Source organism: Salmo salar, unplaced genomic scaffold (genome assembly GCF_905237065.1).
Source record: "Salmo salar unplaced genomic scaffold, Ssal_v3.1, whole genome shotgun sequence".
Taxonomy (NCBI): Eukaryota; Metazoa; Chordata; class Actinopteri; order Salmoniformes; family Salmonidae; genus Salmo; species Salmo salar.
Genome location: NW_025549219.1, coordinates 438,770 through 510,858, shown reverse-complemented (window position 1 = coordinate 510,858; position 72,089 = coordinate 438,770). Strand labels below are relative to the sequence as shown.

At 40.4% G+C, this 72,089-nt stretch overlaps 1 long non-coding RNA gene across 1 annotated transcript; it reads right to left on the bottom strand.

Moving 5' to 3' along the window:
* Positions 1-27,301: 27,301 nt before the first annotated feature.
* On the bottom strand, positions 27,302-47,509 carry LOC123735949 (uncharacterized). Its single transcript, XR_006765835.1, has 3 exons — positions 47,124-47,509; positions 34,306-34,309; positions 27,302-27,580 (listed from the first exon to the last, which is right to left on the bottom strand). It is a non-coding gene; the product is annotated as an uncharacterized lncRNA (long non-coding RNA).
* Between the last annotated feature and the right edge of the window lie 24,580 nt (positions 47,510-72,089).

The window sequence follows — 72,089 nt, the reverse complement described above, 5'->3', positions numbered from 1 at the left end:
CATAACTGGCACCAGATCTGGAGGATCAGCAGCAGCGGGAGGAGGAGGAGGAAGAGTATTTCTCGGTTATATTGGTGACAGGCTCACTCAAGTAACTTGTGTATCTGTAATTATTTAATCAAACACCTCTAGTCAGGTTACGTTGATGACTGGCTCCCTCTAGTCATTTGTGTGTCTTATTTACTTAATCAAACAGCATGTGTTTTAATTATTTAATCAAATAGCGTGCTTAAAGCATCAGACAAGTTCAGTACATATAGATTTTATAAAAACACATGGGGCGATTGGTAGAAAGAACAGATGACTCTTGGTTGACCAAGATGTATTTTAGTTGGGGACAGCACTAGAACATGATTTTGGGACTCCAGAGTGGTGCAGTGGACACTAAGTCCAAGGGTCTAAGGCACTGCATCTCAGTGCTTGAGGCGTCACTACAGACACACTGGTTCGAATCCAGGCTGTATCACAACCGGCCGTGATAGGGAGTCCCATAGGGCAGCGCACAATTGGCCCAGCGTTGTCCGGGGTAGGCAGTCATTGTAAATAAGAATTTATTCTTAACTGACTTGCCTAGTTAAACAAATAAATATTGTGTTTTATGACAAACTGTTTTTTTTACAAATCCGTCAAGGCACCAACTTTGAGAAGGGTTTAAAACAAAGGTTTCAAAACAATTCATGAATATAATTGAATCTAGGTATGTTTCGCCAACACTTTATAACTGTTACGTCAAGATGTCTTAACTTCTTGACAAGGTTTTGAGTTACGGTTGCTACAATAGCTTTCTCTATGAATTTGAGAGTGGTTACATTTCTCTAGCCTCCATCCCTCAGCTGTTTACCAAACCAAGTCTCAGGGCAGCCATTTTGCTACTGTTTAAAAAAAAAACACACATCAATCAACCAAACAATCTGCAGTTCAAAACACTGTTTTGGTAATAAGATGATGGGGTTGGAGAAATGTAACTAGTCTCAAATTCATAGACAGAAATATGGATGCAAGGACTGACCATCCATGATATCAACATTGTAGTTTTAACCATGTTGAGGCTATACAGTGTTGATTTACATTGTTTCTAAACATTGGAGTAAAAAAAGCTTATTTGGGGTTCTGATGGGGTACAACAGTTGAACTAAGCTCATGAGGCATGTGTTATATTCTTCAAGAATCAACGGTTATAAATAAAAAAAAATTAAAGTCCGAATATAGATGTAGCATTTGCAGATTTCCCCTTTAACACCACACATCAGTTCAACAACTGCAGAGTTTGTGCCTCTGTTTTTAAGACAGTACTTACTAGTGTTAATCAGGGCCCGTTTATCGTTAGAACCATTGGATGCCTTAACATGCGTTTGGGAAACCGGGCCCAGATATCCAGTTTCCTCCTCTTTCATTCTGAACGCGTCCTTCTCTTCTTCTTTCACGGTAACAGACTCACCCTCTACTTGTTTTTGTATTGTGACATCCTCTTCCTCCTCTTTCACGACAACGTTCAGCCACAGACCATCTTCCTCCGTCCAGCAGACCTCTTCTTTAGCAGGAGGAGAGTAGTTTAGTGAACTCATGGTCGGAGATGTTAGCTAGCTAGGCTAATGCTAACTTAACCAGCCCGCTAGCTGACTAATAACAACAACACCGTAAATATGAAATTAAATCGGATAACTAACTAGACGACAGTAGTGGGTTTAAAACACAGTGGCTAATATACACTAAAGCGTCTAAAGAGCTTTATTGGTTCGGCTATTTTGTCTAGCAAGCTACCGAGGTGGCTGAATAACTGTTGCTACTGTTGTAAGAAGCGTTCCGTCCACTACATTATACGTCACACCAACAGCACCTTAAATTCCCAGACCGCCATCTGCTGACTGGAGTGGGTAACGCTGTTGAGTAAAATGTTTATTTTATTGTCAGACAAAAAGTTAAAGTGTAGGAAGCATTAGTTTTTACTCACCAGCGTAACAACACAGTGTGGTTAAATACTTAGTAAGCTAGTTGTAGTCACGATATGGTTACCTATAAGTACAAACAGTTATGTTTTTGCATTATTACAAATTGATTAACTTATTTCGGGAAATCTTCTAAACTACCCACAATGCACTATTTCCCAACGTCATATGTATTATCAACTCTGTGCTACCGAGTTTGTATGCCAGTGTAACGGTGTAATGAAGTTACATTAAAAAAAATGTATTTAACCTTTATTTAACCAGGCAAGCCAGCTAAGGACAAATTCTTATTTACAATGACGGCCAAACCCCTGCCAAACCCTAACCCAGACGATGCTGGGCCACTGTGCGTTGCCCTATGGGACTCCTAATCCCGGCCTGTTATGATATAGCATAGTTTTGAACCAGGGTCTGTAGTGACACCACTAGCACTGAGATGCAGTACCTTAGATCGCTGCTCGTTTGTTTACATTACAGTCAGTGATAAAGGATGTGATTCTGGGTAACCCACAGGAGATTTTGGAGAAATTGGAAATTGAGTGGTCCTGGGATAGAAATGTATAAAGTTGACATTACATCATAAAATCCACGTTTTACATCATAAATTAGCAATTTATGTTTTAGTAACTTCTGTTGTTGGTTTGGCCTTTCTTTATATGTTATTTGCCGATTCTCAGTTTCCCATGTGGGTTTTATGCTAAAGTTCCCTCTTTCAAGTTGGTAGCAAACTGGAAAATGCATCATCTTTAGGAGTGCTATTTATATCCTGATCATTCATCCACACTGCATCTTCTTTAGGAGTGCTATTTATATCCTGATCATTCATCCACACTGCATCTTCTTTAGGAGTGCTATTTATATCCTGTCACTACTGATCATTCATCCACACTGCATCTTCTTTAGGAGTGCTATTTATATCCTGATCATTCATCCACACTGTATCTTCTATAGGAGTGCTATTTATATCCTGATCATTCATCCACACTGCATCGTCTTTAGGAGTGCTATTTATATCCTGATCATTCATCCACACTGCATCTTCTTTAGGAGTGCTATTTATATCCTGATCATTCATCCACACTGCATCTTCTTTAGGAGTGCTATTTATATCCTGATCATTCATCCACACTGCATCTTCTTTAGGAGTGCTATTTATATCCTGATCATTCATCCACACTGCATCTTCTTTAGGAGTGCTATTTATATCCTGTCACTACTGATCATTCATCCACACTGCATCTTCTTTAGGAGTGCTATTTATATCCTGATCATTCATCCACACTGTATCTTCTATAGGAGTGCTATTTATATCCTGATCATTCATCCACACTGCATCGTCTTTAGGAGTGCTATTTATATCCTGATCATTCATCCACACTGCATCTTCTTTAGGAGTGCTATTTATATCCTGATCATTCATCCACACTGCATCTTCTTTAGGAGTGCTATTTATATCCTGATCATTCATCCACACTGCATCTTCTTTAGGGGTGCTATTTATATCCTGATCATTCATCCACACTGCATCTTCTTTAGGAGTGCTATTTATATCCTGTCGACTACTGATCATTCATCCACACTGCATCTTCTTTAGGAGTGCTATTTATATCCTGATCATTCATCCTCACTGTATCTTCTTTAGGAGTGCTATTTATATCCTGATCATTCATCCACACTGCATCTTCTTTAGGAGTGCTATTTATATCCTGATCATTCATCCACACTGCATCTTCTTTAGGAGTGCTATTTATATCCTGATCATTCATCCACACTGCATCTTCTTTAGGAGTGCTATTTATATCCTGTCACTACTGATCATTCATCCACACTACATCTTCTTTAGGAGTGCTATTTATATCCTGATCATTCATCCTCACTGCATCTTCTTTAGGAGTGCTATTTATATCCTGATCATTCATCCACACTGTGTGTGTCCCATCATTTCAGCTTTGGAAATAAATGAACTATCCATCCATTGCTCCTTCCTGTGGTAACTCACTGACTTTAGGGACCAGGAAGGTCACACTAGGTCGATATCTAGCTCAAGCTTGCAAACGTTAAACACAACTACATCACACCTGTCCACTAGAACACACCTCCATCTCCATTAACTACATCACACCTGCCCAGACCCACTAGAACACACCTCCATCTCCATTAACTACATCACACCTGTCCAGACCCACTAGAACACACCTCCATCTCCATTAACTACATCACACCTGTTCAGACCCACTAGAACACACCTCCATCTCCATTAACTACATCACACCTGTCCACTAGAACACACCTCCATCTCCATTAACTACATCACACCTGTCCAGACCCACTAGAACACACCTCCATCTCCATTAACTACTAATTAGCCCGGTTCTGTTAGTTTAGGTGGATAATACTTCTTCCAGCTACAATAGTCATTTACAACATTAACAATGTCGACACTGTTTTCTGAACAATTTGATGTTATTTTAATTGACTTTTTTCTTCTTTTCTTTCAAAAACAAGGACATTTCTAAGTGACCCCAAACTTTTGAACGGTAGTGTACATCTACATGATGTATTGTTACACCATGTAGGAGCAGTATAGACCTAGTCTGTTCATTATACACCATTGGACAATGGAGACAGGAGAGAAAGCGGAGAAAGCTGCGAAGGAGGCCAAGACGGACCTCAAGGATGTGCCATCGGCGGTTTTACATTTCCAGCAGGCAGCAGAGATGTTATTCTCGGCCCCGGTGCAGGCTGCTCCATGCCGGGGAAAGCTAGGCTTTAAGTGGGCGGTGCGCAGCGTCATCCTGATGACTCGCTTCTGCCGCTACTTCATGTCCCGTTCCAACTCTCGCCAATTCATAGAGTTCAACTTCCGGGAGACCATCACCAACCAGCCGGCCGGGGGAACGGGTAAAAATCTGGTGTTTGACCTGAACCACTTCAAAGTGAAAGAGCTATGTGTGTATGTGTGCTTGTATACGTGTGTGTGTCTCTGTCTTTGTCTGTGAGCGTGAATGCTATGTGTGAATGTGTGTGAGCGTATGTGTGCTTGTATACGTGTGTGAGCGTTATGTCTGGAACATTCCAGGACCGGATCCCTGTCCTGCTGGTGGAGATTATGCGGAAGTGCCCAGAGGAGCGTTCTGAGTCGGAGGTGTTGCTGGTTCACAACATGCTGAGCTCTGTGAGCATGTTTCGTCGCTACAGTGGAACCCTGCAACTCCTTCTGGCTAGGGTGGTTCGCTATCAGAGGTTAGAGGTCAATCCCCTGTCAATCAATTGCAAGAAAATGAGCTTTAAAACTGCAAAATGTTCTTTTCACCCCATGACAAAATGTGCAGAGTTGCAGGAAATAAGCTTTAACCCTGAAAAATTCTCTCCACCAACAAGAGGGGTGTGAACAGTTTGTGTCATGAACAGTGCTTGTGCCCATAGAAATAGATGCAACATGCACAACGAGGCGCCGGATGTTCCCCAATGCTGGAAAGGGGATACCTAGTCAGTTGTACAACTGAATACCTTCAACTGAAATGTGTCTTCCGCATGGTCTTCCCTGTGGCTCAGTTGGTAGAGCATGGTGTTTGCAACGCCAGCATGGTGTGTGCAACGCCAGGGTTGTGGGTTCGTTTCCCACGGGGGGCCAGTACAAAAACAAAATGCATGAAATGAAATGTATGTATTGACTACTGTAAGTCGCTCTGGATAAGAGCGTCTGCTAAATGACTAAAATGTAAATATACATCTACATGATGTATTGTTACACCATGTAGGAGCAGTATGGAGGTACAGTGGGGGACAAAATTGTTGACACCCTTGATAAAGATGACCAAAACGACTCTATAAAATAAAGAATTAAAATACTGAGCTATATTGTGTCAAAAATAAAGGGAAATGGCATTATTTTATACTAATACAATTTGTCAGAAAAATATATTTAGTTTAACATGTAATTCTCAAAAGGTAGGGGTCTGAATTATTGCCAACCATGTTTTCAATACTCCAGCACCTCCCCCTTGGGAGACTAACGACACTGAAATGTTTTATGAGATTAGAGAACACATTGGGTGGGATCTTAGACCCTTCCTCCATACAGAATCTCTACAGGTCCTCGATTTATTTTGTCTGCGCTTGTGGACTGCCCTGTTCAATTCAAACCACAGGTTTTCAATGGAGTTCAAGTCCGAAGACTGAGATGACCATTGAAAATGTTAATTTTGTGCCCAAATAACCATTTCTTTGTGGATGTTGATGTGTCTTGCTGGAAGATCCTCTTATGGCCAAGTTTCAGCCTCCTAGCAGAGAGGTAACCAGGTTTTGGGCTAAAATATCCTGGTAGTGGGTAAAGTTTATTTATTTATTTCACACAGTAATTTTTGCTCATCTTTATCAAGGGAATCAATAACTAGGTGCTTATTTTGATATCTAGTTATTTGACTGAATCAGAAATACAGATGTGGAGTAGATGTTAAGTTTGTTTTAAATTCTCATGAAAAATCTGAACTAATCAAACAACACTTGTTGCTCTTTGTACGTGTTAATAATAATATTCATATTTAATGGAGAGTGAAAAAACGTTTCCCTAAACTGCTTTATAATATTATAATTCAATGAAGAAGAAAAATAGTTTTCCCTCCTCAACTGCGTTTCCTCCCTCCAGACAGCAGATGGCGATATGTGTCTTTCAGGCGATGTTTCTAGTGTGACGTATAATCTAGTGGACGGAACGCTTCTTCAACAACTGCAGCCACCTCGGTAGCTCGCTAGCCGACAAAGTCGGAACATTCACGTTCTTTAGACAATTTCGTGGTTTATTTGCCATTTTGCTTTAAACATACTTATGTGGAAACAACTAGCTACCCCATTAAATGTAATATTTACGTTGTAAGTGAACTAGCTGGCTGGTTAAGTTAGCATTAGCCTAGCTAGCTAACATCCCCGACCATGAGTTCACTAAGCTACTCTCCTCCTGCTAAAGAAGAGGTCTGTTGGACGGAGAAAGAAGCTCTGGTGAAAGAGGAGGAGGAAGAGGAGGCTGTTACAATACAAAAACAAGTAGAGGGTGAGGCTGTTACCGTGAAAGAAGAAGAGAAAGACGTTACAGTGAAAGAAGAGGAAGACGCCTTCAGAGTGAAAGAGGAGGAGGATGTTACTGTGAAAGAAGAGGAGAAAGATGCAGTTTTTGGAGGATGAAGTGAAAGAAGATTAAGTCGTTTTTGGAATTAAGGCTGGAGAGGGGTCAATTACTGTCAATGATGAAGAGAAGACTGGAGAACTGATTAACACCAGTAAATACAGTGAGTACTATCTAATAAAACAGGGACATTGATCTGATTAACACCAGTAAATACAGTGAGTACTATCTTATAAAACAGGGACATTGATCTGATTAACACCAGTAAATACAGTGAGTACTATCTAATAAAACAGGGACATTGATCTGATTAACACCAGTAAATACAGTGAGTACTATCTAATAAAACAGGGACACAAACTCTGCAGTTGTTGAACTAATGTGTGATTTTTAAAAGGACATTCTACACTTGAATATGTTTTTGTACTGTATGAATTGTTCATGACGTCCTTTCCTGTTGAAAAGTGATATAAATACAGTAAAGTATAAACACACTAATGGGAAACAAATAAATGTTTTGAGCAAAATAGTGTTTTTTTTAACAACTGCAAACTAGAAGGAGTGAGTGATGTCATAGTAAGGCATTCAAGGAGTTGGCTTGATGGGAAGTCGTGATGTCATCCAATAGGAGACTGATCTTCATGTGAATATTCTTTATTCTTTTTAAAATCCTTCCTGTTCTGTCAAGTTGGTTGTTGATCATTGCTAGAAAGACGTTTTCAAGTCTTGCTATAGACTTTCAAGATGATTTAAGTCCAAACTGTAACTAGGCCACTCAGGAACATTCAATGTCATCTTGGTAAGCTCCTCCAGTGTAGATTTGGCCTTGTGGTTTAGGTTATTGTCCTGTTAGGACAGTTTTTTGTACTCAGATCTCTGAAATGCACTCTACCTACGTAACATTTAGTGTCTCCTTATGTTACGCTGGAAAAACAGTTTTCATGGGCACAGAAATCCTAAATCATTTCAGAGTTTGCTAAATCCAATGGTTCTAACCGAGAGTCACCTTAACTTTATTGACAACACCCAAATGGATACTGTCATTAACGCAGTTCTTCAATAATTACACATAATTCTTAATACTGTAGCTGTTTAGTTACAGTCACATGTTCAACTATCATCAGCTGATCCAGGAAATCATTTTCTGAATGACAGTCACATGACAAACATCACGACATGCAACAACAACCAAAGTGCTTCTTCATTCATTACTCTGGTAAAGACAGTTATGCCGTGCTCCACGTTGGATCCAACATCCCTAACAAATTGATGTTTATAATGTGTTATTGTCTGATTGATTTACAGTAGGGTCTCGTTAGTCTGTTTGGACACAGAGATACTTAGCTCATAATGTGTAGAGAACTGTTCCTTGATGGATAGGCTATTGTACAACACACAGAGATATTTTTGTTGTTAGGTGAAGTTATGGGTCCTACAGTAGGTCTATGTTGTTGTTAGTTGAAGTTATGGGTCCTACAGTAGGTCTATGTTATTGTTAGGTGATGTTATGGGTCCTACAGTAGGTCTATGTTATTGTTAGGTGAAGTTATGGGTCCTACACTAGGTCTATGTTATTGTTATGGGTCCTAGAGGACACTATGTGTGTCATGCAACAACAACCAAAGTGCCCTCTTCGTTCATTACATAGGTATGTTTGTTGTTAGGTGAAGTTATGGGCCAATTTGGCAAACAAGCAGTGTACAAACCCTCATTGTCAGGCTGATGGAAATTTTACTGGTTGAAGTGTTTTTTACGTACAAAGTGGTTGATTTGCGATGACGACACAAACATTATATTAAGCAGGACATTCAAACGAGCCTTACAATTATAATCCAAAGTAGTGTGAAATGAACTCATAAGCAACCTGGAAATGGAGGTTACTCCCCTGAATTTCCCCCATTCACATTCAGAATACATTGTGAAAAACTAAAATCTTTGCTCACCATTTTTGCTCCAGGCAGATATACTACATCCATAACTAGTGGTTTCCTCATTACTAGATATACTACATCCATAACTAGTGGTTTCCTCATTACCAGATATACTACATCCATAACTAGTGGTTTCCTCATTAGCAGATATACTACATCCATAACTAGTGGTTTCCTCATTACCAGATATACTACATCCATAACTAGTGGTTTCCTCATTACCAGATATACTACATCCATAACTAGTGGTTTCCTCATTACCAGATATACTACATCCATAACTAGTGGTTTCCTCATTACCAGATATACTACATCCATAACTAGTGGTTTCCTCATTACCAGATATACTACATCCATAACTAGTGGTTTCCTCATTACCAGATATACTACATCCATAACTAGTGGTTTCCTCATTACCAGATATACTACATCCATAACTAGTGGTTTCCTCATTACCAGATATACTACATCCATAACTAGTGGTTTCCTCATTACCAGATATACTACATCCATAACTAGTGGTTTCCTCATTACCAGATATACTACATCCATAACTAGTGGTTTCCTCATTACCAGATATAGTACATCCATAACTAGTGGTTTCCTCATTACCAGATATACTACATCCATAACTAGTGGTTTCCTCATTACCAGATATACTACATCCATAACGAGTGGTTTCCTCATTAGCAGGGAGGAGTTTCTACAACCAAATTTCATGTGCATCGCCCTCATGCCGCAATTTTATTAAACACAGAAAAGGGCCTATATTGGAGACCAAAAGTCGTCTGGCACACTGCTTAGAGTTACAACAACATTAATAACTTATTTCTAGCCTACAATCATCGATGTTACTACTAATGTGAAAACAAGAGAAAATATTACTATTCTTGCTCATTTTAAGACAATTGTCAAATAATTTTAACATTCATTGGCATCACTTTTACAGTGGATTTCTGCTGTTGTGGGCATTTAATCATCTGTCTGACTTTGTTGTTCACACAGGAGAGATACTTAACTATCGTGGATCCTCTGGGGAGCCTCAACAACCTCATGATGCTGAAGAGGCAGAGAAGAATCTCTCCAGATCAGAACACCTCAATAATCACCTGCAGAGACCCACAGGGAAGAGACCTCACTGCTGCTGACTGTGGGAAGAGATTCAACTCATCATGCATTAAAATTCATCAGAGAATCCACACAGGAGAGAAACCTTATAGCTGTGGTCAATGTGGGAAGAGTTTTACTAGATCTGACCATCTGACTAAACACCAGAGAACGCACACAGGAGAGAAATCTTATAGCTGTGATCAATGTGGGAAGAGTTTTACTAGATCTGACTATCTGACTGTACACCATAGGACACACACAGGAGAGAATACATATAGCTGTAATCAATGTGGGAAGAGTTTTCCTACATCAAGCCAGCTGACTTTACACCAGAGAACACACACAGGAGAGAAACCTTATAGCTGTAATCAATGTGGGAAGAGATACTCAGATAAAAGATATCTGACTAAACATCAGAAAATACATGAAGGAGATGTTTCATGATATCAATGAATTAATGTCACAATGTAGAATGTTTTAACATTGTAGTAGCAGTATTTTAATGATGTCACAATGTAGAACCCTAAAAGTTTGCCCCCTGTTCAATTGATCTTACCCTCAGTGAAAGATCCAGGCTCTGAAATGAAAGAGTATTATTTATGAGATTTAACAAAAAGTGACTAACAAAGAAAGAGTTGTTACACTTCCCACGTTGGTGACCCACTTCAATCAAAATGCAACACTTCAAAATGTAGCTAGCTGTTTTCTACAATTTGTTATCTAACCAGTGATGTACACATTATTCCCAGATTCTGTGTGGTTTTTGAGCTGTTAGTTTTAACAGGACGTGCAACCTCATTTCCCTCCTCTCGGCACAATTGATTTCAACATGATACCGATGAGTGATGACAAGTGTTTCGTCCCTTTGTTTAGCGACCCCTAAATGTAAATGCATCACTGTTGCCCTGCTTTTAGAATATCAGGGTTCATTCTCAGATGTGCCAACCCAAATGTACTAGAGCATGACATTGGGGACTGGGCCCCGATCCAACAACATGCCTATCTAGTGAACCCTGAAAAGAGAGAAGCTCCGCAGTGAGGTGGAAAGTTACTACAGATATTGCAGGAGTTTCCTCTTGAAATCAGACATGTCTGTGGTAAGGACAACTTGGTTGCTGATTGTCTCAAGGGTGGGCAGTCAAAAAGACTTGTGTTGTGCATTTAACCAGTGTTACCACAATTTATTTTGACACGTTTTTCCGTGTTGGAGATGAGTTTTATCTTATTCTTTTCTGTATTTTTTTAAAAACTGCACTGTTGGTTAGGGGCTCATAAGTAAGCATTTCACTGTTAGGTCTACACCTATTGTATTCAGCGCATGTGACAATTTGATTGCAGTTTTGTTTGTTCCAGTGCTCCAGTTGTCTTGATACATGTGGAGAGTCAACACCTTTAGTTGCTCCACCTTTTTGGTTTGCTTCCTGTCTTTAAGTTTGGTGTGGGTTTTTCTTTTGTTTGCCTCTTCTTGGGCAGATTTAGTGGGTCTCATGGTGGGTGTCTTTTAGGTCCCAGTTGTTGTTACTAGTCAACTTTCAGTGGACACCCCCATAGTGTCTTTCAGAGACCCTCCTAAAAAACAAGCTTATATTTTGGGTTGGATGTTGCATCATATTGTTAATATTTTAATTAATGGCATTTCCTTACAATGCTCATTAGTCTTTACGTTGTTATTCTTCTGTTTTTTATCCTCTTATGTTTGTGTACTAAATATTTCTCTTTATTTTCTTTGTTTTTTCCTGTGAAGCCATTGTGTTGCATCCATGTCTGACATGTGCTGTATAAATAAAGCTTGATTTTATTTGAACATATAATAAAACAAATGAACCCAATGACCGACCAATCAACAGACTCTTGGTCCATCTTAGTATGAAAACCGTATCAATCCCACTTTTCCAGCCTGCTGAAGGCGTGGTGGAGTGGTAAACACCACCCCCGGCTCTACCAGGGGCTTGAGGTGGTCTCCCACAGCTCTGCTTATGTCATGTTCTGTGGCCTTGCCGTTCCATTTCTTGACTGCCCCTGCAACACAGAAATAAACACATTTAGTTATATTATATAAAACTCTCAAAGTAATGGAAATGGAGCATCTATGGCCTCAGTTACACCTGGCACCTGAATGTGACTGACGTCATCCGATCACTCCAAGCTGCAAATTAATCACTATTTTAGTAGTTCATTAAAGTAAATAAGGCTTTATTACTGCTGAATACCAACTATCAATCACTTAGATCATGTATTTTCAGGTAAAGATACATCCTTGGGACGTCCCTAGGCCATTTTAGTTGACATTTAAAATGGTTAAGGTAGGGGTTAAGGTTAGGGTTTAGGGTAGGGATGTCCCAAGGATCCCAGATAGCATTGACCATCGTGCATTCTTCTTTCTCTCTTACATAGCAGGTGTAAAAGAAACAGACAAGGCAATGAATTATGGTCATTGTAGTTAAATACGTTTTATGCGCTAAACTATGTAGAATACTGGCCTGTTGGAAACAACAACTCCCTACTACATCACACAGTTCAGTCTGGATCTGATTTATCTCTAAAGAAACTACAACTCCCTACTACATCACACAGTTCAGGCTGGGTCTGATTTATCTCTAGAGAAACTACAACTCCCTACTACATTACACAGTTCAGTCTGGATCTGATTTATCTCTTGTGAGGGAAAATCTATGTTAATCTCTTTAAGTTGATATGACTTCTAATGTGTTGAAGGATCTCTTTAAGGTTGAGATAAGATTTGTGTTTTGCGTTTCGCCAGTGCGTTGCCATGGATCACAATTTATTTTGACACGTTTTTCCGTATTGGAGCTGAGTTTTATCTCTTATTCTTTTCTGTATGTTTTTGAAACTGCACTGTTGGATAGGGGCTCGTAAGTCAGCATTTCACTGTTAGGTCTACAGGTCTACACCTGTTGTATTCGGCGCATGTGACTAATACAATTTGATTTGAGTTTATTTTTGGGTTCCTTCCAAGCGGACGAGAGTTCTAGAAGCTAGTGAGTTTTAGGATTCTATATGAAGAAAAAGGAGAAAAAAATAATACGATTGTATATTATTATTTAAATACGTGTTTTTAATTGTTGACAGCCAGTAGACACCATGTTTATATTGTAGAAGGTGAAGCATTGTAGTTGATTATAATGAGAAATGGAAGTTGTTTTCTGTTGTTGGTAAGCAAACTTGTCCATCAAAAATATAGGATATATTTGTTGTCTTAAGGGGGAAGGTGTTACAGGCTTTGGTTTTTCCATTTATGTTTTAAGGTTGGACTTTAGCAAGTCTAGCTCGTTAGCCCGTCTAGCTCGTTAGCACGTCTAGCTCGTCGTATAGCTCCGTTAGCACGTATAGCTCGTTAGCACGTAGGACGCACTGATTGGTGTCACCTCGTTAGTCAGTATGTGTTACACCTGTGCTGGCTTGTCCATCTCGTTAGTGGGAAGGTGTTTCACCTGAGCTGGTCCAGGTTCTATTTAAGAGTGTCTGGCCCAGTGCTCCAGTTGTCTTGATACATGTGGAGAGTCAACACCTTTAGTTGCTCCACCTTTTTGGTTTGCTTCCTGTCTTTAAGTTTGGTGTGGGTTTTTCTTTTGTTTGCCTCTTCTTGGGTAGATTTAGTGGGTCTCATGGTGGGTGTCTTTTAGGTCCCAGTTGTTGTTACTAGTCAACTTTCAGTGGACACTGAGAGCAAAACTGCAACATTATGTTATAATACTTTTATTGCATCAAATGGTTGTTTTATGCAACAGAATAGAGGGTTCTTAGAACTATTGTCTGTGTTCTACTGAGGATGGGCCTCTGGGAGAAAACACTGACAGGAGATTTACAATGTCTTTTGGGTGATAAAACCTAAAGAGACCGCATTCCAGAGCATGAGTTAATGTTTCTGTTCTATATGGTACCAGGGAGAGATGACCCCAGGGCCAGACTCTCTACACAAAGAGTACTGTTTTTACAGCAGATACTGTCTGCTGTGAATTATAAGTATCTTTCATACAAATCTTAACCTTGTGACCTGTTCTATACATCTGTTGTTCGTCATGTAGTTTGAAAGGGGTATAAAAGACCTTTGTACTTTTGTCTCGTGGCTCTCAAAGAATCATCTGGGGGTGTTTCATCTCTCAACGAATCATCTGGGGGTGATTCATCTCTCAATGAATCATCTGAATCATGAATCATCATTATCGTAGAGCACCCAATCGATTAATTTTGTATATGTGTTGTATTGACCTGCTCCCTTATTAATAAGTGATTAAAGATTTAGTTTAAGAATAACTCTGACTTGTGTGATAAGTTTGTCTCTCATTTGATATTAAAGAAATTAACAACCACATTTGGCGATGGGGATGTGAATCTTGACTTGGTGACCGCTCCTGATGGCCTGGGTAAATGGTGCACGAGGGATCCCTCTAACTTGGGATCTCAGGGAGACCACACTTCGGGAACGGAGCAGATGGACCCACATTTGATCTGAGAGTCAGTGGAGGATGATCTGAGAGTCAGTGGAGGATGATCTGAGAGTAAGTCGACTCCGACACTTATCATTGGTCGGTTGCGGGCGACCTAGAGCCATCCTGACACTGAATTGATCACAGTGGGGATTGGTCTGTAGGGGTGAGGGGCCAGGGTGACTGTGGGTTCTGTGTGAAACACGGTACCTGGTTAAACTCTATTGGAAGAAGAACCTCATTCTGAAAAGTGTCTCTGTGACCCTCAGAAGTGGTGAATTCCAATGATTTTAAATGTGCTGCCAGGTATGCCCTGGGTTCGGTCATTTAGTGTTAAATATCTAGAATCTGTGTGAACTGGATGAAAACTAGAATCTGTGTTTACTAGTTAAGACCATTTATGATATAGTATAAGATAGTAAGGTGCACCTGTAATTATTTTAAACCTGTAATTGTTTTAAACCTGTAATTATTTTAAACCTGGACCCCATTTTAGACGTATTGAAAGATATAAATGTATGAGTTACATTATCCTAGGAACTAACCATGAGATAGAAATGTGGAAATATTCCTGCAGGTTAATATTATTAATATTATTGAAAAACAACTAATTGATTAGGTATGTTTGGGAATAGCATTGTGTGACTGTGATAGGAGAGTTGTGTGACTGTGATATGAGAGTTGTGTGACTGTGATATGAGAGTTGTGTGACTGTGGTATGAGAGTTGTGTGACTGAGTCATAATCTGATGTTTGGATAGTAACATAGAGGTCTATAGTTCCTCCTAGAGATCTATAGTTCGTCACAGAGATCTATAGTTCCTCACAGAGATCTATAGTTCCTCACAGAGATCTATAGTTCCTCACAGAGATCTATAGTTCCTCTAGAGATCTGTAGTTCCTCCTAGAGATCTATAGTTCCTCACAGAGATCTATAGTTCCTCTCAGAGATCTGTAGTTCCTCACAGAGATCTATAGTTCCTCACAGAGATCTGTAGTTCCTCACAGAGATCTATAGTTCCTCACAGAGATATATAGTTCCTCATAGAGGTCTATAGTTCCTCATATAGAAATATGCTTAATCAGATGATTGAGATTTGGATAATAAGCTTTATTATAACGTTATCTTGGGGTTCCGTTCCTTCACTGCCCATCATAGAATATCGCGGGGTGGTATTGAGAGCGGGATGATATTTTAGAAAGCAGCGGAAGGTCTATAGTTCCTGTGAGGCTTGATTTTGCCGTGGTCTCTGGGAGGTTAGAGAACCGTTGACGATCCGGTCATTGTCCGGGAAACAAAAGTTTATTTTTTGTTCTGCTGGGAGTATGTTTGGAGAGCTGCTTCGTAGCTATGGAGAGTCCTTGAAAAAGCAAATGGAATGGTTGTCGTGACTACCTGAGAATTTCTTACGTTTTATATGGATTCTGTGAATATATGATGAATTGTATGTGTGTATAATCGATTACTAGAAATTTGATAAAGTAATACTGGGAATATAATTAGATACAATTTAAACAATCCATATGTAGACGAACGTAGGTTTTGAGTTGGTGTCTTTAATGGATCATTTGATAAAGATGAGGTTTAAGCATTATTAAACTGTCTACAAAGTCTGGGCAGTTGTCTCAGAAACTGGAGTGAATCGCAGGTAAACTAACAACATTGTAGACTTGATGCTAAATACAGATTTTTCAGCTTTAGTGTGTATATCATATTCACTTAGTTATGTTAGGAAGTTTTCCATCTTTATGACCGGCCCTGGTAACTTCACCCCAACTTCTCTGATCCCCAGAACACAGTAATTTAACAACATAAGTGTTTATCTGAAATTTTTGGGAAATTGAAGGCAAAATAAAAAATACAGCCGTAGCAGTGTCCCAAGTCCCATGGGGACGTCCTCGAGGGCCTGGATGTTCTCCCCATCAAAGGCCAGCGGGATTTCACTCTCATGGTGAAATGGATTTCCACCAATGTGCAGTAAAGGAGTGAAGAGCGGTGAAATCTATGTCAACAAAAGTAAGAAAAGATTAATATACATACAATTAACAAAGAACAGAACAAATGTTCAGCTGTAGTTTTATATAAGCATGCACACCTATGTTTATGAAGAAACAGATGATTGGTGCATAGGCATACCTTGTCACGGACATAAAGGCCACTCGGGTCCTCATTGAAGAGGTAGGGAAAGAGCAGAATCGCTGCTGTGGTCTCCAGTCCTAGTAAAGTAAAGCAATGATCTTACTACACTTGCTAATTTTATTACAAAATACATTAGAGAAAGGGAAGGAATAAGAGCAAATCCCTCTTCTGTATTGTCCTTCAGGGACTGTCAAAATATCAGGATAATGTCCTCACCCCTGCCTCGCCTCTCTACCTCTGATAGTCCTTGAATTATCTTTGTGTCTATATCCATTCCATGGACTTGATTCATTTCTGAGAATATCTGAAAAGATAATTTGCACACATTTGTACGGTAATAGATGTCAGTTTGTATTGACTGCTATGTGTCCTATAAGAATTTCAAAGGAAGAGAAAATGTGTCAAAGAATAGTCTTACAAGCATTAAAATATATATATATATATATATATATATATATATATGCTCAAAAAAATAAAGGGAACACTTAAACAACACATCCTAGATCTAAATGAAAGAAATAATCTTATTAAATACTTTTTTCTTTACATAGTTGATTGTGCTGACAACAAAATCACACAAAAATAATCAATGGAAATCCAATTTATCAACCCATGGAGGTCTGGATTTGGAGTCACACTCAAAATTAAAGTGGAAAACCACACTTCAGGCTGATCCAACTTTGACGTAATGTCCTTAAAACAAGTCAAAATGAGGCTCAGTAGTGTGTGTGGCCTCCACGTACCTGTATGACCTCCCTACAACGCCTGGGCATGCTCCTGATGAGGTGGCGGATGGTCTCCTGAGGGATCTCCTCCCAGACCTGGACTAAAGCATCCGCCAACTCCTGGACAGTCTGTGGTGCAACATGGCATTGGTGGATGGAGGGAGACATGATGTCCCAGATGTGCTCAATTGGATTCAGGTCTGGGGAACGGGCGGGCCAGTCCATAGCATCAATGCCTTCCTCTTGCAGGAACTGCTGACACACTCCAGCCACATGAGGTCTAGCATTGTCTTGCATTAGGAGGAACCCAGGGCCAACCGCACCAGCATATGGTCTCACAAGGGGTCTGAGGATCTCATCTCGGTACCTAATGGCAGTCAGGCTACCTCTGGCGAGCACATGGAGGGCTGTGCGGCCCCCCAAAGAAATGCCACCCCACACCATGACTGACCCACCGCCAAACCGGTCATGCTGGAGGATGTTGCAGGCAGCAGAACGTTCTCCACGGCGTCTCCAGACTCTGTCACATGTGCTCAGTGTGAACCTGCTTTCATCTGTGAAGAGCACAGGGCGCCAGTGGCGAATTTGCCAATCTTGGTGTTCTCTGGCAAATGCCAAACGTCCTGCACGGTGTTGGGCTGTAAGCACAACCCCCACCTGTGGACGTCGGGCCCTCATACCACCCTCATGGAGTCTGTTTCTGACCGTTTGAGCAGACACATGCACATTTGTGGCCTGCTGGAGGTCATTTTGCAGGGCTCTGGCAGTGCTTCTCCTGCTCCTCCTTGCACAAAGGCGGCGGTAGCGGTCCTGCTGCTGGGTTGTTGCCCTCCTACGGCCTCCTCCACGTCTCCTGGTGTACTGGCCAGTCTCCTGGTAGCGCCTCCATGCTCTGGACACTACGCTGACAGACACAGCAAACCTTCTTGCCACAGCTCGCATTGATGTGCCATCCTGGATGAGCTGCACTACCTGAGCCACTTGTGTGGGTTGCAGACTCCGTCTCATGCTACCACTAGAGTGAAAGCACTGCCAGCATTCAAAAGTCACCAAAACATCAGCCAGGAAGCATAGGAACTGAGAAGTGGTCTGTGGTCCCCACCTGCAGAACCACTCCTTTATTGGGGGTGTCTTGCTAATTGCCTATAATGTCCACCTGTTGTCTATTCCATTTGCACAACAGCATGTGAAATGTATTGTCAATCAGTGTTGCTTCCTAAGTGGACAGTTTGATTTCACAGAAGTGTGATTGACTTGGAGTTACATTGTGTTGTTTAAGTGTTCCCTTTATTTTTTTGAGCAGTGTATATTAAATAAATATTGAAAGATAAATGGCATCGACGTACAATTGAATGCAAAATGGGGTGGATGTTCTCCCCATCAAAGTTAATTAGGACAGATCACCGTCCTTAGTTAGTTAGTTAACGAAGCTAACGTTAGCTAGTTCATTATCACAAAAGTGAGAACTGCTCTAGATTGGAAACTTACGTTAATGAGTGTAAAGCCATGTTGGCTTTATGGAAACGATATACAATATATGGGAAAGAATATAGTTGAGGAAATAATCCAAACCTAGTTGTGCCTAGTTAGGACATAACGTTAGCTAGCTAGCTAACGGTACTGTACTGTAGCTCATACAACGCCGACGGTCAAACCCGGCTTTCTAATATTTACGTTCACTATAGTAACGTTATGGAAGATATTCACAGAAAACCATCATTGTCTTCGTTATTCATTATTAGTATGTTATATTATTATAATAAATGATTTCGAGACATATTCAGAGCCAAACATCAACCCAACTTAACTTTTTTAACTGTTGTCGCATCCAAACTTGTCACCATCCTTTTCAGTTGTAATTGCGAAGTTCCCGGAAGAAGTCCAGCAACAACGGAGGTTCCTCGATGAACCCACCTTCTAACAAGTTCTTTGAAGAACCTTTTGGGGCTGTTTTTCATTGACCAAGAACCCTACGGTTCTTAGGTGATCTGAGAACAACTCCAGCTAAACCCTTCATTTTTAGAGTGTAGTCGGCTCTATTTACTCTCAGATTCAAACATGATGATTAGTATCAACGATCAAGTCAGCTGCTGCTGCTCCAATACAGTATGAGGTGAGACGGTGAACTGATGTTGAACCGGGCAGTCAGCTGCTGCTGCTCCAATACAGTATGAGGTGAGACGGTGAACTGATGTTGAACTGGGCAGTCAGCTGCTGCTGCTCCAATACAGTATGAGGTGAGACGGTGAACTGATGTTGAACCGGGCAGTCAGCTGCTGCTGCTCCAATACAGTATGAGGTGAGACGGTGAACTAATGTTGAACCGGGCAGTCAGCTGCTGCTGCTCCAATACAGTATGAGGTGAGACAGTGAACTGATGTTGAACTGGGCAGTCAGCTGCTGCTGCTCCAATACAGTATGAGGTGAGACGGTGAACTGATGTTGAACTGTGTGTATATTACTCTATTGTTATCATACAGAAACATCATGGAATATTGTACATCATATTAAATATATTACTCTATTGTTATCATATAGAAACATCATGGAATATTGTACATCATATTAAATATATTACTCTATTGTTATCATAGAGAAACATCATGGAATATTGTACATCATATTAAATATATTACTCTATTGTTATCATATAGAAACATGATGGAATATTGTACATCATATTAAATATATTACTGTATTGTTATCATATAGAAACACCATGGAATATTGTACATCATATTAGCATCAACATACATTATTGTTTCATTCAATTTCACATAATAAGGATATTTAATATTTTCAAGTTCAGAAGTCAGAACCCATCACCTGCTTTGTAAAAGAGACAGAATAATGCACAATGGTCATTGCTATCTGGGATCCTTGGGACATCCCTACCCTAAACCCTAACCTTAACCCCTACCTTAACCATTTTAAATGTCAACTTCAATGGGTTAGGGACATCCCAAGGACGTATCTCTACCTGAAAATACATGATCTAAGTGATTGATAGTTGGTATTCAGCAGTCATAAAGCCTTATTTACTTTAATGAACTACTAAAATAGTGATTTTGTCAGACAGCAGCTCTACACTTTATTGACTGACTGATCCATTCATCCTTCCACCCTCCTCAGCCTTCCTCTCCTCTGAAGACCCAGTGAGGGTGGAGCTCAGTCAGAGAGCTGTTGAGGGACTGGTTAGGAAGAACACTTCTACAGCCAGAGAGGTGAGAGGTCACACATGGTTTAGATGGTAAATATTTATGTCCCCTTAGCGGTTCATCACTTCAGCAAAAGGGAATATGTTCCATCTATGTTTATTTACATAAGTGCAAATTGTCCACTGATATTGGTGTAATTTCTCACCCCTTTTGGCTGAATGAAAGTTAATTTCCCCTCAGACACACATTTGTTCTTTGATATTATGAAGGTCATTTGTGTCAAATGTACTTTTCCCCACTCATTCACCCCATCTCTTTACATTGCTGATGCATATTTGGTGGCCTGGCTGCATCCAGACGATGTCAAAGGCCCATCCTGGTAGATCTGAACCTAATGCAGCTTGGAGTGATCAGATGACAGAAGTCACATTTAGGTGCCAGGTGTAACTGAGGCCATAGATGCTCCATATCCATTACTTTGAGTGTTATATATAATATGACTAAATGTGTTTCTGTGTTGCAGGGACAGTCAATAAATGGAACAGCAAGGCCACAGAACATGACATAAGCAGAGCTGTGGGAGACCACCTCAAGCCCCTGGTAGAGCCGGGGGTGGTGTTTACCACTCCACCACGCCTTCAGCAGGCTGGAAAAGTGGGATTGATCTGGTTGATCCATTTCAACAAATGCACTGGGTTGGTTGAAAAGTGATACTAAACGTACATACCAGCACTATTTTGACATAGTGGGAAATATACTGAATTTATACTGTTTTCATAATAAGATGGACCAAGATACGTATTGGTTTTGCAAGAGTCTGTTGATTGTCAGTCATTGGGTTAATTTCTTTTGCAATATGTTCAAATCAAGCTTTATTTATACAACACATTTCAGACATGGATGCAACACAGGAAAAAAAATAAAACAATGAAAATAAACAGAAATATTTACCACAACAAACATAAGATTAACAACTGAAAGACGAATTAGCATTCTAAGGAAAATCCATTGATTAAAATATTAATTGGATGCAACATCCAACCCAAAATATAAGCATGTTTTTAGGAGGGGCTCTGAAAGACACTATTGGGGTGTCCACTGAAAGTTGACTAGTAACAACAACTGGGACCTAAAAGACACCCACCATGAGACCCACTAAATCTGCCCAAGAAGAGGAAAACAAAAGAAAAACACACACCAAACTTAAAGACAGGAAGAAAACCAAAAAGGTGGAGCAACTAAAGGTGTTGACTCTCCACATGTATCAAGACAACTGGAGCACTGGGCCAGACACTCTTAAATAGAACCTGGACCAGCTCAGGTGAAACACCTTCCCACTAACGAGATGGACAAGCCAGCACAGGTGTAACACATACTGACTAACGAGGTGACACCAATCAGTGCGTCCTACGTGCTAACGAGCTAGACGTGCTAACGAGCTAGACGTGCTAACGAGCTAGACGTGCTAACGAGCTAGACGTGCTAACGAGCTAGACGTGCTAAAGTCCAACCTCAAAACATAAATGGAAAAACCAAAGCCTGTAACACCTTAAGACAACAAATATATCCTATATTTTTGTTGGAAAAGTTTGCTCACCACCAACAGAAAACAACTTCCATTTCACATTATAATCAACTACAATGATTCACCTTCACCAATATAAACATGGTGTCTACTGGCTGTCAACAATTAAAAACAAGAAAAAAAACACGCATTTCTAAATAATAATATACAATAGTATTATTTGTTTCTCCTTTTTCTTTCTATAGAATCCTAAATCCCTCTAGCTTCCAGAACACTCGTCTTCCTAAAACTCACTAGATTCTAGAACTCTCCTCTTTCTAAATCCCACTAGCTTCTAGAACTCTCGTCTCCTTGGAACGAGCCCAAACAAAACTCATCTCCAATACGGAAAAACGTGCAGTCCAAATAAATAAAGATCCATAGCAACGCACTAGCTAAATGCAAAACACAAATCTTATTTCCATTTGGGGGGAAATCAGGTTGAACCTGCTCTTGAAACTAACACAACAAAACAAAAAACACATGGAAATGGAGATATCTTTTACCTCACTGGTTAGAGGACAACCTGCAGAAGACAGTCAGCTACATTTTGGAGTGATGCAGTTAAATTTAGGGGTCACTAAACAAAGCAACACAACATTTATTTGTCATAACTCATCGATATCATGTTGAAATTAATTGTGCCGAGAGGAGGGAGATGAGGTTGCACGTCCTGTTAAAACTAACAGCTCAAAAACCACACGGAATCTGGGGATAATGTGTACATCACTGGTTAGAGGACAACTTGTAGAAAACAGCCAGATACATTTTGATTCAAGTGCCTAACCAACATGGTAAGTGTAACACAACTCTTTTTTTGTTAGTCACTTTTTATTATATCTCATAAATAGTACTCTTCCAATTCAGAGCCTGGATTTTGCCCCTGAGGCTAATATCCATATCATGTTGAAATCAATAGAACAGGGGCAAACGTTTAGGGTTCTACATTGTGACACTATTAAAATACTCCTAGTACAATGTTAAAACATTCTACATTGTGACATTATATCATTGATATCATGAAACAACTCATTCATGTATTTTCTGATGTTTGATCAGATGTATTTTACCGGAGAATCTCTTGTCACACTGATCACAGCTATAAGATTTCTCTCCTGTGTGTGTTCTCTGGTGTCGAGTCAGAGAGCCAGATGTAGTAAAACTCTTCCCACATTGACCACAGCTATAAGGTTTCTCTCCTGTGTGTCTTCTCTGGTGTCGAGTCAGAGAGCCAGATGCAGCAAAACTCTTCCCACATTGATTACAGCTATATTGTTTCTCTCCTGTGTGTGTTCTCTGGTGTAATATCAGGCTGTCTGGCCGAGTAAAACTCTTCCCACATTGATTACAGCTATAAGGTTTCTCTCCTGTGTGTACTCGCTGGTGTCTAGTCAGATGGCAAGATGAAATATAAGTCTTCCCACATTGATCACAGCTATAAGGATTCTCTCCTGTGTGTGTTCTCTGGTGTCGAGTCAGAGAGCCAGATGCAGCAAAACTCTTCCCACATTGATCACAGCTATAAGGTTTCTCTCCTGTGTGTACTCGCTGGTGTCTAGTCAGATGGCAAGATGAAATATAAGTCTTCCCACATTGATCACAGCTATAAGGTTTCTCTCCTGTGTGTGTTCTCTGGTGTACAGTCAGGTAACTAGATGAAATAAAACTTTTCACACATTGATTACAACTAAAAGATTTCTCTCCTGTGTGTATCCTCTGGTGTGATAACAGGTTGCTTGACTGAGTAAAACTCTTCCCACATTGAGTACAGCTGTACGGTTTCTCTCCTGTGTGTATTCTCTGGTGTAGAGTCAGAGAGAAAAATGTAGTAAAACTCCTCCCACATTGATCACAGCTGTAAGGTTTCACCCCAGTGTGAATTCTCAGGTGTACTTTTAGTGCTTTTAATCTTAAGTAACTCTTCCCACAATCAAAACAGTGGTGAGATTTCTCTCCTGTGTGTGTTCGCTGGTGTATTTTAAGTTCTGATGAAGATTTGCAAAGTTTTCCACAGTCAGAGCAGCAGATAGATTTCTTCCCTGTGGGTCTCTGCTGGTGTTTCTTGAGGTGATAGAATCTGGACAGACTCTTCTCTGACTCGTTAGCATCATGATGTTGAGGCTCCCCAGAGGATCCATGATAGCCACGTCTCTCTCCTGAAAGAACAAGTCAGACAGATAGTTAAAGGCTCTCAACAGCAGAAATCCACTGAAAAAGGTGATGCCAACAGCGTAGCCATGATACTGTACAACAATTGACGTCTGTAATGAATGTTAAAATTACTTGACAATTGTCTTAAGACAGTCAAGTGAGCAACAATAGTCATATTTAGTATTGTTTTCACATTAGTAGTAACTAGAAATAAGTAAAAGGTGTTGAACTCCTAAGCAGTGTGCCAGGCGACTTTTGTTCTCAAATATAGGCACCTTTCTGTGTTTGCTAAAATTGCGACAAGGGTGATGCGCACACAATTTGATTGCAGAAACACCTCCCTGCTAATGCAGAAACCGCTAGTTATGGATGTAGTATATCTGCCTGGAGCAAAAATGGTGAGCAAGTGGCCTAAGTTGTGCCATTAGAGATCTGGGTTCGAGTCCAAGCTCTGTTGCAGCCGGCCGCGACCGGGAGGCCCATGGGGCGACGCACAATTGGCCCACCGTCGTCCGGGTTAGGGGAGGGTTTGGCCGGCAGGGATATCCTTGTCTCATCGCGCACTAGCAACTCCTGTGGCGGGCCGGGCGCAGTGCACACTGACCAGGTCGCCAGGTGTACGGTGTTTCCTCCGACACATTGGTGCTGCTGGCTTCCGGGTTGGATGGGCATTGTGTCAAGAAGCAGCGCGGCTAGGTTGGGTTGTGTTTCAGAGGACGCATGGCTCTCGACCTTCGCCTCTCCAGAGTCCGTATGGGAGTTGCAGCGATGAGACAAGACTGTAAGTACCAATTGGGGAGAAAAAAGGGGTTAAAAAAATATATATATTTAAAAAATGGTGAGCAAAGATTAGTTTTCACAATGTATTCTTAATATTACAGCACTAGATCAGGAGTGCTACTCAAGGAAACTCACATTAAGCTCTGTGTCTATTCACTACTTCACCACCATGGGGGAAAATCAGGGGAGTTCTCATAGGCTGACAGCAAATAAAGCCTCCTTTCCAGGTTGATTATGATTATTATTATCATCATTTGACACTACTTTGGATTATAATTGTAAGGCTCGTTTGAATGTCCTGATTTAATATAATGTTTGTGTTATTGTCGAAAATGCACTACTTTATATTTAAAAACGACTTCAACCAGTAAAATGATCATTGGCTAGTTTTCCCATCAGCCTGACATCAGCCTGCCAATGAGGTTTTGTCCACTAAGTGTATGCCAAAATGGTCTATAATCTCACCTAACAATAACATAGACCTACTGTAGGACCCATAACTTCACCTAACAACAACATAGGTGAATCACCAGATAATTTTGTGAATAATCCCACTAGGCTACTCTGTAATGTGTTGTCATTCTAAATGTCCTGAATAAAGGAAAATAGCTCTGTGTGTTGTACAATAGCCTATCCACCAAGGAACAGTTCTCTACACATTATGAGCTAAGTATCTCCGTTTCCAAACGGACTAACGAGACCCTACTGTAAATCAAGTAGACAATAACACATTATAAATATCGATTTGTTTGGGATGATGGATCAAACGTGGAGCATTTGACTGGCATGCAGAAAATGATTTCCTGGATCAGCTGATGATAGTTGAACATGTGACTGTAACTAAACAGCTACAGTATTAAGTATTATGTGTAATTATTTAAGAACCGCATTAATGACAGTATCCATTTGGGAGTTGTCAATAAAGTTAAGGTGACTCTTGGTTAGAACCATTGGATTTAGTAAACTGAAATGATTTAGGATTTCTGTGCCCATGAAAACTGTTTTCCCAGCGTAACATAAGGAGACAATAAATGTTACGTAGTTAGAGAGCATTTCAGAGATCTGAATACAAAAAACTGTCCGACAGCAAGATCCAGTATTTAAGTTAAAGTTTATCATATGACAAGCTTAACGTTATGACTATAAATACTGTTCCCTGAAGGAGGGAAACTAGGTACAACATACTATTAAATCCACACGTTATGACTATAACTACTGTTCCCTGAAGGAGGGAAACTAGGTACAACTTACTATTAAATCCACACCTCGCTGGAAGCCCCGCATTCCATAGGTGATGAGCGTGAGACTCGGATATATTCCTTAAATGATTTAATCCTTAAATTTAATACCTCACTTCACCGACCCAGGAAGTGGCGGAGCCAAACAGGTGTTGTAACTCGTTCATAACTGGCACGCAGATCGGTAGAAATGGTAAGATAAATTGGCACTTCAAACGGAAATGGAAAAAGTTTGCCTATTTTACCGGAAACTTCAGGAGCATAACGTCAGAATTAACGAAGGCCAGCAGCAGGTGGGGAATTGGTTATTTTCTTCTGGTTATATTGACCTCTGGCTTCCTCAAGTCATTTGTGTGTGTTAATTATTTAATCAAATGCTTGAAGCATCAGTTCAATTTAAGTTCTGCACATACAGTTGATTTTATTAAACACATGGAGTGTGTCTATATGAACAAATACACGTCATAAAATTTCAACCAATCAATTGGTAGAAAGAATACAGTAGGTTGTATCTCTCTAGGTCATGCCAGTAGGTTACAGTAGGTTGTATCTCTCTAGGTCATGCCAGTAGGTTACAGTAGGTTGTAACGCTCTAGGTCATGCCAGTAGGTTACAGTAGGTTGTAACGCTCTAGGTCATGCCAGTAGGTTACAGTAGGTTGTAACTCTCTAGGTCATGCCAGTAGGCTACAGTAGGTTGTATCTCTCTAGGTCATGCCAGTAGGTTACAGTAGGTTGTAACTCTCTAGGTCATGCCAGTAGGCTACAGTAGGTTGTATCTCTCTAGGTCATGCCAGTAGGTTACAGTAGGTTGAACCTCTCTAGGTCATGCCAGTAGGTTACAGTAGGTTGTATCTCTCTAGGTCATGCCAGTAGGTTACAGTAGGTTGTAACTCTCTAGGTCATGCCAGTAGGTTACAGTAGGTTGAACCTCTCTAGGTCATGCCAGTAGGTTACAGTAGGTTGTATCTCTCTAGGTCATGCCAGTAGGTTACAGTAGGTTGTATCTCTCTAGGTCATGCCAGTAGGCTACAGTAGGTTGTATCTCTCTAGGTCATGCCAGTAGGTTACAGTAGGTTGTATCTCTCTAGATCATGCCAGTAGGTTACAGTAGGTTGTAACTCTCTAGGTCATGCCAGTAGGTTACAGTAGGTTGTAACTCTAGGTCATGCCAGTAGGTTTCAGTAGGCTGTATCCAAGTGGAAACAATTATCAACCCAATGTGGAAAGTGTTGAATTTGGTCAACAACAAAATGAATGGCTTATTTGCTACTTGATCTAACAGAAGTTTCGTAATGACTAAGTTGTTATGTGGACATGTGACATACCGACAACTTTGATAAAAACACTTTTGGAGTTGTCTCCAGATCGCTATGCATATTCATGCTAGTAGCTTAGCATCTCTCTCCATTGAATACAGGCGGTTGACGACAACAACCCTCATAGAATATAAACAATAGATTACAATAATAAGATGTATCCACCAATCCAAAGACAGGATAGGCGGGAAAACAAGGGGTAGCTTGTCTCTACGTCGTCTGATTCTAGACATATCAGTCATCATCCCAGGGCCCTCCGTTGAAGAGGTATTGACGAGCCAACTTCGAATATCCAAAGTTAAAAACTAATTGAAGGCGGTACTTACTGGTGTTAATCAGATCTCCTATCTCCTCCTCTTCATCTTCCAATGTGACAGTAATCTCTCCTTCCTTCTTCACTCCAAAAACAGCATCATCCTCTTCTTCCTCTTGTTTAACTGAAACGTCTTTCTCTTCATCTTTCACTGTAACAACCTCACCCTCTACTTCTTGTTTTACTGTAACATCCTCCTCTTCCTTTTCCTCCTCTTCTTTTACTGTAACATCCTCCTCCTCTTTCACTCTGAACGCATCTTCTTCTTTCACTGAAACGTCTTTCTCTTCTTCTTTCACTGTAACAGCCTCACCAGCTACTTCTTGTTTTACTGTAAGATCCTCCTCTTCCTTCTCCTCTTTCACGACAATGTTCAGCCCCAGAGCTTCTTTCTCCGTCCAGCAGACCTCATTTTCTTTAACAGGAGGGGAGTAGTTTAGGGAGCTCATGTTCGGGGATGTTAGCTAGCTAGCTATCATTAGCGACTAGGCTAATGCTAACTTAACCAGCCAGCTACTATAGCTGACTAATAAAAAATAACGTAATATTAAATTAAATAGGTTAACAAGTAGATACGACAGAAGTTTGTCTAAAACACAGTAGCTAATATAGACCGAAAGCGTATAAACAGCTTGAATCTTTCGGCAATGTTGGCTAGCAAGCTACCGAGGTGGTTGACGAGCTGTTTATGAAGAACCGTCCACTAGATTATACGTCACGCTGCAGCATCGCCTGAAAGACGCACATCGCCGTCTGCTGACTGGAGGGAAACGCAGTTGAGGATCACATTTTATATTCAGTCAAAGATTATTTTACATGGATTTAATTAAATAATACTATTGAGACATACAAAGACAGGAATGTGGTGATTGATTAGTGAGAATAAAAAATGTTTACTACAGCACATTTAAGGCAGTTTCATTCAGTCAAACAACATATAATTAAGTAGCCAGCTGCTGTAGGTCTATACTGCTCCTACATGGTGTAACAATACATCATGTAGATGTATATAATGAACAGACTAGGTCTATACTGCTCCTACATGGTGTAACAATTGTTAGGGTTGAACTGGCTATTTGTATGCATAACCTTTATAATATACTGGGGAAGCTATGCTACAATATTAAGTATATGAACTGCGAGTAAATCAACTGAAGACAAGAAGAACTACAACCGGCAACAGGAAGTGCGTCACGACGCTGGGATCAGCCTACACGCCGACGACAGGAGGAGCAAGTTTAAACCACGCTCCTCCTCCCTCGGACAGGCCAGCATTCAGCGGGAACTATCTCTGTCAGTATAAAAGAGAGAACAATAGGATGTGTCGCTCTCTTCTCTGTTTTGCCCTGCGAGGTAAAACAGCGAGACCGTATATATACGAACCACACATATAACACGCACGTGTTTGCATTAATTAAAGTACACCTAAATCAGAAGTTACTATGTGCTGACTATTTTGTTCTGTTACCAGAAACGAACTGTCGCAACATTAACATGGTGAACCCCGACGGTCTGGTATATAGGACGTTTACGCTGAGCATTTAATCAGCCAATTGGACTTCGCTTTCGGGGAAACGGTCTGCTTTACAAATTGTCCGGGCTACTAAAAACAGGTAAGCAGACACCTATTGTTATAATAACTAAAGATCTGCATATTGGCTTTAACCAAATTAATTTTGTGAAGCACCTGTTCGATGTAAGTGAACAAAATTATGAATTATTATGAGTAGATAAGAAATTTGATAGTCACCATTGTGAAATGCAAACCTGTGGTAGATGTGTTGTTATTAATGGTACCTTTGAGTATTTTGCACCTGGCGAGATCCGTAAAATATAAAAGGTGCGGTTAGGTTCAGGGAGAATACTGAAATCTATCGGCGAGATTCGTAAGGAAGGATACGATTAGGTTCGATGATATAGGGAATAATTGGGTTTGTAATTGGTATCGGCAATGATTCGTACATATAGAAATGCGGTTAGGTTCGATCGGGAAATTTTAGAGAATAATTGGGTTTGTAATTGGTATCGGTAATGATTCGTACATATAAAAGTGCGGTTAGGTTCGAGGAATTACCCCGACAATGATCGTGAAATTTTAGATAAGAATACTGGATGACCGGCAAGATTCGTTCATATAAAGGTGCGGTTGGGTTCGGTAGAGTAATTCTTGGGAAAGGAGGTGAGGTTATAAGGCGAAATAAGAGGAATACTGAATTGAGGATTTAAAGATAAGAGAATAATGGTATAATAAAAGGATTGGAAATAAAATAATATGATACATTTAGGCGTGGAATAATAGGGAATAGTTTACTGTTTGAAATTATTAACGAAAAAGCAATAAAAGACGGGAGGAATATTTTAGATAGGACGATAATTGTGGCTATTGGCAAGGCCCATACTGCGGGAGTGGTTGGGTCTGAAGAATATATGGTTTAAATGAGAGATATTGTTGACTCGACTGGCTAGTTATCAAATTAGTTGATGTTTGAAGCTTGACACTGTAAAACACGGGTTTAAATAATTGGTTTGAAATGTTATGGAGTGATATTTGAATTGTATTGAATAACTCCGGTTCCATATAATTAGGTTAAAATAAGAACCGAGTTTAACTAAATAGGTTGAAATAAGTTGATTTAAATAAATAGTTAACGTGCTTTAAATAAGGGACTAATTATCGAATTGGTCAGAAATAAAAACGAAAATAATACAGTAAAACTAAAATATGACTATCAGTGAAGAAGCGGAGAGAGTATTACAGGCTCTAAAATCCACGCTGGAAATCAATGGAGGGAAGGAATGGAAGAGACGAGGAGAGAAACTCTATATGGATAGAGGATGGTTGGGTATTGTCTCCTGATGGAGTTCCCACAGAAGGTGAGCCAGGTAGAATACTGGGAGCATTGAAGCGGAAAATTCAGAAAGCAGAGGGGAAATGGAAGAAAGCGGGAGAACCCGGAGAAGGTACATTTATGGAAGCAATGGAGAAAGCCAGACAGAAGGAGAGAATAGGACTGATAATGATAGATAAACTTAAGAAAATGGGGAAAGAAAAACAAAGTAACGAGGAGGAACAGGAAAAGACAGAGAGGACTCCCACGGCTCACACAGAGACAACATCTAAACCCATATTATACCCCTCCCTGGCTGACCAGGGGTGGCGGGAGAAACCAGATAGCGAGGTGGTGGTAGTGGGACGGAGGCAACTATATCAAGTGCCGCCCGTAACTTTACCCCCTCCCCCATATGCTAGTCCTCAGGGAGCGGAGGGAGGTAGAGAGGAAGAGATACAGGGAGGAAGACAGGGTGTAGCCACTTTATTAAAAAAGTGGATAGAAACAAAGGGAGATATAATGATAAGAACGTGGGGTCGAGAGCGTGTAAGTGGTGCTGCACCACCCAGAGCCCCCAGTAGACCCGTTTACCATAACCAAAGTCCGGATGGGAATAGACAAAAGAAAGGGGGAGATGGATGCTTTAACTGTCACAAACCGGGTCATTTTGCTAGAGAATTTGAGGTTCTGTGTAAACACTGCAATAAAATAGGTCGAAACTGCAAAAAGAGTGAATCGGTTGAGATAGAGCAACTAACAGTAACTGTCGGGGTAACAGAGTACCTGATAACAAACCTAGGAGAAATAGCGGGGAGGAGCAGAGACTCCGTAGACAGAAGGGAAAAAACAGGGAGATACGCTGACAAAGACGGAGTGAAGCGGTGTTTTAACTGCGATAGGACGGAACATCTCGCAAGAAACTGTTATACACCCTGTAAACATTGTGACGGAGTTGGACATAACCACCGAAATTGCACCTCCAAGCAATAGCATTGGTGGTTCAGTGGTAGAATTTACGCCTGCCACGCGGGAGGCCTGGGTTCGGGTCCCAGCCCATGCACTATGGGACTAAAATGTTATTGTTATGTTTTGAATGGAACCATAAGGTTGATGGTGGTTGTTTAAGATCTAAACCGAACGTTTTGATGGCTTGTTTAGTTTAAAATGAAGAGAAGGTTACCGAAATCTAATGAATTATAATGAGCGGATAGGTTTAAAGGGAGTAGTAATAAATTGTATTAAGTATTATATAAATTTGGCGATTTACATGGTACATATAAAGTCATAGACATTTCAAAAATGTGAAGCCGAAAGAGATACAGTTGGAACATTGGTTTTAATCTTACTATAGAGGTAAGGCAGAACGTTGGTTGAGTAGTGGGTTATATTTTTGCTTACGGGTAAAACAAAAGATGAGAAAAGAATTGGTTATGTGTGCTGAGCTATGCTTGGGCTATGTTTGGCTGGAAGGAAGCATTTTGTGATGTGAAGCTGGTTATTGATTCTTGGTTTGAATGTTTAGGTAACACCAGTGAATTAGAAAAGGAAGTTTATGTATTTAAACATTATACTCTGTTTCCATTACGTGGAACAATGTCTGGACAGTACAGTGAATTGCAGGTTGAGTTAATTTTATTTTTACAGGGACGGTGCACATTAAACTCAGTTGTGTATAATGGCAGGGTATTCCTAGCAAACAGAATGGGCCGGTTTTCAGACAAACTGAAGGGGTTTTAAGGTTTTAAGCAATCTTGGGTCAAATTAGTCAAATAGTACGTTAAAATATGGGGTTTCATAAATTGAAGTACAGTATTGTATCCAAGGGTAGCGCATGTTCAATTAAGTTTAAAACTAATGATTGGGGGGAGTACAATGGAAGTACAAGCATTTTTAGGTTTTGTTTGTAGTTAACTTTTGGGTTTCTGAATCGGTGTAGTATGAGGAAATGCTGACCAAGTGGTTATTTTATGGAAAAAGGAGCACTTTGGGAAAAGTTCCTAGGGACAGGATATCTTAAAGGGGTAGACACACATGGCATTTTAAAGTTTTATTTTCTGAGTTTTAATTAAACACGTGAAATTCTTTTAATAGGGAATGTTCTGGGAACTTGAGATACAAAATGTAGATAAGGTTATTAGCTTTCATTTGTCTAATGTAGTAAGAAAGATTAAAGGGGTAGACACACATGGCATTTTAAAGTTTTATTTTCTGAGTTTTAATTAAACACGTGAAATTCTTTTAATAGGGAATGTTCTGGGAACTTGAGATACAAAATGTAGATAAGGTTATTAGCTTTCATTTGTCTAATGTAGTAAGAAAGAAAAAACGGTTCTGAAAAGGGGTTATGACTTTTTGACCCCACTGGTGACTTTTCCTTTTGTGGTCTGATCAGCCACAATGAAAAGCCATTGGATGGTGAATTTAGGGTCATTTGGGCTTGAGCCATGTATAAAAAGGGGGAGTATGGTAGAGCAGGTGATAGAACAGGATAGGATGCTACTAGAACAAAAACATTTTTTGTAGAATGTCCATTCCAACATTTGGAAATGGACTTATTGAACTATTCCGAATTGAGGGGAAGAAGGGGTGTTTAACAATAACAGATAAGCATAGCAAATGGGTAGAAGCGTTCCCAACTTACTTGGTGGACATGATTATGGTAGCTAGAATATGAGGTCAAGATGATATCCCTAATGTTGGTTTACTAGGAGCCATCTCTTTAAATGATGGATGACATTTTAGCTAATTAGGTAGAGCCTATAGAATGACAGAGTTAGAGAGACCAGAACAGGTAGACATAGAAGTTGAAGAAACACTAGCAGAGTACATGAGAAGACTGTTTGTTAACCAAACCCGTATGTCCAAGATTTTGTGTCCAACAGGTGAATTACAGGAGAAGGTGATTCACTCAATCCAACCAGGAGACTGGGTGTGGATCCAGTCCCTGAGGAGAAAAAACTGGAAGCAGTCCCGTTGGGAAGGCCCATACCAGGTTCTGTTAAACCATTGCCTTTGCCATTAGAAAAGCTGAGAGAGTCACTTGGGTCCACGTTACCCACTGCAAGGAGGTATGTACACATATGAGCACTGATGATCACACACAGAGTTAGGAGAAGAACCGAGAACCAATAAGGTCCGGGGGTTACCTCCTTAACGAAGATTTCCTATCCCGACCGTTCATCACTGTGTGTGCTCCTAGAGGTGTGAGTATGGGGTGGTACCTAGCAGAGAGACTAAGGGCAGGAGAGGGTTGGCGGTTTTTGGGAAGAGTAGAGACTCTAAGCTGCATCATAGTTTTGGTAACCTTTCTGATACATTCAGATCCACCACCTACTGGTACTAATCATAGGATACCGTTGTCATTGAGAAGAAGTAGAAGATAAACTATACAATACACTGATGAGTGACATACAGAATAAGGAATCAAAGAAGATCAAGATGTAGAATTTAAGGTAAACATTAAACAATTTCCTGGGGAAGCAGACAACTGTACAGGAATAGGGGTTGGCCAGATTGAAGTACTCAGCCAACCCACCTCGGTTCACCTAAATTCCTGATGAGCACCAGTGTTATAGATACAAGAATGGCACCGAGAACTAAGATGATTTTAATGGCTGAAAGTAATCGTTAATGTGACTGACATAGGTTTGAGAGATGAATAGAACATTCTTAACCTCACAGCACCTATAACTGATGAAGGGTGGGCTAGTACCAGTAAAGGATGCATACGACAGAAATTACCACAAAGGGTGGTTAGGAACTTGCGCCCTGGGGTTATTGGTCCAACCAGTTCGAGTTAGTCATCAGAGGCCAGTTATAGGAGGCTAAAGAAGGCACAGGAGGAGTTTTGACCAGGATGGGAGTAGCCCTGTCTAGATGGATGCTATTGGCATCCTCAGGGAAGTTCCAGATGAATACAAAGCTATGAATCAAATATGTGAAGGCTTTAACACTACATTATTTTGGTAGTTGACAATAAATAAAAATGTGGATGGGATTAATGACATCTTTTATAATCAACAGAGATTCATGAATGAAAACGGGGATGCAGTAAAGAGGTTCTCTGACCAATTATCCGCCACCCCCCTCATGACCTGGTAAAATAGACTGACTCTCGATAGGTTATTGGCAGAAGAGGGCAGTGTAGGTAGAATGATTAGGTTCAGCTCTACACATACATTTCTGATAACACAGCTCATGTTTGGGAAATGGAAAAGTGTTGTAAGAACTGTATTATGGGCTGCTTTCACCTGTATGAGTGTGTTTGTGTTGTGTGGATGTTGTCTCGTCCCATGTGTGAGAGGTTTAATCACCAGGACTCTAGAGAGATCGATGACGCAGCAGATGGTGAGATATGGACCGATTCCGAGCTCCGATCAGTGGGAGGACGAACACAGGCCTCCAGGCCAGGAAGATGGCTCCGTCTCTTTCAATAACGAGGAGCCAATGTTTGATGAAACAATTTTCAACATTTAGATTCACTGTTCCTTTAATGAAAATTATGATGAAAATCCTAAACAGAAGTGTCATAATTGGAAATAGGCCTAGGACAGTAATGGAGGAATAGGAGGAATATTCATGTATTGGACTTGTTTAAATCCATATAGCCTGTGATTGTTAGTGAATACTCATAGTATGTGATAATCATTATGTGATCCCATATAGCGTGTGATGTATTTCCATATAGCGTGTGATGTATTTCCATATAGCGTGTGATGTATTTACATATTAGTAGGGTTCTCAGATAGCATGTGATCATATCATGGTGAATTATTGAATCATTTAAGGGTGGAATTGATAAGAGAATTATCTAATAAATGTAAATGAATCAATAAACCATGATGAATTATTAGTCATACAGCAGGTTTAATGAATAATCAATGTAATGATCAATGTAGGGATCGATTAGTCTGATTAGTTCCGGAAAGTCCAGAAACCACTGGAGAGGGAAAGAAATGTGTGTATGCAATTAGGAGGGACACCAGGAGACAGATGGTCAAGGGAGTAAAAGCTTCAAAGAGTTCTTAACCTTGAGGGAAAAGAACAGGCTGAGCTCTGGATAGTGATAAACAGTGTGAGAAGTTTATGGGGGATGCAGGTCACCAACGGATTGTGTGTAAATGCATGTGCGTAAGTAAGCAAGAACTATATAATGACTGTTTTGTTATCCTGACCTCAGAACGTTCTCTGAATAAAGCTACAGAAACCTTTTGCAGAAAGCTGAGTCCTTGCCTAATTATTTTAACCCATTGTCTTACAAACCTTGGGCATTAGTCAAGGCGAATTGATTATTGATTATTATCATCAAGATATTAAATTCTTTTAACACCCCGCTGTCTGAAACACTCATCCAGCCATTCCTCTGGGTAACCCCGCTGTCTGAAACACTCATCCAGCCGTTCCTCTGGGTAACCTCGCTGTCTGTAACACTGACAGTCAGCTTGTTTGTCATAGTCACTCTGTGTACTACAAATCCTGTGTATGTGACTTTATTGGTCGATGGTGAGGATCTTTTTTAGGGGTGTAGGGTGGAAGCTGACTCCGCGTAACAGGGAATTCCTGTCCATCGGCTTCCTGTATAGGTCTGTGCTAAAGCCAACCCCCGTCCCTCTTAATCAAAATGTCCAGATAACTTGTTTCATGCACATGAAAGTTGAGGGTGAATTTCAGATGTTCACTGCTTGTATTGATGAAGGAGTGGAATCGATGAAGTTCCTCTGCTGTCCCCTGGAATAGATGGAACACGTCATCAATTAAGACTTTTTCAGAGCCTGATGAGGTGCTAGAATGAATTGTTAGGGCTGACAATCACATTCTTCTCTAACAACCCCACATACAGATTGGCATAATTAGAAGCTATTTTTTAAACTACAATGACCATAATGACCTGCGTCTCTACTTGTCTTGTTTGTGTTTCTTTTACACCTGCTTTGTAAAAGAGACAGAAGAATGCACAATGGTCAATGCTATCTGGGATCCTTGGTACATCCCTACCCTAAACCCTGACCTTAACCATTTTAAATGTCAACTTCAACGGGCTAGGGACGTCCCAAGGATGTATCTCTACCTAAAAATACATGATCTAAATGATTGATCGTTGGTATTCAGCAGTCATAAAGCCTTATTTACTTTAATGAACTACTAAAATAGTGATTTTGTCAGACAGCAGCTCTACACTTTATTGACTGACTGATCCATTCATCCTTCCATCCCTCAGCCTTCCTCTCCTCTGAAGACCCAGTGAGGGTGGAGCTCAGTCAGAGAGCTGTTGAGGGACTTGTTAGGAAGAACACTTCTACAGCCAGAGAGGTGAGAGGTCACACATGGTTTAGATGGTAAATATTTATGTCCCCTTAGCGGTTCATCACGTCAGCAAAAGGGAATATGTTCCATCATCTATGTTTATTTACATTAGTGCAAATTGTTCACTGATATTGGTGTAATTTCTCACCCCTTTTGGCTGTATGAAGTTAATTTCCCCTCAGACAAACATTTGTTCTTTGATATTATGAAGGTCATTTGTGTCAAATGTACTTTTCCCCTCATTCACCCCATCTCTTTACATTGCTTATGCATATTCAGTGGCCTGACTGGTAGATCTGAACCTAATGCAGCTTGGAGTGATCAGATGACAGAAGTCACATTTAGGTGCCAGGTGTAACTGAGGCCATAGATGCTCCATATCCATTACTTTAAGTGTTTTATATAATATGACTAAATGTGTTTCTGTGTTGCAGGGGCAGTCAAGAAATGGAACGGCAAGGCCACAGAACATGACATAAGCAGAGCTGTGGGAGACCACCTCAAGCCCCTGGTAGAGCCGGGGGTGGTGTTTACCACTCCACCACGCCTTCAGCAGGCTGGAAAAGTGGGATTGATCTGGTTGATCCATTTGTTTGTTTCAGTTTGCAGTAGTTGAATCCTTTGACGTATTGTTGAATTAAACATTTATCTTCAACAAATGCACTGGGTTGGTTGAAAAGTGATACTAAACGTACATACCAGCACTATTTTGACATAGTGGGAAATATACTGAATTTATACTGTTTTCATAATAAGATGGACCAAGATACGTATTGGTTTTGCAAGAGTCTGTTGATTGTCAGTCATTGGGTTAATTTCTTTTGCAATATGTTCAAATCAAGCTTTATTTATACAGCACATTTCAGACATGGATGCCTCACAGAAAAAAAAATAAAACAATGAAAATAAACAGAAATATTTACCACAACAAACATAAGATTAACAACTGAAAGACGAATTAGCATTCTAAGGAAAATCCATTGATTAAAATATTAATTGGATGCAACAACCAACCCAAAATATAAGCATGATTTTAGGAGGGGCTCTGAAAGACACTATGGGGGTGTCCACTGAAAGTTGACTAGTAACAACAACTGGGACCTAAAAGACACCCACCATGAGACCCACTAAATCTGCCCAAGAAGAGACAAACAAAAGAAAAACCCACACCAAACTTAAAGACAGGAAGCAAACCAAAAAGGTGGAGCAACTAAAGGTGTTGACTCTCCACATGTATCAAGACAACTGGAACACTGGGCCACTCTTAAATAGAACCTGGACCAGCTCAGGTGAAACACCTTCCCACTAACGAGATGGACAAGCCAGCACAGGTGTAACACATACTGACTAACGAGGTGACACCAATCAGTGCTAACGAGCTATACGTGCTAACGAGCTATACGTGCAAACGAGCTATACGTGCTAACGAGCTATACGTGCTAACGAGCTATACGTGCTAAAGTCCAACCTCAAAACAGAAATGGAAAACCAAAGCCTATAACACCTTAAGACAACAAATATATCCTATATTTTTGTTGGAAAAGTTTGCTCACCACCAACAGAAATACAATAGTATTATTTGTTTCTCCTTTTTCTTTCTATAGAATCCTAAATCCCACTAGCTTCTAGAACACTCGTCTTCCTAAAACTCACTAGATTCTAGAACTCTCCTCTTTCTAAATCCCACTAGCTTCTAGAACTCTCGTCTCCTTGGAACGAGCCCAAACAAAACTCATCTCCAATACGGAAAAACGGGCAGTCAAAATAAATAAAGATCCATAGCAACGCACTAGCTAAACACAAAACACAAATCTTATATCCATTTGGGGGGAAATCAGGTTGAATCTGCTCCTGAAACTAACACACCAAAACAAAAAACACATGGAATTGGAGAAATCTTTCACCTCACTGGTTAGAGGACAACCTGCAGAAGACAGTCAGCTACATTTTGGAGTGATGCATTTAAATGTAGGGGTCCCTAAACAAAGGAACACAACACTTATTTGTCATAACTCATCGATATCATGTTGAAATCAATTGTGCCGAGAGGAGGGAGATGAGGTTGCACGTCCTGTTAAAACTAACAGCTCAAAAACCACACAGAATCTGGGAATAATGTGTACATCACTGGTTAGAGGACAATTTGTAGAAAACAGCCAGATAGATTTTGATTCAAGTGCGTAACCAACATGGTAAGTGTAACACACCTCTTTTTTTGTTAGTCACTTTTTATTAAATCACATAAATAGTACTCTTCCATTTCAGAGCCTGGATTTTCCCCCTGAGGCTAATATCCATATCATGTTGAAATCAATAGAACAGGGGCAAACGTTTAGGGTTCTACATTGTGACACTATTAAAATACTCCTAGTACAATGTTAAAACATTCTACATTGTGACATTATATCATTGATATCATGAAACAACTCATTCATGTATTTTCTGATGTTTGATCAGATGTCTTTTACCGGAGAATCTCTTGTCACACTGATCACAGCTATAAGGTTTCTCTCCTGTGTGTGTTCTCTGGTGTCGAGTCAGACAGCCAGATGTAGTAAAACTCTTCCCACATTGACCACAGCTATAAGGTTTCTCTCCTGTGTGTCTTCTCTGGTGTCGAGTCAGAGAGCCAGATGCAGCAAAACTCTTCCCACATTGATCACAGCTATAAGGTTTCTCTCCTGTGTGTGTTCTCTGGTGTAGAGTCAGATGGCTAGATGAAGTAAAACTCTTCCCACATTGAGTACAGCTAAAAGGTTTCTCTCCTGTGTGGATTCTCTGGTGTGATATGAGGCTGGTTGAACTAGTAAAACTCTTCCCACATTGACCACAGCTAAAAGATTTCTCTCCTGTGTGGATTCTCTGATGAATTTTAATGCCTGATGAAGAGGTGGATTTCTTCCCACAGTCAGAGGAGCAGTGAGTTCTCTTCCCTGTGGATCTCTGCAGGTGTTTCTTGAGGTGTTTTGATCTGGAGAGACAGCCAGATGTTGTAAAACTCTTCCCACATTGACCACAACTATAAGGTTTCTCTCCTGTGTGTGTTCTTTGGTGTAGAGTAAGATAGCCAGATGTAGTAAAACTCTTCCCACATTGACCACAGCTATAAGGTTTCTCTCCTGTGTGTCTTCTCTGGTGTCGAGTCAGAGAGCCAGATGTAGTAAAACTCTTCCCACATAGACCACAACTATAAGATTTCTCTCCTGTGTGTGTTTTCTGGTGTAGAGTCAGAGAGATAGATGCAGCAAAACTCTTCCCACATTGACTACAGCTATATTGTTTCTCTCCTGTGTGTGTTCTCTGGTGTGATATCAGGCTGTCTGGCCGAGTAAAACTCTTCCCACATTGATTACAGCTATAAGGTTTCTCTCCTGTGTGTACTCGCTGGTGTCTAGTCAGATGGCAAGATGAAATATAAGTCTTCCCACATTGATCACAGCTATAAGGTTTCTCTCCTGTGTGTGTTCTCTGGTGTACAGTCAGGTAACTAGATGAAATAAAACTTTTCACACATTGATTACAACTAAAAGATTTCTCTCCTGTGTGTATCCTCTGGTGTGATAACAGGTTGCTTGACTGAGTAAAACTCTTCCCACATTGAGTACAGCTGTACGGTTTCTCTCCTGTGTGTATTCTCTGGTGTAGAGTCAGAGAGAAAAATGTAGTAAAACTCCTCCCACATTGATCACAGCTGTAAGGTTTCACCCCAGTGTGAATTCTCAGGTGTACTTTTAGTGCTTTTAATCTTAAGTAACTCTTCCCACAATCAAAACAGTGGTGAGATTTCTCTCCTGTGTGTGTTCGCTGGTGTATTTTAAGTTCTGATGAAGATTTGCAATGTTTTCCACAGTCAGAGCAGCAGATAGATTTCTTCCCTGTGGGTCTCTGCTGGTGTTTCTTGAGGTGATAGAATCTGGACAGACTCTTCTCTGACTCGTTAGCATCATGATGTTGAGGCTCCCCAGAGGATCCATGATAGTCACGTCTCTCTCCTGTGTGAACAAGTCAGACAAATAGTTAAAGGCTCACAACAGCAGAACTCCACTGAAAAAGGTGATGCCAACAGCGTAGCCATGATACTGTACAACAATTGACGTCTGTAATGAATGTTAAAATTACTTGACAATTGTCTTAAGACAGTCAAGTGAGCAACAATAGTCATATTTAGTCTTGTTTTCACATTAGTAGTAACTAGAAATAAGTAAAAGGTGTTGAACTCCTAAGCAGTGTGCCAGGCGACTTTTGTTCTCAAATATAGGCACCTTTCTGTGTTTGCTAAAATTGCGACAAGGGCGATGCGCACACAATTTGATTGCAGAAACACCTCCCTGCTAATGCAGAAACCGCTAGTTATGGATGTAGTATATCTGCCTGGAGCAAAAATGGTGAGCAAGTGGCCAAAGCTGTGCCATTAGAGATCTGGGTTCGAGTCCAAGCTCTGTTGCAGCCGGCCGCGACCGGGAGGCCCATGGGGCGACGCACAATTGGCCCACCGTCGTCCGGGTTAGGGGAGGGTTTGGCCGGCAGGGATATCCTTGTCTCATCACGCACTAGCGACTCATGTGGCGGGCCGGGCGCAGTGCACACTGACCAGGTCGCCAGGTGTACGGTGTTTCCTCCGACACATTGGTGCTGCTGGCTTCCGGGTTGGATGGGCATTGTGTCAAGAAGCAGCGCGGCTAGGTTGGATTGTGTTTCAGAGGACGCATGGCTCTCGACCTTCGCCTCTCCAGAGTCCGTATGGGAGTTGCAGCGATGAGACAAGACTGTAAGTACCAATTGGGGAGAAAAAAGGGGTGAAAAAAATATATATATTTAAAAAATGGTGAGCAAAGATTAGTTTTCACAATGTATTCTGAATATTACAGCACTAGATCAGGAGTCTACTCAAGGAAACTCACATTAAGCTCTGTGTCTATTCACTACTTCACCACCGTGGGGGAAACTCAGGGGAGTTCTCATAGGCTGACAGCAAATAAAGCCTCCATTTACAGGTTGATTATGATTATCATCATTTGACACTACTTTGGATTATAATTGTAAGGCTGGTTTGAATGTCCTGATTTAATATAATGTTTGTGTTATTGTTGAAAATGTACTACTTTATATTTAAAAACGACTTCAACCAGTAAAATGATCATTGGCTAGTTTTCCATCAGCCTGACATCAGCCTGACAATGAGATTTTGTCCACTAAGTGTATGCCAAAATGGTCTATAATCTCACCTAACAATAACATAGACCTACTGTAGGACCCATAACTTCACATAACAACAACATAGACCTAGGACTATAAATCATTTAATATTTTAGGTGAAACAAGGAGACTAAAATGTCTTTGTCATGACAATTCATAACCTGATCACCAGATAATTTTGTGAATAATCCCACTAGGCTACTCTGTAATGTGTTGTCATTCTAAATGTCCTGAATAAAGGAAAATAGCTCTGTGTGTTGTACAATAGCCTATCCACCAAGGAACAGTTCTCCACACATTATGAGCTAAGTATCTCCGTTTCCAAACGGACTAACGAGATCCTACTGTAAATCAACCAGACAATAACACATTATAAACATCAATTTGTTAGGGATGTTGGATCCAACATGGAGCACGGCATAACTGTCTTTACCGGTGTAATGAATGAAGAACTACATTTGACTGGCATGCAGAAAATGATTTCCTGGATCAGCTGATGATAGTTGAACATGTGACTGTAACTAAACAGCTACAGTATTATGTATTATGTGTAATTATTTAAGAACCGCATTAACCTCTATGGGCTAGGTGGGACGCAGGCGTCCCACCCGTGGTGCACTCCATCAACAGCAGGTGCATTTCAAGAGCGGCAAATTTGAATCCAAATAAATGTCAAAATTCTAATTTTTCAAACATACAACTATTTTACACCCTTTGAAAGATAAACATCTCCTTAATCTAACCACGTTTTACGATTTCAAAAAGGTTTTACGGCGAAAGCATAAATTTAGAGTATGTTAGGACAGTACATTTACAAGAGTTGTGTGTAATGTTTTGTCAATTCAAAGACAGGGTCACCAAAACCATAAAACCAGCTAAAATGATGCACTAACCTTTTACAATCTCCATCAGATGACACTCCTAGGACATTATGTTAGACAATGCATGCATTTTTAGTTCTATCAAGTTCATATTTATATCCAAAAACAGCGTTTTACTATGGCATTGATGTTGAGGAAATCGTTTCCCTCCAATAACCGGCAGTCAAGTCAGCATCACAAATTAAATAATTAAAATTAGAAAACATTGGTAAAATATTATATTGTCATTTAAAGAATTATAGATTTACATCTCTTGAACGCAATCAACTTGCCAGATTTAAAAAATAACCTTACTGGGAAATCACACTTTGCAATAATCTGAGCACTGCGCCCAGAAAAATACGCGTTGCGATACAGACTAGTCGTCATGTTGGGGAGATCTAAAATCGAAAATACTATGTAAATAATCCATTACCTTTGATTCTCTTCATCAGATGTCACTTCCAGGTATCACAGGTCCATAACGAATGTAGTTTTGTTCAAAAAAGCTCATCATTTATGTCCAAAAATCTCCGTCTTGTTAGCACATGATCTAAGCCCGCCGGACTTCACTTCATGAACGAGGGGAAAAAATATATTTACGTTCGTTCAAACATGTCAAACGTTGTATAGCATAAATCATTAGGGCCTTTTTAACCAGAACATGAATAATATTCAAGGTGGACGAATGCATACTCTTTTATAACGTATTGGAACGAGGGTACCCAACATGAACTCGCGCGCCAGGTGTCTAATGGGCCATCATCGTTCCATGGCTCTTGTTCGGTCAGATCTCCCTCCAGAAGACTCAAAACACTTTGTAAAGGCTGGTGACATCTAGTGGAAGCAATAGGAAGTGCCAAAATATTCCTCAGCCCCTGTGTTTTTCAATGGCATAGGTTTAAAGGTAATACAACACATCAGGTATCCACTTCCTGTCAGAAAATGTCTCAGGGTTTTGCCTGCCAAATGAGTTCTGTTATACTCACAGTCACCATTCAAACAGTTTTAGAAACTTTAGAGTGTTTTCTATCCATATATAATAAGTATATGCATATTCTAGTTACTGGGTAGGATTAGTAACCAGATTAAATCGGGTACATTTTTTTTATCCAGCCGTGCACATACTGCCCCCTAGCCCTAACAGGTTAATGACAGTATCCATTTGGGAGTTGTCAATAAAGTTAAGGTGACTCTCGGTTAGAACCATTGGATTTAGCAAACTCTGAAATGATTTAGGATTTCTGTGCCCATGAAAACTGTTTTCCAGCGTAACATAAGGAGACAATAAATGTTAAGTAGATAGAGAGCATTTCAGAGAACTGAATACAAAAAACTGTCCGACAGCAAGATCCAGTATTTAAGTTAACCTGTTAGGGCTAGGGGGCAGTATTGACACGGCTGGATAAAAAACGTACCCGATTTAATCTGATTAGTACTCGTGCCCAGAAACTAGAATATGCATATAATTATTAGCTTTGGATAGAAAACACTCCAAAGTTTCTAAAACTGTTTGAATGGTGTCTGTGAGTATAACAGAACTAATTTGGCAGGCCAAAACCTGAGAAGATTCTGTACAGGAAGTACCCTGTCTGACCATTTCTTGGCCTTGTTGATTATCTCTATCTATTACAGGGGATCTCTGCTCTTACGTGACACTTTCTACGGCTCACATGGACTCTCAGAAGGCGGCAAAATGCTGAATCGTGGCTTTGCAGGCTCTGGCTGAAACAAAGTAGCGCGTTTGGATAGTGTCTGGTTACAGTACTGTGAGACTCAGGCTCGTGCCCGCGTCGACCGAAAGCTTTGTTTTCTTTCCTCTGTTTAGCTAAACGGAGATTCCCGGTCTGAATATTATCGCTTTTTTACGAGAAAAATTGCATAAAAATGGATTTTAAACAGCGGTTGACTTGCTTCGAAGTACGGTAATGGAATATTTAGAAATCTTTTGTCACGAATTGCGCCATGCTCGCGACCCTGATTTACCATTTCGGATAGTGTCTTGGAAGGCATGAACAAAACGCCGCAATTTGGATATAACGATGGATTATTTTGGACCAAACCAACATTTGTTATTGAAGTAGCAGTCCTGGGAGTGCATTCTGACGAAGACAACAAAGGTAATGAAACTTTTGTAATAGTAAATCGGAGTTTGATCAGGGCTAAACTTGGTCGGTATCTAAATGGCTAGCCGTGATGGCTGGGCTATCTACTGAGAATATTGCAAAATGTGCTTTCACCGAAAAGCTATTTTAAAATCGGACATATCGAGTGCATAGAGGAGTTCTGTATCTATAATTCTTAAAATAATTGTTATGTTTTTTGTGAACGTTTATCGTGAGTAATTTAGTAAATTCACTGGATGTTTGCGGGGGGTATGCTAGTTCTGAACGTCACATGCTAATGTAAAAAAGCTGGATTTTGATATAAATATGAACTTGATTGAACAACACATGCATGTATTGTATAACATAATGTCCTAGGTGTGTCATCTGATGAAGATCATCAAAGGTTAGTGCTGCATTTAGCTGTGGTTTTGTTTTTTGTGACATTATATGCTAGCTTGAAAAATGGGTGTGTGATTATTTCTAGCTGGGTACTCTGCTGACATAATCTAATGTTCTGCTTTCGTTGTAAAGCCTTTTTGAAATCGGACAGTGTGGTTAGATTAACGAGAGTCTTGTCTTTAAAATGCTGTAAAATAGTCATATGTTTGAAAAATTGAAGTTTTCGGATTTTAGAGGAATTTGTATTTCGCGCCACGCCCATCATTGGATATTGGAGCAGGTGTTCCGCTAGCGGAACGTCTAGATGTAAGAGGTTAAGTTAAAGTTCATCATATGACAAGCTTAACGTTATGACTATAAATACTGTTCCCTGAAGGAGGGAAACTAGGTACAACATACTATTAAATCCACACGTTATGACTATAACTACTGTTCCCTGAAGGAGGGAAACTAGGTACAACATACTATTAAATCCACACCTCGAAGCCCCGCATTCCACAGGTGATGAGCGTGAGACTCGGATATATTCCTTAAATGATTTAATCCTTAAATTTAATACCTCACTTCACCGACCCAGGAAGTGGCGGAGCCAAACAGGTGTTGTAACTCGTTCATAACTGGCACGCAGATCGGTAGAAATGGTAAGATAAATTGGCACTTCAAACGGAAATGGAAAAAGTTTTCCTATTTTACCGGAAACTTCAGGAGCATAACGTCAGAATTAACGAAGGCCAGCAGCAGGTGGGAATTGGTTATTTTCTTCTGGTTATATTGACCTCTGGCTTCCTCAAGTAATTTGTGTGTGTTAATTATTTAATCAAACGCTTGAAGCATCAGTTCAATTTAAGTTCTGCACATAAAGTTGATATTATTAAACACATGGGGTGTGTCTATATGAACAAATACACGTCATAAAATTTCAACCAATCAATTGGTAGAAAGAATACAGTAGGTTGTATCTCTCTAGGTCATGCCAGTAGGTTACAGTAGGTTGTATCTCTCTAGGTCATGCCAGTAGGTTACAGTAGGTTGTAACTCTCTAGGTCATGCCAGTAGGTTACAGTAGGTTGTATCTCTCTAGGTCATGCCAGTAGGTTACAGCAGGTTGTAACTCTCTAGGTCATGCCAGTAGGTTACAGTAGGTTGTAACTCTCTAGGTCATGCCAGTAGGCTACAGTAGGTTGTAACTCTCTAGGTCATGCCAGTAGGTTGTATCTCTCTAGGTCATGCCAGTAGGTTACAGTAGGTTGTAACTCTCTAGGTCATGCCAGTAGGTTACAGTAGGTTGTATCTCTCTAGGTCATGCCAGTAGGTTACAGTAGGTTGTATCTCTCTAGGTCATGCCAGTAGGTTACAGTAGGTTGTATCTCTCTAGGTCATGCCAGTAGGTTACAGTTGGTTGTATCCAAGTGGAAACAATTATCAACCCAATGTGGAAAGTGTTGAATTTGGTCAACAACAAAATGAATGGCTTATTTCCTACATGAGGTTTACTTGATCTAACAGAAGTTTCGTAATGACTAAGTTGTTATGTGGACATGTGACATACCGACAACTTTGATAAAAACACTTTTGGAGTTGTCTCCAGATCGCTATGCATATTCATGCTAGTAGCTTAGCATCTCTCTCCATTGAATACAGGCGGTTGACGACAACAACCCTCATAGAATATAAACAATAGATTACAATAATAAGATGTATCCACCAATCCAAAGACAGGATAGGCGGGAGATAGACAACCCACAGTGCAGCTTTGTGGACAACGACTCCCCTTGTCAGGACGGAGAGACATCTTGTCAGTATATCCATAATCTTTGGTGTAGCCAACCCAACTCTCACATGGCTCTATTGGGGGTCACGGTGTGTAGTAAAACATCACTACATTAAAATCACTACATGCCGTGGCCCCCCAGTCTGCGGTCAGCAGATAGACCCTCCTCAAATATATATGTTAAGTCACTTTTTGGAAACGGAACGGAGAAAACAAGGGGTAGCTTGTCTCTACGCCGTCTGATTCTAGACATATCAGTCATCATCCCAGGGCCCTCCGTTGAAGAGGTATTGACGAGCCAACTCCGAATATCCAAAGTTAAAAACTAATTGAAGGCGGTTCTTACTGGTGTTACTCAGATCTCCTGTCTCCTCCTCTTCATCTTCCAATGTGACAGTAATCTCTCCTTCCTTCTTCACTCCAAAAACAGCATCACCCTCTTCTTCCTCTTGTTTAACTGAAACGTCTTTCTCTTCATCTTTCACTGTAACAGCCTCACCCTCTACTTCTTGTTTTACTGTAACATCCTCCTCTTCCTTTTCCTCCTCTTCTTTTACTGTAACATCCTCCTCCTCTTTCACTCTGAGCGCATCTTCTTCTTTCACTGAAACGTCTTTCTCTTCTTCTTTCACTGTAACAGCCTCACCCTCTACTTCTTGTTTTACTGTAAGATCCTCCTCTTCCTTCTCCTCTTTCACGACAATGTTCAGCCCCAGAGCTTCTTTCTCCGTCCAGCAGACCTCCTTTTCTTTAACAGGAGGGGAGTAGTTTAGGGAGCTCATGTTCGGGGATGTTAGCTAGCTAGCTATCATGAGCGACTAGGCTAATGCTAACTTAACCAGCCAGCTACTATAGCTGACTAATAAAAAATAACGTAATATTAAATTAAATAGGTTAACAAGTAGATACGACAGAAGTGTGTCTAAAACACAGTAGCTAATATAGACCGAAAGCGTATAAATAGGTTGAATATTTCGGCTATGTTGTCTAGCAAGCTACCGAGGTGGTTGACGAGCTGTTTATGAAGAACCGTCCACTAGATCATACGTCACGCTGCAGCATCGCCTGAAAGACGCACATCGCCGTCTGCTGACTGGAGGGAAACGCAGTTGAGGATCACATTTTATTTTCAGACAAAGATTATTTTACATGGATTTAATTAAATAATACTATTATATTGAGACATACAAAGACAGGAATGTGTTGGTTGATTAGTGAGAATAAAACATGTTTACTACAGCACATTTAAGGCAGTTTCATTCAGTCAAACAACATATAAATAAGTAGCCAGCTACTGTAGGTCTATACTGCTCCTACATGGTGTAACAATACATCATGTAGATGTATATAATGAACACACTAGGTCTATACTGCTCCTACATGTTGTAACAATACATCATGTAGATGTATATAATGAACACACTAGGTCTATACTGCTCCTACATGGTGTAACAATACATCATGTAGATGTATATAATGAACAGACTAGGTCTATACTGCTCCTACATGGTGTAACAATACATCATGTAGATGTATATAATGAACAGACTAGGTCTATACTGCTCCTACATGGTGTAACAATACATCATGTAGATGTATATAATGAACAGACTAGGTCTATACTGCTGCTACATGGTGTAACAATACAGTGCATTCGAAAAGTATTCAGACCCCTTCACTTTTTCCACATTTTGTTACATTACAGCCTTATTCTAAAAATAACATCAAATTGATCTGAAACACAGTGTAGACATTGTTAATGTTGTAAATGACTATTGTAGCTGGAAACAGCTGATTGTTTATGGAATATCTACATAGGCGTACAGAGGCCCATTATCAGCAACCATCACTCCTGTGTTCCAATGCCACGTTGTGTTAGCTAATCCAAGTTTATCATTTTAAAAGGCTAATTGATCATTAGAAAACCCTTTTGCAATTATGTTAGCACAGCTGAAAACTGTTGTTATGATTTAACAAAGCTTTTGTAAACAGTGTTGTTGCATAACAATCAGGCAGTAGAACAACAATAATCATCACCCTCTTGACCATCTTCCCTCCCCTTAACATTGGGTTGATTCAGACCCTGTCAGAGTACCAGGTGGACATTGGGTTGATTCAGACCCTGTCAGAGTACCAGGTGGACATTGGGTGGATTCAGACCCTGTCAGAGTACCAGGTGGACATTGGGTTGATTCAGACCCTGTCAGAGTACCAGGTGGACATTCGGTTTGATTCAGACCCTGTCAGTGTACCAAGTGGACATTCCCTGCCAGTGTACCAGGTGGACATTGGGTTTGATTCAGACCCTGCCAGCATGGCCAGAAATGTATTCCAAGGTCAGTAACTTATAACCACAGAACCACCCCAGACCTTTCATGCCTGACTAAAAACACCTAAGTATTAGATTTACTGCCATGGTCTAGTATGTCACTGCATCAGACACCATTCACAATGCTGGCTGAGGTACGAGTAAAACATGACATATTATTTCCTAACCATTCACAATGCTGGCTGAGGTACGAGTAAAACATGAAATATTATTTCCTAACCATTCACAATGCTGGCTGAGGTACGAGTAAAACATGACGTATTATTTCCTAACCATTCACAATGCTGGCTGAGGTACTAGTAAAACATGACATATTATTTCCTAATTCAAAAAAATTCCCCAATCTTTTAAAAAAGATCTGAAATGGCAAGGCTTTAGTTCAGTGGGCTTTTCCATTGTTGAGGAAAGCAGGGGAAGTGTTGTCAGTAACAGAACTGCCTACGGTGTGGGGGAAGGGACGCTGCTCACTGATTGGCTGTAGTGACAAGGGTCCCTCCAAAAATCTATCACTATTCCAACTCAAATTCTCCCCCAAATCTAACACTAATAGGCCAAGCCTCCACAGACCCTGTCTTCTATTGACAAACAGAACAAATCATTTGACATTCAAATATGTCATTTTAAAAAGCTCAATTCAATCCAGCTGGGCCTTTTTTAACACAGACAGTTGTTCCTGCTGTAGATGTTATGCCTTTGTACAGATCTAAGATCAGTTCTCCTCCACAATGCATATTCAGTACCAGTCAATTGTTTGGACACACCTACAAATTCAATGTTTTTTCTTTATTTTAACTGTTGTCTAAGTTGGCCTTCCCTGTGGCTCAGTTGGTAGAGCATGGTGTGTGCAACGCCAGGGTTGTGGGTTAGATTCCCACGGGGGCCAGTACAAAAATAAAATGTAAATGTAAAAAATGTACAATAATAGTGAAGACAACACAACTATGAAGTAACTCATATGGAATCATGTAGTAACCAAAAAAGTGTTAAACAAATCAAAATATATTTTATATTTGAAATTCTTCAAAGTAGCCACCCTTTGCCTTGATGACAGCTTTGCACACTCTTTGCATTTTCTCAACCAGCTTCAACTGGAATGCTTTTCCAACAGTCTTGAAGGAGTTCCCACATATGCTGAGCAATTGTTGGCTGCATTTCCTTCACTCTGCGGTCCGATTCATCCCAAACCATCTCATAGGCATAGTTGTTGTCTTCACAGTTAACTCTAATGAACTTATCTTCTGCAGCAGAAGTAACTCTGGGTCTTCCGTTCCTGTGGCAATCCTCATGAGAGCCAGCTTCATCATAGCGATGGATGGTTTTTGTGACTACACTTGAAGATTCATTCAAAGTTTTTGAAAGTTTCCGTATTGACTGACCTTCATGTGTTAAAGTAATGACGGACTGTCATTTCTTTTTGCTTATTTGAGCTGTTCTTGCCATAATATAGACAAATAGGGCTATCTTCTGTATACCACCCCTACATTGTCACAACACAACTGATTGGCTCAAATGCATTAAGAAAGAAAGAAATTCCACAAATGAACATTTAACAAGGCACACCTGTAAATTGAAATGCATTCCAGGTGACTACCTCATGGTAGATGACAGGAGATGGTCAAAAGACAAAAGTTTTTTATTTATTTTTTTAAGTCAAAATCAAACATAATAAAAAGTACATTTGAATGACACTAAGTGGCATTGTTTTTACAACTAATGCCGGTTTGCCTGAGGCTGATGCCGTGCAGGTGTTGGAACATGCATATTCACACACTCTCATTCAAACAAACACATACAAGAACACACACATACATGTAATAGTGCCAGACATGCACACAAACATATACAGTTGGCATTGCTGTTATGATTTTAGTTGTCCTTGATGTCCTTTGTTTTAAATGTATTATTTTGTTTTATAATTTTTTTGCATTGTTGTTTGCTGTTTTCTTCTGTCTTTTCCTTTTTTCTCTTTAGTTCATTCTCTTGGTTGTTGGTGCATTGGGGGGTTCTTGGAGGTGGGGAATGGAATTAATTGTCTTTTATTAGGGGGGACTGTGGGAGGGGTCTCGAATGGTTGAGAGAAAGCTATTGGGGAACTGTGGGGGGATCTTGGAGGGTTGAGGGACAGCTATTGGGGAACTGTGGGGGGATCTTGGAGGGTTGAGGGACAGCTATTGGGGAACTGTGGGGGGGATCTTGGAGGGTTGAGGGACAGCTATTGGGGAACTGTGGGGGGATCTTGGAGAGTGAGGAACAGCTATTGGGGAACTGTGGGGGGGGTTCTTGCAGGGTTGAGGGACAGCTATTGGGGAACTGTGGGGGGATCATGGAGAGTTGAGGGACAGCTATTGGGGAACTGTGGGGGGATCTTGGAGGGTTGAGGGACAGCTATTGGGGAACTGTGGGGGGGATCTTGGAGGGTTCGGGTTTCACTAGATTGTGATCATGAAAAAGGAAACTATGACATATATTTTATATCACTATCATGCACACGCACCCTCACACATAAGGATGGCTCTGTTGTGGACAGACTGATACATGTTTGATAGTGTCTTGATGCTGTATTGTTTGTCCTTCATGTTCTAATACTTTAATGTTACCCCTTCCTTGTGTTGTTTGTAATAAATAATAATATATATATATATTTTTAAATCAGTCGGGGTCTAAACTTACTGTTGAGAGTTAGAATAGAAGAATAGACAAGGTGTAATTTCGAAATGTGCATCAGCAGTTTTTCTCTTGAAAAAAAATAAAGAGGTGGGGAAAAGTACATTCTACACAAATGACCTTCATTATATCAAAGAACAAATGTGTGTGCCTGAGGGGAAATTAACTTTCATACAGCCAAAAGGGGTGAGAAGTTATACCAATATCAGTGGACAATTTGCACTGCTGCTGAAACACATCCCCACAGCATGATGCTGCCACCACCATGCTTCACCGTAGGGATGGTGCACATTTTCCTCCAGACGTGACACTTGGCATTCAGGCCAAAGAGTTCAATCTTAGTTTAATCAGACTAGAGAATCTTGTTTCTCATGGTCTGAGAGTCCTTTAGGTGCCTTTTGGCAAACTCCAAGTGGGCTGTCATATGCCTTTTACTGAGGAGTGGCTTCCGTCTGGCCTCTCTACCATAAAGGCCTGATTGGTGGAGTGCTGCAGAGATGATGGTCCTTCTGGAAGGTTCTCCCATCTCCACAGAGGAACTCTGGAGCTCTGTCAGAGTGACCATCGGATTCTTGGTCACCTCCCTGACCAAGGCACTTCTCCCCCGATTGCTCAGTTTGGCCAGGCAGCCAGCTCTGGGAAGAGTCTTGGTGGTTCCAAACTTCTTCCATTTCAGAATGATGGAGGCCACTGTGTTCTTGCAGACATTTTTTTGGTACCTTTCCCCAGATCTGTGCCTTGACACAATAATGTCTCAGAGCTCTATGGACAATTCCTTTGACCTCATGGCTTGGTTTTTGCTCTGTGTTACGTGTTACGTTTTTCTTGTTCCCCATTTTCCCCTGTTAGTGTGTTTGTGTCCTGGGCATTACAGGTGTACCGAGTTGCGGCTAAAGATGGTGGGCGTGGCTGTAGCTGATTACAGAGAGGATATCTGTTTGCCGTGTGAGAAGAGAAGAAGAGAGGGGGAGAGAGAGAGGACACTTGTTTTTTGTTTGATTATTTGTGTTAATTTCTATGTTTGTGTTTCAGCCTGTCCTCCTGAGGCGCTCCACCCTACCTAGGTCCTGGAGAAGGGAAAAGGTAGATCTGCCCATGGGTGTACATTCCCACGTAGATAACCCATTGTTTTATACACTAGGTTAGCCGGGCGGGTGTCACCCTTGTATTTTCTTGGAACCAGGTAGGACAGTGGGTTAGGGTTTAGAGTGTGTTAGGAAGGATTAGGTGTGTAGAAGAGGAGGGACCTTTTGCTTATTTTCAATAATTGGACCCCGATTCCACACATTACCTTCTCTGGTAGTGTTTTATTTTTTATTTTTTTCCTACTGATTCTTTATGGGTGTTTTATATTGTTTATTTAATTACTTTACTAAACATCCCCTGAGGGCTAACATTGGGTTCTGGTTATTTTTGCTCATTACACCCCACATTTCTTCCCCTTTCATCTGGTTTACCTTGTGTGTTTAGGCCCAGGCATTTACGTCTCCTCCTCAGACGAGCTACACCCAAGGGGAGAACGTAAGAACACCTCACTGGAAAACTAGAATAACTAGCTGTTGCTACAGAACGAGACGACCAATTCACAGTTAGTCTGTGTCTCGTTCTCCACACACGTACCCATACCAAGATCACGTGTTTTCTATATGCACAAGATAGTTTCACTATATAAGGCTTCTGAACTCCTTGTGTCATCGAGCTCTCGGCCTTCCACCTCAGAGGGTAGGGCTAACCAGCTACATTATTGCAATTCTTATCAAATAAAGGTTGATTGTTTGAAGAAATGACAGTCTCTCCAGATTGGTTAGAACTTCCACCACAATGTTAGACCAGACTCATAGTACAGAATAAATGACTGACTGCCCAGTTCAACATCAGTTCACCGTCTCACCTCATACTGTATTGGAGCAGCAGCAGCTGACTGCCCGTTTCAACATCAGTTCACCATCTCACCTCATACTGTATTGGAGCAGCAGCAGCTGACTGCCCAGTTCAACATCAGTTCACCGTCTCACCTCATACTGTATTGGAGCAGCAGCAGCTGACTGCCCAGTTCAACATCAGTTCACCGTCTCACCTCATACTGTATTGGAGCAGCAGCAGCTGACTGCCCAGTTCAACATCAGTTCACCGTCTCACCTCATACTGTATTGGAGCAGCAGCGGCTGACTGCCCAGTTCAACATCAGTTCACCGTCTCACCTCATACTGTATTGGAGCAGCAGCGGCTGACTGCCCAGTTCAACATCAGTTCACCGTCTCACCTCATACTGTATTGGAGCAGCAGCGGCTGACTGCCCAGTTCAACATCAGTTCACCGCCTCACCTCATACTGTATTGGAGCAGCAGCAGCTGACTTGATCGTTGATGCTAATCATCATGTTTGAATCTGAGAGTAAATAGAGCCGACTACACTCTAAAAATGAAGGGTTCAACTGGAGTTGTTCTCAGATCCCCTAAGAACCGTAGGGTTCTTGGTCAATGAAAAACAGCCCCAAAAGGTTCTTCAAAGAACTTGTTAGAAGGTGGGTTCATCGAGGAACCTCCGTTGTTGCTGGACTTCTTCCGGGAACTTCGCAATTACAACTGAAAAGGATGGTGACAAGTTTGGATGCGACAACAGTTAAAAAGGTTAAGTTGGGTTGATGTTTGGCTCTGAATATGTCTCGAAATCATTTATTATAATAATATAACATACTAATAATGAATAACGAAGACAATGATGGTTTTCTGTGAATATCTTCCATAACGTTACTATAGTTAATTAACGTAAATATTAGAAAGCCGGGTTTGACCGTCGGCGTTGTATGAGCTACAGTACAGTACCGTTAGCTAGCTAGCTAACGTTATGTCCTAACTAGGCACAACTAGGTTTGGATTATTTCCTCAACTATATTCTTTCCCATATATTGTATATCGTTTCCATAAAGCCAACATGGCTTTACACTCATTAACGTAAGTTTCCAATCTAGAGCAGTTCTCACTTTTGTGATAATGAACTAGCTAACGTTAGCTTCGTTAACTAACTAACTAAGGACGGTGACCTGTCCTGCTTCTCATCTCATCTGCTTCACTCATCTCATCACAGTCACACAACTCTCATATCACAGTCACACAACTCTCATATCACAGTCACACAACTCTCATTTCAGTCACACAACTCTCATATCACATTCACACAACTCTCATATCACAGTCACACAACTCTCATATCAGAGTCACACAACTCTCATATCACAGTCACACAACTCTCATATCACAGTCACAACTCTCATATCACAGTCACACAACTCTCATATCACAGTCACACAATGCTATTCTCAAACATACCTAATCAATTAGTTGTTTTTCAACAATATTTTAACCTGCAGGAATATTTTCACATTTCTATCTCATGGTTAGTTCCTAGGATAATATAACTCATACATTTACATCTTTCAATACTTCTAAAATGGTGTCCAGGTTTAAAACAATTACAGGTTTAAAACAATTACAGGTGCACCTTACTATCTTATACTATATCATAAATGGTCTTAACTAGTAAACACATATAGTTTTCATCCAGTTCACACAGATAGCTGACTCAGCCTCAGAGCCTCCCTGTTTACACCTCCACACAGGAATACACACTCAGAGCCTCCTGACTGGGCCCTGTTTACACCTCCACACAGCAGTACACACTCAGAGCCTCCTGACTGGGCCCTGTTTACACCTCCACACAGGAATACACACTCAGAGCCTCCTGACTGGGCCCTGTTTACACCTCCACACAGGAATACACACTCAGAGCCTCCTGACTGGGCCCTGTTTACACCTCCACACAGCAGTACACACTCAGAGCCTCCTGACTGGGCCCTGTTTACACCTCCACACAGGAATACACACTCAGAGCCGACGAGGCTTTTCGAAAAACTCCACTTTGCGTGTTTTCGCTCACCTCTTTTAAAAAAAACTAGGTTTGAGATGTGGTATCCACTCGGCTCGCTGCCCCTCAGGTCAAAGGTGGGTCCATCTGCTCCGTTCCCAAAGTGTGGTCTCCCTGAGATCAAGTTTGAGGGATCCCTGGAGCACCACTTAGCCAGGTCGTCAGGAGCGGTTTTAACATCCCCAAATGTGGTTAATTTCTTTCATATCAAATGAAGAGACAAACTTATCACATAAGTCAGAGTTATTCTGAAACTAAATCTTTATTCACTTATTAATAAGAGAGTAGGTCAATACAACGCACAAATATAAAGTCAATCAATTGAGTGCTCTACGATAATGATGACTGGTCGACGAATCATCCCCAGATGATTCGTTGAGAGCCACGAGACAAAAGTACAAAGGTCTTTTATAGCCCTTTCAACCTACATGACGAACAACAGATGTATAGAACGGGTCACAAGGTTAAGATTTGTATGAAAGATACTTCTAATTCTCAGCAGACAGTATCTGCTGTAAAAACAGTACTCTTTGTGTAGAGACCAGGGTCTGGCCCTGGGGTCATCTCTCCCTGGTACCATATAGAACAGAAACATTAACTCATGCTCTGGAATGCGGTCTCTTTAGGTTTTATCACCCAAAAGACATTGTAAATCTCCTGACAGTGTTTTCTCCCAGAGGCCCATCCTCAGTAGAACACAGACACAATAGTTCTAAGAACCCTCTATTCTGCTGCATAAAACAACCATTTGATGTAATAAAAGTATTATAACAATGTTGCAGTTTTACTCTCTCAGTGTCCACTGAAAGTTGACTAGTAACAACAACTGGGACATAAAAGTCACCCACCATGAGACCCACTAAATCTGCCCAAGAAGAGGCAAACAAAAGAAAAACCCATATCAAACTTAAAGACAGGAAGTAAACCAAAAAGGTGGAGCAACTAAAGGTGTTGACTCTCCACATGTATCAAGACAACTGGAGCACTGGGCCAGACACTCTTAAATAGAACCTGGACCAGCTCAGGTGAAACACCTTCCCACTAACGAGATGGACAAGCCAGCACAGGTGTAACACATACTGACTAACGAGGTGACACCAATCAGTGCGTCCTACGTGCTAACGAGCTAGACGTGCTAACGGGCTAGATGTGCTAACGGGCTAGACGTGCTAGCGGGCTAGACGTGCTAACGGGCTAGACGTGCTACGGGCTAGACGTGCTAAAGTCCAACCTCAAAACATAAATGGAAAAACCAAAGCCTGTAACACCTTCCCCCTTAAGACAACAAATATATCCTATATTTTTGTTGGACAAGTTTGCTCATCACCAACAGAAAACAACTTCCATTTCACATTATAATCAACTACAATGATTCACCTTCACCAATATAAACATGGTGTCTACTGGCTGTCAACAATTAAAAAATAGAAAAAAATATCAATTTATAAAATTATTAAATTAGCTTCTGACTGTCGTCTTCCTAAAACCCACTAGCTTCTAGAACTCTCGTCTTCCTAAAACTCACTAGATTCTAGAACTCTCGTCTTCCTAAAACTCACTAGCTTCTAGAACTCTCGTCCCCTTGGAACGAGCCCAAACAAAACTCGTCTCCAATACGGAAAAACATGCAGTCAAAATAAGATCCATGGCAACTCACTGGCTAAATGCAAACACAATTTTTTTTGACTGCCCACCTGGAGACAATTAGAAACCAAGTTGTCCTCACCATGGACACAAGCACCAAAAACGCTGTTGTTTTGACAAGTAGCAATAAATCACTGATATCAATTAGAGGGGGAAATCAGGTTGTACGAGCTGTTGAAACTAACACAACTAAAAAAACACATGGAAATGGGAGATATATTTTACCTCACGGATTAGAGGACAACCTGCAGAAGACAGTCAGCTACATTTTGGAGTGATACATTTCAATTTAGGGGTCGGTTAACAAAGTAACGCAACACTTATTTGTCATCACTCATCGATATCATGTTGAAATTAATTGTGTGAGAGGAGGGAGATGAGGTTGCACGTCCTGTTAAAACTAACAACTCAAAAACCACACGGAATCTGGGAATAATGTGTACATCACTGGTTAGAGGACAACTTGTAGAAAACACCCAGATACATTTTGATTCAAGTGGGTCACCAAAGTGATAAGTGTAACACAACTCTTTTTTTTGTTAGTCACTTTTTGTTAAATCACATAAATAGTACTCTTCCATTTCAGAGTCTGGATTTTCCCCCTGAGGCTAATATCCATATCATGCTGAAATCAATAGAACAGGGGACAAACGTTTAGGATTCTACATTATGACATCATTAAAATACTGCTACTACTTTCACTCCTGTGTGTGTGTTCTCATGGTGTTGTATCAGACTGCTTGACTGAGTAAAACTCTTTCCACATTGACCACAACTATAAGGTTTCTCTCCTGTGTGTGATATCAGGTTGCTTAGCTGAGTAAAACTCTTCCCACATTGAGTACAGCTATAAGGTTTTTCTCCTGTGTGTGTTCTATGGTGTGTAGTCCGCTTGCTAGATGTAGTAAAACTCTTCTCACATTGAGCACAGCTATAAGGTTTCTCTCCTCTGTGTGTTCTCTGGTGTCGAGTCAGATTGCTAGAACCAGTAAAACTCTTCCCACATTAATCACAGCTATAGGGTTTCTCTCCTGTGTGTGTTCTCTGGTGTGATATCAGGTTGCTTAGCTGAGTAAAACTCTTCCCACATTGAGTACAGCTATAAGGTTTCTCTCCTGTGTGTGTTCTATGGTGTGTAGTCAGCTTGCTAGACGTAGTAAAACTCTTCCCACATTGAGCACAGCTATAAGGTTTCTCTGCTCTGTGTGTTCTCTGGTGAAGAGTCAGAATGCCAGAAGTAGTAAAACTCTTCCCACATTCATCACAGCTTTATGGTTTCTCTCCTGTGTGCGTTCTCTGGTGTGATATCAGGCTGTTTGAATGAGTAAAACTCTTCCCACATTGAGTACAGCTATAAGGTTTCTTTACTGTGTGGATTCTCTGATGAATTTTAATGGCTGCTGTGGAGGTGAATCTCTTCCCACAGTCAGAGCAGCAGAGAGTTCTCTTCCCTGTGGATCTCTGCGGGTGTTTCTTGAGGTGTTCTAATGTGTAGAGACTCTTCTCTGCCTTGTCAGCATCATGAGGTTGTTGAGGCTCCCCAGAGGATCCATGATAGTCACGTCTCTCTCCTGTGTGAATGACAAAGTCATATAGATGGTTAAAGGCCCACAACAGCAGAAATCCACTGTAAAAGGTGATGCCAACAGCGTAGCCATGATGTTGTACAACAATTGACGTCTGTAATGAATGTTAAAATTATTTGACATTTGTCTTAAAATGAGCAACAATAGTCATATTTTGTCTTGTTTTCACATTAGTAGTAACATCTAAGATTGTAGGCTAGAAATAAGTTATTCATGTTGTTGAAACTCTAAGCAGTGTGCCAGACGACTTTTGGTCTCCAATATAGGCCCCTTTCTATGTTTAATGAAATTGCGGCACGAGGGCGATGCACATGCAATTTGGTTGTAGAAACTCCTCCCCACTAATGAGGAAACCACTACTTATGGATGTAGTACATCTGGTAATGAGGAAACCACTAGTTATGGATGTAGTATATCTGGTAATGAGGAAACCACTAGTTATGGATGTAGTATATCTGGTAATGAGGAAACCACTAGTTATGGATGTAGTATATCTGGTAATGAGGAAACCACTAGTTATGGATATAGTATATCTGCCTGGAGAAAAATATTTTAGTTTTTCACAATGTATTCTGAATGTGAACGGGGGAGTAAAAAATAAAATAGCCTCCATTTCCAGGTTGCTTATGAGTGCATTTCCTACTTTGGATTATAATTGTCAGGCTCGCTTGAATGTCCTGCTTAATATAATGTTTGTGTCATCATCGCAAATCAACCGCGTTGTACTTAAAAAACACTTCAACCAGTAAAATGCTCTTTGGCTTTTTCATCAGCCTGACAATGAGGGTTTGTACACTGTTTGCCAAATTGGCCCATAACTTCACCTAACAATAACATAGACCTACTGTAGGACCCATAACTTCACCTAATAACAACACAGACCTACTGTAGGAACCATAACTTCACCTAACAACAACATAGACCTACTGTAGGACCCATAACTTCACCTATCAACAACATAGACCTACTGTAGGACCCATAACTTCACCTAACAACAACATAGACCTACTGTAGGACCCATAACTTCACCTAACAACAACATAGACCTAGGATTATAAATAATTTAATATTTCAGGTGAAACATGGAAACTTCATAACCAGATAATTCTGTGAATAATCCCACTAGGCTACTCTGTAATGTGTTGTCATTCTAAATGTCCTGAATAAAGGAAAATAGCTCTGTGTGTTGAACAATAGCCTATCCATCAAGGAACAGTTCTCTACACATTATGAGCAAAGTATCTCTGTGTCCAAACAGACTAACAAGACCCTACAGTTAATCAAGCAGACAATAACATTGTAAACACCAATTTGTTAGGGATGTTGGATCCAACGTGGAGCACGGCATAACTGTATTTACCAGAGTAATGAATGAAGAAGCACTTTGGTTGTTGTTGCATGTCCTGATGTTTGTCATGTGACTGTCATTCAGAAAATGATTTCCTGGATCAGCTGATGATAGTTGAACATGTGACTGTAACTAAACAGCTACAGAATTAAGAATTATGTGTAATTATTGAAGAACCGCGTTAATGACAGTATCCATTTGGGTGTTGTCAATAAAGTTAAGGTGACTCTCGGTTAGAACCATTGGATTTAGCAAACTCTGAAATGATTTAGGATTTCTGTGCCCATGAAAACTGTTTTTCCAGCGTAACATAAGGAGACACTAAATGTTACGTAGGTAGAGTGCATTTCAGAGATCTGAGTACAAAAAACTGTCCTAACAGGACAATAACCTAAACCACAAGGCCAAATCTACACTGGAGGAGCTTACCAAGATGACATTGAATGTTCCTGAGTGGCCTAGTTACAGTTTGGACTTAAATCATCTTGAAAGTCTATAGCAAGACTTGAAAACGGCTTTCTAGCAATAATCAACAACCAACTTGACAGAACATGAAGGATTTTAAATAGAATAATGAATATTCACATGAAGATCAGTCGCCTATTGGATGACATCACGACTTCCCATCAAGCCAACTCCTTGGAGGCCTTACTATGACATCACTCACTCCTTCTAGTTTGCAGTTGTTAAAAAAACACTATTTTGCTCAAAACATTTATTTGTTTCCCATTAGTGTGTTTATACTTTACTGTATTTATATCACTTTTCAACAAAAGTTTAAAAATCCCTGGAGGACGTCATTAACAATTCATACATTACAAAAACATATTTGAGTGTAGAATGCCCTTTTAACATTAGTTCAACAACTGCAGAGTTTGTGTCCCTGTTTTATAAGATATTACTCACTGTATTTACTGGTGTTAATCAGATCAATGTCCCTGTTTTATTAGATAGTACTCACTGTATTTACTGGTGTTAATCAGTTCTCCAGTCTTCTCTTCTTCGTCCTCCTCTAATGTGACAGTAATCTCCCCCTCTTCATCCTTCATTCCAAAAACGACATCATCTTCTTTCACTTCATCCTCCACTCCAAAAACTGCATCTTCCTCCGCTTCTTTCACAGTAACATCCTCCTCTTCTTTCACGGAAACGTCTTTCTCCTCTTCTTTCACAGTAACATCCTCCTCCTCTTTCACTCTGAACGCGTCTTCTTCTTCTTTCTCTGTAACGTCTTTCTCTTCTTCTTTCACAGTAACAGCTTCACCCTCTACTTGTTTTTGTATTGTAACAGCCTCCTCTTCCTCCTCCTCTTTCACCAGAGCTTCTTTCTCCGTCCAGCAGACCTCTTCTTCTTTAACAGAAGGAGAGTAGCTTAGTGAACTCATGGTCGGAGATAATAGCTAGTTAGCATTAGCGACTAGACTAGTGCTAATTTAACCAGCCAGCTAGTTGACTCACAACGTACATTTTACATTAAATGGGGTAGCTAGTTGTTTACACATAAGTATGTTTAAATCACAGTGGCAATTTAACCACGAAATTGTCTAAAGAACTTGAATGTTCCGACTTTGTTGGCTAGCGAGCTACCGAGGTGGCTGCAGTTGTTGAAGAAGCGTTCCGTCCACTAGATTATACGTCACACTAGAAACATCGCCTGAAAGACACATATCGCCATCTGCTGCCTGGAGGGAGGAAACGCAGTTGAGGAGGGAAAACTATTTTTATTCTTCATTGAATTATAATATTATAAAGCAGTTTAGGGAAACGTTTTTTTCCTCTCCATTAAATATGAATATTATATCAACACGTACAAAGAGCAACAAGTGTTGTTTGATTAGTTCAGATTTTTTTTATGAGACTTTAAAACAAACTCTACATCTACTCCACATCTGTATTTCTGATTCAGTCAAATAACTAGATATCAAAATAAGCACCTAGTTATTGATACCCTTGATAAATATTAGGTAAAATTACTGTATAAAATGAATAAACTTTACCCACTACCAGGATATTTTAGCCCAAAACCTGGTTACCTCTCTGCTAGGAGGCTGAAACTTGGCCATAAGTGGATCTTCCAGCAAGACACATCAACATCCACAAAGAAATGGTTAATTGGGCACAAAAATAAAAAATTTCAACGGCCATCTCAGTCTTCGGACTTGAACTCCATTGAAAACCTGTGGTTTGAATTGAACAGGGCAGTCCATAAGCGCAGACTAAATAAAAGGACCTGGAGAGATTCTGTATGGAGGAAGGGTCTAAGATCCCACCCAATGTGTTCTCTAATCTCATAAAACATTTCAGTGTCATTATCCTCCCAAGGGGAGGGTGCTGGAGTATTGAAAACATGGGAGGCAATAATTCAGACCCCTACCTTTTGAGAATTACATGTTAAACTAAATCTCTTTCTCTGAGCGATTGTAATAGTATAAAACAATATAATTTCCCTTTTTTTGTTGGTGTAACAATACATCATGTTGATGTATATAATGAACAGACTAGGTCTATACTGCTCCTACATGGTGTAACAATACATCATGTTGATGTATATAATGAACAGACTAGGTCTATACTGCTCCTACATGGTGTAACAATACATAATGTAGATGTATATAATGAACAGACTAGGTCTATACTACTCCTACATGGTGTAACAATACATCATGTAGATGTACACTACTGTACAAAAGTTTGGGGTCACTTGGAAATGTCCTTGTTTTTGAAAGAAAATCACATTTTTTCCGTTAAAATAACATCAAATTTATCAGAAATACAGTGTAGACATTGTTAATGTTGTAAATGACTATTGTAGCTGGAAACAGCAGATTTTTTATGAAATATCTACATAGGCATACAGAGGCCCATTATCAGCAACCATCACTCCTGTGTTCCTCCGTTGTGTTAGCTAATCCAAGTTTATCATTTTAAAAGGCTAATTGATCATTAGAAAACCCTTTTGCAATTATGTTAGCACAGCTGAAAACTGTTGTGCTGATTTAACAAAGCTTTTGTAAACAGTGTTGTTGCATAACAATCAGGCAGTAGAACAACAATAATCATCACCCTCTTGACCAATCTTCCCTCCCCTTAACATTGGGTTGATTCAGACCCTGTCAGAGTACCAGGTGGACATTGGGTTGATTCAGAGCCTGCAAGTGTGCCAGGTGGTCATTGGGTTGATTCAGACCCTGTCAGTGTACCAGGTGGACATTGGGTTGATTCAGACCCTGTCAGTGTACCAGGTGGACATTGGGTTTGATTCAGACCCTGCCAGGTGGACATTGGGTTTGATTCAGACCCTGTCAGTGTGCCAGGTGGACATTGGGTTTGATTCAGACCCTGCCAGCATGGCCAGAAATGTATTACAAGGTCAGTAACTTATAACCACAGAACCACCCCAGACCTTTCATGCATGACTAAAAACACCTAAGTATTAGATTTACTGCCATGGTCTAGTATGTCACTGCATCAGACACCTTTCACAATGCTGGCTGAGGTACGAGTAAAACATTACATATTATTTCCTAACCATTCACAATGCTGACTGAGGTACGAGTAAAACATGACATATTATTTCCTAACCATTCACAATGCTGGCTGAGGTACGAGTAAAACATGACATATTATTTCCTAACCATTCACAATGCTGACTGAGGTACGAGTAAAACATTACATATTATTTCCTAACCATTCACAATGCTGGCTGAGGTACGAGTAAAACATGACATATTATTTCCTAACCATTCACAATGCTGGCTGAGGTACGAGTAAAACATGAAATATTACTTCCTAACCATTCACAATGCTAGCTGAGGTACGAGTAAAACATGACATATTATTTCCTAACCATTCACAACGCTGGCTGAGGTACGAGTAAAACATGAAATATTACTTCCTAACCATTCACAATGCTGGCTGAGGTACGAGTAAAACATGACATATTATTTCCTAACCATTCACAATGCTGGCTGAGGTACGAGTAAAACATGACATATTATTTCCTAACCATTCACAATGCTGGCTGAGGTACGAGTAAAACATGACATATTATTTCCTAACCATTCACAATGCTGGCTGAGGTACGAGGAAAACATGAAATATTATTTCCTAATTGTCAAAAAATCCCCACTCCTTAATCAACTGGTCTCTCACTGTTTAACCAGAATAACAGGAGTTGTGTCCTTTAGACTGTTAGACTGTTATTCCAAAATAATATTCAGCTACTTAGATGTCATGTATTGTCATGTTATGCTCACTATAAGAAGTCCTGAATGTAATGAAATGCCTGGAGGGGATGTGTTAATTCATAATCCATTATTTATACCTGTTAATTCATAACCCATCATTTATACCTGTTAGTTCATAACCCATCATTTATACCTGTTAATTCATAACCCATCATTTATACCTGTTAGTTCATAACCCATCATTTATACCTGTTAGTTCATAACCCATCATTTATACCTGTTAGTTCACAACCCATCATTTATACCTGTTAATTCATAACCCATCATTTATACCTGATAATTCATAACCCATCATTTATACCTGTTAATTCATAACCCATAATTTATACCTGTTAGTTCATAACCCATCATTTGTACCTGTTAGTTCATAACCCATCATTTATACCTGTTAATTCATAACCCATAATTTATACCTGTTAGTTCATAACCCATCATTTATACCTGTTAATTCATAACCCATCATTTATACCTGTTAGTTCACAACCCATCATTTATACCTGTTAATTCATAGCCCATCATTTATACCTGTTAGTTCATAACCCATCATTTATACCTGTTAGTTCATAACCCATCATTTATACCTGTTAATTCATATCCCATCATTTATACCTGTTAGTTCATAACCCATCATTTATACCTGTTCGTTCACAACCCATCATTTATACCTGTTCGTTCACAACCCATCATTTATACCTGTTCGTTCACAACCCATCATTTATACCTGTTAGTTCATAACCCATCATTTATACCTGTTAATTCATAACCCATCATTTATACCTGTTCGTTCACAACCCATCATTTATACCTGTTAATTCATAATCCATCATTTATACCTGTTAGTTCATAACCCATCATTTATACCTGTTAATTCATAACCCATCATTTATACCTGTTAATTCATAACCCATCATTTATACCCGTTAATTCATAACCCACCACTTATACCTTTTGCTTGAAAGGCGTGGTTCAGACAGGCTGGCACGCTCCCTGACCTTACTCGGCAGGAACTAATGGGGATCCATAATAAACCCCAGGAAGAGTAGCTGCTGCCTTGGCAGGAACTAATGGGGATCCATAATAAACCCCAGGAAGAGTAGCTGCTGCCTTGGCAGGAACTAATGGGGATCCATAATAAACCCCAGGAAGAGTAGCTGCTGCCTTGACAGGAACTAATGGGGATCCATAATAAACCCCAGGAAGAGTAGCTGCTGCCTTGGCAGGAACTAAAAGGGATCCATAATAAATACAAATACTTTATCAATATATTTGCGTCTCTTTACTCTTGGATTCGAAAATGCTAATTGGCATCAAAGTAGACGACATGCAAGACTACAAATCCCTGCAAGCTCCTGCATGTCATCTCTAGCCGACACCTTTCACAGAACAGTTCACTGAATTGTCCACTGAAATACATTTTGACACTTTAATCATTGCAACATAAAGGCCTGATTGGTGGAGTGCTGCAGAGATGGTTGTCCTTCTGGAAGGTTCTCCCGTCTCCACAGAGGAAATCCGGAGCTCTGTCAGAGTGAACATCGGGTTCTTGTTCACCTCCCTGACCAAGGCCCTTCTCCCCCGATTTCTCCATTTGGCCAGGCAGCCAGCTCTAGGAACTGTCTTGGTGGTTCCAAACTTCTTCCATTTAAGAATAATGGAGGCTACTGTGCTCTTGGGGACCTTCAATGCTGCAGACATTTTTTGGTTTCCTTTCCCCAGATCTGTGGCTCAACACAATCCTGTCTCAGAGCTCTAGCGATAATTCCTTTAACCTCATGGCTTGGTTTTTGCTCTGACATGCACTGTAAACTGTGGGACCTTATACAGACAGGTGTGTGCCTTTCCAAATCATGTCTAATCAATTGAATTTACCACAAGTAGACTCCAATCAAGTTGTGGAAACATCTCAAGGATGATCAATGGAATCAGGATGCATCTGAGCTCAATTTCTAGTCTCATTGCAAAGGGTCTGTTAAGTAAATAAATTTGCAAAAATGTTTACAAAAAAATGTTTTTGGTTTGTCATTATGGGGTATTGTGTGTAGATTGATGAGGGGGGAAAAGTATTACATTTTAGAATAAGGCTGTAACGTAACAAAATGTGGAAAAAGTGAAGGGGTCTGAATACCGAATGCACTGTATACGACTGGCAGAGTTTTCTACCATTGGCAGTTTTGTACACAGTCATGTGATACGTGGCATAGAAAAGTCCAATCTTAGGAGAGTACATGGGAGGCACTATACTGTGTGTCTGCAGGTGTCTATCTGGTCAAAACCACTGATACAGGAGCCCCTCCACCCTCCGGTGTCCCGTGTGGCTCGTTGGTAGAGCATGGTGTTTGCAACGCCAGGGTTGTGGGTTTGATTCCCATGGGGGACCAGTACGGGGGAAAAAAATGAAATGTATGCATTCACTACTGTAAGTCGCTCTGGATAAGAGCATCTGCTAAATAACTAAAATGTCAAATGTAAATGTATACAGAGAAACCTAGCTTCAAATACTTAGATGTGTGTATTGGGTATATGTTGTGAAATTGTTAGATATTACTTGTTAAATATTACTGCACTGTCGTAGCTCGAACCACAAGCATTTCGCTACACCTGCAATAACATCTGCTAAACACGTGTATGTGACCAATAAAATGTGATTTTGATTTGAAATAAACGTCCTATTTATCAAAGGTGCTTTTGGCTGGGGTCAAAATGACTCCAAAGGACTTGAATTTGCTAAAAGTCCATTTTGATACAGAAACACTAAACCATGATTTAGATTTATTAAGAACAAGTTGAGAGATCTGTTTAACACCAGTAAGTACCGTCTCTGCAGTCGTTGAACCAATATGCAGTAAAGGGGTTCTACACTTTAATGTTGTTCTGTAGGAATGGCTGAAGCTACACTGTAACGTGTAGAACATCAAGAGTGGACCATCAACAAAACGTTAACAATTGATCAAATGCATCCAATGACAATGCCTGAAATACTGTAGTCCTTAATATCTCCTATTAGCTTAGCCCAAGATGTTATCTTAAAGGGGCAATCAGTAGTTGTTACATCCATTTTGGGACTTATACATTAATATGTACTCATTTTTCTTTAAGAATTCACTTATAAATGCCTCATGAGCTTAGTTCAACTGTCGTACCCCATCAGAACCCAAAATATACGTTTTTTTTTACTCCAATGTTTGTCAGTAAATATAAACACTGTATATCCTCAAAACATGGTTAAAACTATAATGTTGATATCATGGATGGTTGCATTTCTCCAGCCCCATCCCTCAGCTTTTTACCGAAACGGGCAGGGAGAATGCTTTGTTATTGTTTCTACTGCTGATTGCTGCCCCCGTTACTCCTCAAGGTCCAAGGACTGTATGTTATTTTCAGAGGTAGACTGGCTCTGGCAGGCAAAATAGTCAAATATTCCATCTAAAATGTGAATCGATTCTCAATTGCGATACGTTTCTAGAAACATAAATTGCTGTACTTTCATATCACATCTAAATAGGAACCAGTCGCGACACCCCAAATGGTAAACCAAATTCATTTCTAGTCATTTCTCCTTCCTTCAGGATTCCTTTTCTTCTTTGGATTTTATATGGCGGTTGGCAACCAACTTTAAGGTGCATTACCACCACCAACTGGACTGGAGTGTGGACCTCAGTTCATCTTTCAATCACCCACATGGGTATATACCAAGACAGTCATGAAGAGGGCAAAACAAAACCTTTTCCCCCTCAGGAGACTGAAAAGGTTTGGCATGGATCCCCAGATCCTCAAAAGGTAATACAGCCTGTTATGGCAACTGCTCGGCATCTGACTGTAAGGCGCTACAGAGGGTAGTGTGAACGGCCCAGTACATCACTGTGGCCAAGCTTCCTGCCATCCAGGACCTATATAATAGGCTGTGTCAGAGGAAAGCACACAAAATTGTCAGAGACTCCAGTCACCCAAGTCATAGACTTTCTCTGCTATCGCACGGCAAGCAGCACCGGAGCGCCAAGTCTCGGACCAAAAACCTCCTCAACAGCTTCTACCCCCAAGCCATAAGACTGCTGAACAATTCATAAAATCACCACCGGACAATTTACATTGACCCCACCCCCCTCCCTTTTGTGCACTGCTGCTACTCGCTGGTTGTTTGTTACCTATGCATAGTCACTACGCCCCCACCTTCATGTACAGATTACCTCAACTAGCCTGTACCCCTGCACACTGACTCGGTACCGGTGCCCCCTGTATATAGCCTCATTATTGTTATTCTCATTGTGTTACTTTTTATTATTACTTTTTATTTTAGTCTACTTGGTAAATGTTTTCTTCTTCTTGAACTGCACTGTAGGTTAAGGGCTTGTAAGTAAAGCATTTCACCGTAAAGTGGGGCGGCAGTGGTTAGAGCTTTGGACTAGTAACCTAAAGGTTGCAAGTTCAAATCCCCGAGCTGACAAGGTACAAATCTGTCGTTCTGCCCCTGAACAAGGCAGTTAACCCACTGTTCCTAGGCTGTCATTGAAAATAAGAATTTGTTCTTAACTGACTTGCCTAGTAAAATAAAGGTAAAATAAAAAAAGTCCAAGTTGGTGTCTTGACGGATTTGTAAAAAGCACTATATATATTTTTATTTTTTATTTTACCAGGCAAGTCAGTTAAGAACAAATTCTTATATATATATATTTTTTTTATGTTTCTGACACTCCCCAGAGGTGTCTCATTATTGGGATTCATTGCTGATTCCTACCTGTAGTTCACTATGAGGTGTCTAGTGATACAGGTTAAGGGTCCTGTTGGAGATTGGTGGTTGGTAGCGGAGTCGAGGGAACAAGCAGGGTTGGACACGGCCATGTTATTATCCTACACAGTCTCTGTGGTTCATATGAACCCCATTCCTGGGAATTAGATTTGATTACAAATCGCCCCTGTCTGTTACCACAGAAGGGTTCCGTCTGTCCCATTCCCAGCTAGGTTACGAGGCGCTTTGTCACCAGTACCTGCATGAATTATGTTCAGTTTGAATAATTTATATCTTGACTTTGGGCAAAAATAGAATTCATTTTAAAATATTTTTTATGTGGTTTTAAAGCTTCTGAATCTGGTGGCTGGTAAATGCTGCCATGGGATGGCATGTTTCAAATAGATCTAGCTTGTGTATCACTATCACTAGCTATCACCAGAAATACTTTAAGAAATTAGGATATTGGAAACTCCTTTCGATTCGTATTAACAGCTTAAAGAAAAGAACATTGCCATGAATTACCCTCTGTGAACAAGAAGCACAACATTACAAATATTTGCAGAGATGTGAGATAATTAACTTGTTCTCTGTAATATCATATAGCTTTGCAATCGTGACTTTCCGTACTTTCAAGGAAAATAGGCATGTTTCTCGACTCATACCCTGACTTTATAAAGGGATTTTCGTGAGAATTAGCTTAGGAACTGCGTGTCACAGAATGACAATGTAAATGCGATTGGTCGACAGTCTCTTGGATGGGCGTTATATACGCGTTGACATTTTCTGGAATAGTTTTTATTTGAAAACATTTTTGTTTACTTGCCTGCCTATTGAATTTGGATTGCACTGTACTGTTCATCTCTGAAACTCACTGAGATAATTCCTTTTATACAGCAGTAGCAATACAGGGATATAACATCTACAGAAAAGACAGGAATGCTTATGGGGGAGCTGTTGCTGTATACAGTGCATTCCGAAAGTATTCAGACCCCTTGACTTTTTCCACATTTTGTTACGTTAAAGCCTTATTCAAAAACTGATTCAATAATTTTTCCCCCCTTTCATTTAGCTCATTTATTTGGCACACCTGCATTTGGGGAGTTTCTCCCATCCTTCTCTGAAGATCCTCTCTAGCTCTGTCAGGTTGGATGGGGAACATCACTGCACAGCTATTTTCAGGTCTCTCCAGAGATGTTAGATCGGGCTCAAGTCCGGGCCCTGGCTATGTCACTCAAGGACATTCAGAGACTTCTACTGAAGCCACTCCTGCGTTGTCTTGGCTGTGTGCTTACGGTTGTTGTCCTGTTGGACGGTGAACCTTCGCCCCAGTCTGAGGTCCTCAGCACTCTGGAGCAGGTCTTTTATCAACGATCTCTCTGCACTTTGCTCCGTTAATATTCCCCTCGATCCTGACTAGTCTCTCAGTCCCTGCTGCTGAAAAAGATCCCCACAGCATGTTGCTGCCACCACCATGCTTCGCCGTAGGGATGGTGCCAGGTTTCCTCCAGATGTGACTCTTGGCATTCAGGCCAGAGTTCAATCTTGGTTTCATCAGACCAGAGAGTATTGTTTCTCATGGTCTGAGAGTCCTTTAGGGGCATTTTGGCCAACTCCAAGCAGGCTGTCATATGCTTTATACTGAGGAGTGTCTTCTGTCTGGCCAGTCTACCATCGAGGCCTGATTGGTGGAGTTCTGCAGAGATGGGAGAACCTTCCAGAAGGACAACCATCTCCACAGAGGAACTCTGGAGCTCTTAGTTGTTCTAAACTTCTTCCATTTAAGAATGATGGAGGCCACTGTGTTCTTAGGGACCTTCAATGCTGCAGACATTTTTTTGGTACCCTTTCCCGGATCTGTGCCTCGACACAATCCTGTCTCAGAGCTCTACAGATAAATTCCTTCGACCTCAGGGCTTGGTTTTTGCTCTGACAACTGTGGGACCTTATATCGACAGGTGTGTGCCTTCCAAATCATGTCCAATCAATTGAATTTACCACAGGTGGACTCCAATCAAACTGTAGATGCATCTCAAGGATGATTAGTGGAATCAGGATGCACCTGAAATCAATTTTGAGTCTCATAGCAAAGGGTCTAAATACTTACGTAAATAACGTATTTCTGTTTTCACTTGTTCATTATGGCTTAAAACTTTCTGAATGCGCTGTTTTATATATTTTTTTAAGTAACCTTTATTTAACTAGGCAAGTCA